The 72,089-nt window shown below is 23.8% G+C and overlaps 5 protein-coding genes and 1 pseudogene across 6 annotated transcripts; 4 read left to right on the plus strand and 2 right to left on the minus strand.

Annotated features, from left to right (window-relative positions):
• The first annotated feature begins 23,611 nt into the window (after window positions 1-23,611).
• Window positions 23,612-30,909, plus strand: LOC128962842 (uncharacterized; annotated as a pseudogene).
• A 1,004-nt stretch (window positions 30,910-31,913) lies between these two features.
• On the minus strand, window positions 31,914-33,136 carry LOC128962843 (uncharacterized). Its single transcript, XM_054309243.1, has 3 exons — window positions 32,642-33,136; window positions 32,366-32,548; window positions 31,914-32,285 (listed from the first exon to the last, which is right to left on the minus strand). Exons 1-3 carry the CDS (start codon window positions 32,975-32,977, stop codon window positions 31,914-31,916), a joined length of 891 nt encoding a protein of 296 aa, XP_054165218.1. The 5' UTR covers window positions 32,978-33,136.
• Window positions 33,137-35,905: 2,769 nt separating this feature from the next.
• Window positions 35,906-37,284, plus strand: LOC128962652 (uncharacterized). The gene has a single exon (XM_054309047.1). The coding sequence runs from the start codon at window positions 36,236-36,238 to the stop codon at window positions 37,097-37,099; it is 864 nt and encodes a 287-aa protein (XP_054165022.1). The 5' UTR covers window positions 35,906-36,235; the 3' UTR covers window positions 37,100-37,284.
• Window positions 37,285-37,882: 598 nt separating this feature from the next.
• LOC128962647 (growth hormone-inducible transmembrane protein-like) lies at window positions 37,883-39,765 on the minus strand. The gene is made up of 6 exons (XM_054309042.1): window positions 39,353-39,765; window positions 39,023-39,257; window positions 38,781-38,922; window positions 38,396-38,693; window positions 38,156-38,327; window positions 37,883-38,084 (listed from the first exon to the last, which is right to left on the minus strand). The coding sequence occupies exons 1-6, from the start codon at window positions 39,498-39,500 to the stop codon at window positions 37,997-37,999; spliced, it is 1,083 nt and encodes a 360-aa protein (XP_054165017.1). The 5' UTR covers window positions 39,501-39,765; the 3' UTR covers window positions 37,883-37,996.
• A 521-nt stretch (window positions 39,766-40,286) lies between these two features.
• On the plus strand, window positions 40,287-41,470 carry LOC128962651 (splicing regulator SDE2-like). Its single transcript, XM_054309046.1, has 2 exons — window positions 40,287-40,485; window positions 40,552-41,470. The coding sequence occupies exons 1-2, from the start codon at window positions 40,363-40,365 to the stop codon at window positions 41,344-41,346; spliced, it is 918 nt and encodes a 305-aa protein (XP_054165021.1). The 5' UTR covers window positions 40,287-40,362; the 3' UTR covers window positions 41,347-41,470.
• Window positions 41,471-41,872: 402 nt separating this feature from the next.
• LOC128962648 (uncharacterized) lies at window positions 41,873-43,386 on the plus strand. Of its 2 annotated transcripts, none has more exons than XM_054309043.1 (3): window positions 41,873-42,501; window positions 42,591-42,773; window positions 42,840-43,386. In XM_054309043.1, the coding sequence occupies exons 1-3, from the start codon at window positions 42,166-42,168 to the stop codon at window positions 43,347-43,349; spliced, it is 1,029 nt and encodes a 342-aa protein (XP_054165018.1). In that variant the 5' UTR covers window positions 41,873-42,165; the 3' UTR covers window positions 43,350-43,386. The 2 variants fall into 2 exon arrangements, with proteins under 2 accessions (XP_054165018.1, XP_054165019.1); XM_054309044.1 differs by having other exon boundaries at window positions 42,843-43,386.
• The last annotated feature ends 28,703 nt before the right edge of the window (window positions 43,387-72,089 follow it).

Below are 72,089 nucleotides of genomic sequence, written 5' to 3' on the forward strand. Positions count from 1 at the left end.
CTTAATTAATAATTAATTAAAAATAGAAAAAATTTACTTGATAAATAATTAAAAGTTATAAATAATTATTTTTAAATGCTATTATTATATTATTATAATAAAGTAATAATAGTTAAATTATATTAACAACAGTATTTCTAAAGATAATTTTATTTGTGCTATTAATTTAAACGCAAATCGGTTTTTAATTAAAACCGTTTTAAATCTTAAACCGTTTTAAATCTTAAACCGTTTTTAAAACCGAAACCGTTTCTAAAACAGGAACCGTCTCTAAAACCGAAACCGTTTTAAAACCGAAAGTTAAAAACAAGAACCGCAACCAAACCGGACCTGAAAAACAGGAACCGAACCGAACCGGAACCGAAACACAAAAAGCAAAACCGTGATAAAACCGTTTCGGTTCCGGTTTCATTCGGTTTTATGAAACCGAACCGTTTCGGTTCCTCCCTCTAATCATTGCTATAAAAGTTGTGTATTGTTATAATACTATATAATTAAAAATACCATTAAAACAATTAATGACTTTTATTGTCGACTATATTTTTAATTAAAACGCGTGAATTATTTTTATATAATTAAAAGTTAATTTAAATTAAATTTATAACAAATTTAGGCCGATCCGAAGCTGAGCTACCGGAGCTAAAACTCGGTTTTTTCAACGGAAAACCGTTCTTCGGGTCCTAATAAACATATATCGATAAAAATACCGTACGGATCTATAAGGACTGGTATTATTTAAATAGTTATCATGAATACAAACATACACTGTATTACTGGGATATGTTATCGCAAATCAATAGTTAAACATTTCAATATCCAATACAACCGAATCTATTGAAACGGTTATCATTGAAATTAAATCTAATTTATATATATCTAAAATATATATTTTTTATATAATTTTGTTGTTATTCAATACTGTCTATAATTATTTGTATTACAGGGTATTGGTATTGCTAAAGTGAATATTAATTGACCGCAAATATTGAAATAATTCAAAACTATTTATTGGAAACAAATCGTAACAATAGATACCAATTGTTGGTCCCGACAGTCGCTCGACATATATAAGCAATTTTAGGCGCATTTGTATATACATTGTCGGATGTCTGGCCAGAAAACTGTACAATTGATTTAGTGGTGAATGAGCTGATCTACTGATCCAAGTGCTCATTGAATTTATAGAAAACATTTGTGAAAACGTTGAGAGAAATGCAAATAGAAAACTAATTAATTAAAATTGTTCATTAAACATACAAAAAATTACAATTAGTATACATGGAGTTGATATAAAATATAATTTTATACAATAGTCTCGGTTGAATTGGATGTTGAAATGTTTGACTATTGATTTGCGATAACATATCCCTGTAATAGAGTGTATGTTTGTATTTATGATAACTGTTTAAACAAAATCCTAGAGTTAAAGCAAACGATGCGATAGTTATCTGCGATGAAAATAGGAATGTTGTATCAATCAGATAGGATGGATCACCCAATAGATCCCTAACCCATAGCTATAGACATAATAATTAAAAATTAGTAAAAAAAATATTTACAATTTAAATTTTATTACTTCTTTGATAAAACTTATTGCTGTAAATTTGATGCAATTTATTAAAACCAATAGCTGTGACAACAGTACCAATACTATACGTTTAATAGACAACTGTCCCCTTAGATAGTCATCTATTGAATCATAAATACTTATATAGTATTTGTTACGAATTTCATTGAATAAATTGATCACTGAATCAAATGATTGATAACTTTTATAAATCTTTATCATTGATCTGATTATTGATGACATAATTCAAATATTTGTTTATTATATTTTATATTTATTATAATAATTAATTTGTTAACTAGTTTTCATATATAAATTCTATTAAATAACTATTATTTAAACTTAATTTATTTCTATTTCTTTATTAATATTGTTATAGATAGTCACTGCCGTTTCAATGCTATACTGATTGGTGTTTTAAGCCTACAATTATTTCAATACAAAAGTGATTTTATTTTTACGCTTAGTTTTATTTTTATTTAAATAATTATATTTGCAAACCAAGGTTTGCTTAATACTAAAATCTAAAATTCACTTTTAAAAATGTATTGAAATGTTATACAGAAAAGTGAATAATAAACACCTACTTTTAAGCAAAGATTTATTTTATTTTTATTTAGTATTTCACTGTTAAAATAATGCATTGAAATGTTATACAGAACATTGTATAGTAAACTCCTACTTTTAAGCAAAGTTTTATTTTATTTTTACTCTATATTTCACAGTTAAAATAATGTATTGAAATGTTATACAGAAAAATGAATAGTTTACGCCCAGGGATTAAAGCTGACTCAATACGACCTGATTATTTCTCACGTACACTTTAGTATAAATAGTGGTGTCTCTCAGACATCAAAATCGGTTCTCTTCTGAAATCAGTTCTCAGTTCTCTTCGGAGTTCTCTTGGAGTGCTACCATGTATAACTGTTTATAAGATGAAATAAAAGTATTTGCATATTACTTTGTGTGTATTACTTACTCGTCGCGGCTGGTGGGCTTGGATTGTGTCATGGATTACACTATCGATGTTATACTGATGAAAGCTGACCACAAGAAAGATTACATCATGGATAACATTATCGTTTGAGTCATGGAAGTACACCATGGATTACGTCATGGATGGTATTATGGATCACATATGGCTTCACTACAGGCCCATTGGTTCTACAGGCCCAACAGTCCTATAGGAGACAGTTAACAAAGGATAGCAATCGTACGCCGCGTCGATGGGAGTCGTCCACTTATTACGTAAGCGAATACTATATAGAAGGGAACTCCGGTACTGTGTCCGCTACACGGTAGGATCTGACTGGTCCGACCAAAGACTAGTGTTGACACGTGATGACGTTGAGTAAACTTTATCATTGAGTAACCTATTATAGGCTATGCAAAAGTAAGCGCTATGATAGGTTAACTCAGATATAGTAATAAGTCACAAGACCCATTGATCAACCGTTACACTGACCACCTGGTCCACTGACCAAGGTCAGAGGTCAGAGGTCAGAGGTCGAAGGTCGAAGGTCAGGGGTCAGGGGTCAAGGTCACATGTCCAATGTCAAGGTCACATGTCCAAGGTCAAGGTCACATGTCCAAGGTCAAGGTCACACATCCAAGGTCAAGGTCACCTATACAAGGTCAAGGTCATCGATAACTGGAAATCGGGTTTTATGTACTGATGCCAATGGTACATGTTGGAGACCAGTAGGACAAGTGGTTATGGAGATATCAAGGAAAACATGTTTACCAAACAGACCTTAAACTAGACTTTGTACCAATCAGTTGGTTATCCGTACGGTAGTATTATACGGATAGTTTATGCAAGGAACAGCATAAATTAAAACAGTCGATCGACTAAATACTACACAAATCAACACATATAGCTTTGTACACAACCAGTGATAGGAGATCCGCTCGCTCCTTAAGCCACACACCGATAGAGATGATAATGCTGGTACGTACATAGCAACGTAAGGGCTTAGTCTTTAAGCAATAGTAGGGTTTACATCCCGGGTAGTGAACACTCACAAAGTGTTCACATATAAAATATACCCGGGATAACCCCACTTCCCTTACAATATATATTTTCAAACTTATCTATACTACTATATAATTTGGAAATGTTTGTATCAAATTTGTGTCACGCAAACAATTAAATTTAATGTGTCGCGCGATTATTATTAATTTAATTTATTAAATAAAAAATTAATAAATAAAATATACTGTTTATAATAAACTGTAAGCGCGTAAGTATTGTTGCACGTGTTAACTATTGATACACATTTTATAACGTGGAGATCTAACTAGTTTATACTATAAATTAATTATTACTTAAACCTGTTTGTAAAAGTTAAGAAACTTTATGATTATTTAAGATATATTTAATATATAATTAATTTAATTAATTAATTTCTATGAGATGTTTATATAAAAATAATATATAATAAATTATTTTATATAAATTTAGATTATATTATAATTTTATTTTTTTGCAAAATATTAATTATAATAATAATATTCAATGCAATAATATTATTAATAATTATAATTATTTTTAAAAATTTTATATTAATTGAATTTTATTGCTAATTTAAAATTAAAAAAAAATCTAAAAATTATTTGAATATTCTAGTATATTCTAGATAGACATGAGCTAATAGAAAATTTCTATTAAGAAAGTTACTTGAAAATTTCTCAATGAAAAAAAAATTAAATACTATGGAATCCCAATATCTATAGCTATTGTAATAAAAATAATATAAATATATTAATCAGATATATATAATACAATACATATAATACTATATACTATTATTTAATTATATATATAAATATTATAAATTGTATACATCTCTATAATCATATTATAAAAATTAATCAATACTTTAGTTTCAAGTTTTATAAAAAAAATTTTTTTTTGCATTTATATCATAAATATAAATGTTTTTTGTGTGTGTAATAGTATTATTAATCAACTTTAAATAATTTTCAAACAATTATAATATTATTTTTAATATACAGTATATAATATAATTTTAGACATTTTCAAAAAAAACTTTGAAAAAGTTTTGTTTTCTGAAATCTATACGAGCCTTTTTGTGTGTGTGTGTGTGTGTGTGTGTGCGTAGCATTTTTTTTGCGAATTTTGAAATTCTGACTTCAGATTCGGTTAGAGGACTACTAATAATGTATTGAAAAGTGGCATTAAAATTTTGATATCTCTTCGGGAACATAGACAAAATGGCGGCCAAAGTACATAATTTTTTTTAAAAAAAATTTTAAGTATAGATTTGTATAAAGCATCAAAAACAAGCATAAAATATATGCATTAAAATTTTGATATCTCTTCAGGAACATAGACAAAATGACGGATTAATAAAAAATACTAATAAAATCATAAATATTTTATTGTTTAAGATACAAAAATAGAAAATTTTTTATAATTTATTTACTAACATACAAAATATAATAATGGTAACTTTGTACCTTATTGAAAAATAAGGTAAATATCCGACAAATCTACTTTTTAATAAACCTAAAATTAGAAATTGTTTATAACTCAGCCATAAACAGATATCTAATTATATTAATAATTGAGTCAACATTAATAATTGAGTCAACATTAATAATTGAGTCAACATTAATAATTGAGTCAACATTAATAATTGCGTCAACATTAATATTGCGTCAACATTTAATTACCTTATATAAAGTGAAATTATTATTTCAAGTCTCAGTTGTAGTCGAGCCATCGAAGAGACAACATGTAAGTCAAATTAATTTTTTAATTACATTTAATTATTTCTAATATTTCTAATATATAATATTAATTTTTTATTTGTTGTTAGTGAACTTAATAATTGCGTCAACATTAATAATTGCGTCATTATATATAATTGCGTCATCATTAATAATTGCGTCAACATTAATAATTGCGTCATTATATATAATTGCGTCATCATTAATAATTGCGTCAACATTAATATTGCGTCAACATTTAATTACCTTATATAGTGAAATTATTATTTCAAGTCTCAGTTCTAGTCGAGCCATCGAAGAGACAACATGTAAGTCAAATTAATTTTTTACTTACATTTAATTATTTCTAATATATAATATTAATTTTTTAATTGTTGTTTGTGAACTTAATAATTGCGTCAACATTAATAATTGCGTCAACATTAATAATTGAGTCAACATTAATAATTGAGTCAACATTAATAATTGAGTCAACATTAATAATTGAGTCAACATTAATAATTGAGTCAACATTAATAATTGAGTCAACATTAATAATTGAGTCAACATTAATAATTGAGTCAACATTAATAATTGAGTCAACATTAATAATTGAGTCAACATTAATAAATGAGTCAACATTAATAATTGAGTCAACATTAATAATTGAGTCAACATTAATAATTGAGTCAACATTAATAATTGAGTCAACATTAATAATTGAGTCAACATTAATAATTGAGTCAACATTAATAATTGAGTCAACATTAATAATTGCGTCAACATTAATATTGCGTCAACATTTAATTACCTTATATAAAGTGAAATTATTATTTCAAGTCTCAGTTGTAGTCGAGCCATCGAAGAGACAACATGTAAGTCAAATTAATTTTTTAATTACATTTAATTATTTCTAATATTTCTAATATATAATATTAATTTTTTATTTGTTGTTAGTGAACTTAATAATTGCGTCAACATTAATAATTGCGTCATTATATATAATTGCGTCATCATTAATAATTGCGTCAACATTAATAATTGCGTCATTATATATAATTGCGTCATCATTAATAATTGCGTCAACATTAATATTGCGTCAACATTTAATTACCTTATATAGTGAAATTATTATTTCAAGTCTCAGTTCTAGTCGAGCCATCGAAGAGACAACATGTAAGTCAAATTAATTTTTTACTTACATTTAATTATTTCTAATATATAATATTAATTTTTTAATTGTTGTTTGTGAACTTAATAATTGCGTCAACATTAATAATTGCGTCAACATTAATAATTGAGTCAACATTAATAATTGAGTCAACATTAATAATTGAGTCAACATTAATAATTGAGTCAACATTAATAATTGAGTCAACATTAATAATTGAGTCAACATTAATAATTGAGTCAACATTAATAATTGAGTCAACATTAATAATTGAGTCAACATTAATAATTGAGTCAACATTAATAATTGAGTCAACATTAATAATTGAGTCAACATTAATAATTGAGTCAACATTAATAAATGAGTCAACATTAATAATTGAGTCAACATTAATAATTGAGTCAACATTAATAATTGAGTCAACATTAATAATTGAGTCAACATTAATAATTGAGTCAACATTAATAATTGAGTCAACATTAATAATTGCGTCATCATTAATAATTGCGTCAACATTTAATTACCTTATATAAAGTGAAATTATTATTTCAAGTCTCAGTTGTAGTCGAGCCATCGAAGAGACAACATGTAAGTCAAATTAATTTTTTACTTACATTTAATTATTTCTAATATATAATATTAATTTTTTATTTGTTGTTAGTGAACTTAATAATTGCGTCAACATTAATAATTGCGTCATCATATATAATTGCGTCATCATTTAATTACCTTATATAAAGTGAAATTATTATTTCAAGCCTCAGTTCAAGTCGAGCCATCGAAGAGACAACATGTAAGTCAAATTAATTTTTTACTTACATTTAATTATTTCTAATATATAATATTAATTTTTTAATTGTTGTTTGTGAACTTAATAATTGCGTCAACATTAATAATTGCGTCATCATATATAATTGCGTCATCATTTAATTACCTTATATAAAGTGAAATTATTATTTCAAGCCTCAGTTCAAGTCGAGCCATCGAAGAGACAACATGTAAGTCAAATTAATTTTTTACTTATATTTAATTATTTCTAATATATAATATTAATTTTTTATTTGTTGTTTGTGAACTTAATAATTGCGTCAACAATAATTGCGTCAACATTAATATTGCGTCAACATTTAATTACCTTATATAAAGTGAAATTATTATTTCAAGTCTCAGTTGTAGTCGAGCCATCGAAGAGACAACATGTAAGTCAAATTAATTTTTTAATTACATTTAATTATTTCTAATATTTCTAATATATAATATTAATTTTTTATTTGTTGTTAGTGAACTTAATAATTGCGTCAACATTAATAATTGCGTCAACATTAATAATTGCGTCATTATATATAATTGCGTCAACATTAATATTGCGTCAACATTTAATTACCTTATATAAAGTGAAATTATTATTTCAAGCCTCAGTTCAAGTCGAGCCATCGAAGAGAGAACATGTAAGTAAAATTAATTTTTTAATTACATTTAATTATTTCTAATATTTCTAATATTTCTAATATTAATATTATTTATTTGTTATTTGTATACTTTATGTGATCTAAACAATTGCGTCTACATTAAATTTAGATTATAAATCATGTCTGACTCTGAAAAAGAATATTTAGATAAAAAGAAGCGAAAAAATATTTCTGATAAAGAAAGATTAGCTGATAAACGACTTAAAGATAAAGAATTTCTTGATCGTGAAAATGAAGCAAACAAGCAAAGAATGGCTGATAAACGCGCTAAAGATAAAGAATCACGTGATTGTGAAAAAAAGCTAATAAACAAAGAATGGCTGATAAACGTATTAAAGACAAAGAATCACGTGATCGTGAAAAAGAAGCTAATAAACAAAGAATGGCTGATAAACGTATTAAAGATAAAGAATCACGTGATCGTGAAAAAGAAGCTAATAAACAAAGAATGGCTGAAAAACGTGCTAAAGATAAAGAATCACGTGAACGCGAAAGAGAAGTTAATAAACAAAGAATGGCTGATAAACGTATTAAAGACAAAGAATCGCGTAATCGCGAAAAAGAGGCTAATAAACAACGAATGGCTGATAAACGTGATAAAGATAAAGAATCACGTGTTCGTCAAAAAGAAGTTAAAAAAGAACTTAAAGCAATTAAACAACTAAATACTAAACTAGAATCAAATATTAAAAAATTTGAAGAGACAAAGTTATACGGACCAACTGAAATGTGTTGTTGTTGTGGATGTCTATGGTTTAAAACACAAATTCGTACTCTCAACATTGTTAGCTTTGCGAAATTGAACGATAATCAGAAAACACAAATTGATTTCTTTGATTATAAAGAAAATTGTCAATTTTGTAATACATGTTATCAAGACATATTAAAAGCTAAAATTCCTCGCCTCGCTTTGTCCAATGGATTAATGTTTCCTGAAATACCAAATTGTATTAATTGTCTTAATGATTTAGAAGAAAGAATGGTGTCTGCAAGAATAATATTTGAAACAATATTACATTTACCAAAAGGTGGACAGTATAAAATGAAAGGAAATGTTGTAAACGTTCCAGTTGATCCAAATGCAATGCTTCCATTACTTCCAAGAATTGACGACGAATTACATATTATAAGAGTTCAATTAAAAAGACGTATTAATGATCCTGTTCGATTAGATCACAAAGACTTGTATAAAACTGTTAGAACACACGAGTTAAAAGTAGCACTTAATTTTTTAGTTAAGCAAAATGCTTATATAAATGCTGGTGTCAAGTTAAAACAAGACTGGTATAAACGATTTCCCACAGACTTTCCGCAAATAAATGAATCAGAAGAAGAAGATAATCAAATTACAAATACCATTGAAGAAACTGAAATTGTTGGATGTTTAGATACTTTGTGGGATAGTGAAGATCCACAAGTAGGAGTTGCATATGCTCCAGGAGAAGGAAAAAAGCCATTGAATATTTTGATTGATATTAATGCTGCATCATTGGCATTTCCAAAATTATTTGCAGGACAAGAACGCCCATTAATAACCAAAACTATGAGATTTTCTGTGGCAGATTTTGCAAAATCAGAACTAAGAAGATATGATCGCAGATGTGCTGAAAACATTCCATATCTTTTTTTTACTTTCAAACGAAAACAATGGAATGAAGCTATAAGTGCCACAAATATTTTTAAAAGAAAAGTTAAAGGACAATCGGAATGGTCAGTCAATGATGCTTTAGACAGCACAAAAGTTAATCAAGCTATTGCATCGGACAAAGCATTCAAAAGTATGTCGAAACTTAGAACAAGTCCATCATATTGGGAACAAAAACGTGATGAAACCATAGCAATGATACGACAACTTGGATTGCCAACTTTATTTTTTACTTTATCTGCTGCCGAATCATCTTGGGGAGAACTACTCGTTATTTTAAACAAAGTTTTAAATAATGTGTCATTAACATTAGAAGAAGTACACAATCTTCAAAGAGACGAAAAGTTATCATTAATAAGACGTGACCCTGTAACTTCAAGCAGATATTTTGAACACAGATATCGAAATTTCTTCAATTTAATCATAAAGCCTGGAGTAGCATTTGGAAATAAACGTGTTATCGAAAGTTATTATCGCGTTGAATTTCAGCATAGAGGTTCGCCACATATTCACGGTCTTCTTTGGCTATCTGATGCACCAAAATATGATAAAATTAATGATAACAGCGAAGATGTAATTAATTTTATTGATGAAATCACATCAACATCCACAACAGCTTATTATGAAACGGAAAACGAAGAAGATACACAATGTGTTGATGAGGATACAACAAATCTCATTAATACGTTGCAAATACATCGACATAAAGAAAATTGTCTTAAAGTAAAGAACACTTGTCGTTATCGATTTCCTATGCCGCCAATGAACAAAACAAATATATTGAAACCATTGGATGAAAATACTTTAGATAAAGACCTAAAGAAACATAAAGATAACTTTAATTCTATTCAAAAATTAATACTATCATTTGATGAAAAAGAAAACAAAAATATTATTAATTACATGTCTTTTGATGATTTTCTTAAAATGTCCAATTTGTCATATTCTGATTACATTGATGCCATAAGATCTTCTATCAATCGCGAAGAGATATTTTTAAAACGTCTGCCTAATGCTGTTAATATTAACGCATACAATAAAATTTGGCTTAACTTATGGCGTGCTAATATAGATATACAATATTGTCTTCATCCATATGCGTGTGTTAAATATTTATGTGCCTATATAAGTAAATCAATGCGTGGTATGTCGCTATTATTAAAACAAGCATCAGAAGAAGCAAAGAAAGGCAACAAAACAATTCAAGAACAAGTACGACATTTAGCAAACACTTTAGTTAATGGAACAGAAATATCAGCTCAAGAAGCGGTTTATCACGCTTTAAGTATGGATATATCTCGGATGTCAAGAGTTACAATATTTATAAATAATGGCCCACCAAATGAAAGATTTCAAATGTTGAAATCCCGAAAAGAATTAGAAGAACTGCCGAATGATTCAAAAGATATATCAATTAAAGGACTTATAGATCATTATATGGCAAGACCAGTTTATATTGATCGAGTTAATAATTTGTGTTTAGCTGAATTTGCAGCATCATATAACTATTGCAAGTCAATATCTTCAAAAATACTCGAATCAGATAAAATTGACTTGATTGATGATGAAGAATCTAGCGATGAAAGTGATATCAAAAGTTCATTACCTAATATTATAACTCTTGAAAATAATATTGGATTTATGAAAAAGAAGACAAAAAATGAAAATCATTCGTTACAAAAAATATAATAAACAAAATGATCCAAGTAATTATTATCGCTCAATGGTTATGTTGTATTTTCCTTGGAATGATGAAGAAAATGATCTTCAAGAAGAGAAATGCAAAGAAATATACGAATCAAATATCGAAATAATAAAAGAAAATTTAAAACTATTTGATCCACGATTATTAGAAACAGAATTATTTGACGCCATCAATGCTAATGAAAAAGAAAATGATGAAAATGATAAAAATGAAAGATCAAATGAAGAAGAAATTTCTAAAGAACATGATATTTTAAATATTAGATCTCCTATTGCTAACATTTTTGATGAAACAGACAAATCAAAAGAAAACACATCCAAATCTTATATTGAAAAGATCTCTGTTCCAAAAATAATAGATGAAGAAGAATATAGAAAAATGATGAGATCATTAAATATTGAACAACGCAATATTACTATGGATATTCTACATCGCTTTAAAACGGGAAAAATTCCATTTAATATAATATTAATGGGATCTGCTGGTGTTGGTAAAAGCCATGTTCTCAAATGCATTTATCAATCAATACTTCGTTTTATAAACACAATACCTGGAACAGATTTGGATTCAATTAAAATATTGATAACAGCATACACTGGTAAAGCAGCATGGAATGTTGATGGAATAACATTACATGCGGCATTGGCTTTTCCACATCAACAGATATCTGGTGGAAATTTAAATAAATTGTCTGCCGATGCTACAAATACAATGCGCTACAAACTAAAAGAATTAAAGCTTTTAATTATAGACGAAATAAGTCTTTGTAGTAATAAAATTTTTAATTGGATCGACAAAAGATTAAAAGAAATATTTCAAAATACGTTGCCATTTGGAGGAATTTCTATACTTTTAATTGGAGATTTACATCAAGCAAAGCCTGTTGGTGGTGGATGGCCATTTAAAGAATCAAAAGATGGCTATAACGCAATAATCGGTCCTTATTTATGGAGAGAATTCAAATCTTATGAATTATCAATAGTGATGAGACAAAAAAATGACATTGATTTTGTTGATTGTTTAAATAGACTTGCAAAAGCTGATTTAATTGAAAATGATATCATTTTACTTAAATCTCGTTTTAATATTAAAGATTCTTACAAAAATGAATCAGTTTGTCTATATTATACTAATAATGAAGTTGCATTGCATAATACAAAAGCAATCGAAGAAAAAGCTGGCGAATTACTTAATAATAAAGCTAATGATGACATAAGAGGATATAACAATATAAGTGATAGACAAAAAATTGTTGAGAAAATTGAAAAAATGACATATCAAGATTCAAATGGGTTAATGAGTGATATAAATTTAAAAATTGGATTAAAATATATGATTACATGCAATGTTGATGTCTCTGATGGCTTATTTAATGGTGCTTATGGTACATTAATGAGAATTGATAAAGATAAATACACTGCAAATATTAAAACAATATGGATACAATTTCCAAAAAATTCTGGATTTGAAATTCGCCGAAAGTACAAGGAATATATGAAACAAAATTTTATTCCAGAGACTTGGACACCGATTGAACAAATAAAGAAAGATTTTCAAATGGGTGGATTCCTTAATGTAAACGTAACTCGTACACAATTCCCATTAGTGTGTTGTGAAGCCATGACAATACATAAAAGTCAGGGATCAACATTTGAACGAGTTATTGTTAATTTAACTAAACATTTGCCTCGAGAATTAATTTATACAGCATGTTCTCGAGTAACATCAATTAATGGATTATACTTGGATGGAGATTTTAAATTAATTGAAAATCTGAAGCCAAAACAAAGTGATAGAGAAATCTTCAATGAAATACAAAGATTACAAACAGAAGCAAAACTTCAATTAATAATTAAACCTTTATCTCTATCAGTACGAAATGATTATGCAATTTCTTACCTAAATGTTCAGTCATTTAGAAAAAACCATTTAGATTTACAAAGTGATGACAACATATTGGCATCTGATTTGTTAATTTTAGTAGAAACACGAATAAAAAGTCAATACAATTTATTACCTAATATTGGTGAACTGTCAGCTATAAGCCATGTTTATTCAGATACTTCTACAATTGCAAATGGTGGCGTTGCTATATATGCTAAGAAGTCTATTAATGCAGCAGTTGTATGCTCACTCATGGATAGTAATGACAAATCCATTTGGCATTATGAAATCTCTTGTGTCAAATTTAATAACATTGCAGTTGTTGGAGTGTATTTATCATCTCGTCTTCCATTTGATACGCTCAAAAATATACTTAATAATATTGCTAATAAGACATCTAATTTTCAACATATAATAATATGTGGCGATTTCAATATTGACTACTCAACTAAAAGCGGACAAACATTAGTTAATTTAACTAATAAAACATATAATTGGACATATTTAATACCAGATGATATGGTTACAACTAATTATAGAAATCAAATTGATTATATTTTTACAAGTAATAAAAATGATAAAATCTATCAGTATGACTTTTATGGAAGCTATCACATACCATTTTGGATAGATGTTTGCGATAACAAATGTGTTACTGACGTTAGTTCTCAATCAAGTTACTCATCAAATAATGAAGAAAATGATCTTAACACTACATTAAAACCAGTATCACAACAAAGTCATTTTGTTGCTAGATTTAAAGACATTCAATTAGATGATATCAAAGAGTCTTCAGTACTTCTTACAAAACTATCTCAAGAAACAATTGAAGATTATTTGAAAGTGAAAGATACAAAAGTAACTGCTTTAAGACTATCTCAAGAAGATATAGAGAAGCACACACAATTACAAGATTATCAAATTCATCATAATATTTGGCTTTCAAAGACAAATTATAATTATTTACATGAAGATCTTGTAACAGGTGATATAAGATTACTTGATGGATCGGAAAACAGTGGTTGGCTAAATGATTCACTAATTACAAATGGAATGGCTGTCATTTTTAATAATCAAGCAAATAATAATAATTTACTCAATTTTCAAACTTCTTATCGGTTTCAACAAAATTATCCATATTTAAAACCTAAGTATTATTTTACTAATGTTGGACAAGAATTACATCATATTGTTAACACTAGTAATCATTGGATTTACATCAATGTTCAATATACATCATCTACAACAATTACTTGTAATGTTTATGATTCGGTTAACGCATTAACAGTTAGCGAATTAATTGTACGCGTCGCAAGTGCACATATAAGACAACTCGACATAACACCTCAATTAAATTATCAATTTTGGCGAGTAACCAAACAGCCAAATTCTAATGATTGTGGAGTTCATGCTTTAATGAATATGGCATTAAATATTTCTGGTATTAATCCAAGTTCAAGAAGACTAACTGAAAATAGTTTCAATTTGCGTCAAAGATTACAAAGATGGTATGAATCTGGACAAATTTCATTGCCAATTACACGAAATACCGAAGCAAAATCCAAATACATAACAATACCAACTCTACATTGTTTGTGTTCAAAACCATTTAATAATAATATGATTCGCTGTATACAATGTGGTGAAAGATTTCATCAAAATTGTCAACCGGATAATAACACAATACAAAGCAACTTTGTTTGCACAAAATGCGTTGAACCAAATCAAGATATTTACGATGTTTTATAAATTATATGTATTACATTTATTATATCATTATTAAAAATAATAATTTTGTATTTAATATTCGATTTTTTAAATAAAATTTAAATTTTATATAAATGAGTTTTTTATTTTTTATAAATAGTTATTTCTTTGCGAACATAAGATTTCATAACGTCAAAGTTTTTTTTTCTGATAATGCTTTCTAGCATTCTTAACTGGTTTTAATATGATTTATTATTTTATGGATATAATAAAAATAAATTATGATAATAAACTATTAGTTATTTTTACATTATAAATAATATAAATATTTTATTTGTATAAAACAATCATAAATTACTATAATAACAATAATAATTATTATTATTTTATTATTAGAAAAAATAATGATTATTTATCATAAATTATTTGTATTTAAAACTACAATATATTTTTTTATATAAAATTATTTTGTATCACAATTAAAAATTTATACATAAATTTGTTTTGTTTTATTATTTTTTTAAAAAATTATAAAATAAAACAATATTTTTTAATTATTACAAAAACAATAATTATGTGGAAATTTTGTAAATCATTGATAAGTTTTAATGAAAAATATTATTCATTTCATACGATTTTAATTAGTTTTAATGAATTACTAAACGATTCATTTAAATCAATTTATTCAACAATTGACGACTATTTAGACAGTGGACAGTTGTCTGCGGGTCGGTTAGCACTGGTAATCATAACCGAATTGGCACTACTGGCTAATGGTATACGTTTTGTTATCAGTGCTCTAGTAGTCGATAAGGTATTATTATTAATAATTTTTTCAATTTGAATTAGTTATACAATATATATATATATATATCAGGGCTGCGAAATGGGGGGTATTTACTGGGAATTTACTGGATATTTATTTGGAATTTATTGGAAATTTACTGGGTATTTACTAGGAATTTACTAGGAATTTGTTGGGATTTTATTGGGAATTTATTGGAAATTTATTGTTTATTTTTTTGGGAAATTACTTGATATTTATTTGGAAATTATTTGATATTTACTAGGAATTTACTGGGAATTTATTGGGAATTTATTGGATATTTATTTGGAATTTATTGGGAATTTACTGGGTATTTACTGGGAATTTACTGGGAATTTACTGGGAATTTACTCAAAAAATAGTTGTTTAAAAATGTTAATAAAAATTGTTCACCACACCCTATACCACCAAGTTTTTTTTCGAGATTTTTGCCATTTTACCCCCCTATACACCCAACCCCTGATATATATATATATAAACAATAATATATATATATTTAATACACAGTACTGGCTTCTGGAGCTATTGGGTAATCCAGTCTATACACTAACCAATTCAGTATTTACATCAATACTGTTAGCTATAGTTTCAATAGATATATTCATAGCCAACTGTCTAATAAATTATCATCAATACAACCATAGCCTAACATTCATAGATATGCTATCATCACAGCTAACTGGCCAAACATTTCCTACCTATCAAATCATACCGCCTGATCAACTAAGACGACTGGCCTTTAAATCTAATCTATTGGTTAGTTTGATAAAACCAGTTAAACTGTTGGTAACCATACAGACAATACTAATATTTTCCTATTGCTATTACTGGGCACTGGTAGCTGATTTTGATACCAGTACCTGGACTAGTTGGTTTAGGATAATTATCAGTGAATTGATCTGGATAATTTATTCATTCAAAATCTATAGTACAATATTTATGACATTTATTTGGTGGTATATCTATACTAGTTTAGCTAAATTAAAATATACGGAATTATTTATGAAAATGTTTAAATCAATTAATAATAATTATAATTATAATAATAATAATAATAATAATATTATTAAAACAATTATATCAAACAAACACTTAATAACAGCAATCATTGATCACAATATGTTTACTAATAAATGTATATTGAATTGCAATCGACTATACAATGGCCTAACATTTATCATATATTTTATGTCTACTCCCTGTATATTATTGCTAATCTATGGTACATATCATAGACAAAATCATTTGATTGTCAAAATCTATTATACATTTATCTGTATATTTGTTGTCCTATTTGTTTTACTAATGAATTTGATGAGCACCTGGATTAGTAAATCAGCTAATTTACCCATAAATCTATTGAACACATATCTGGCCAGACATCCGTCGTCAATATCCATACAAATGAGACTAAAATTGCTTATATATGTCGAGCGACTATCGGGTCCGACAATCGGTATCTATTGTCTGGATTTGTTTCCCATAAATAGTTGGGAATTATTTAGTTATTTCTATATATGCGGCCAATCATTGATTTTATTGATGTCATTAATTTAATATATGATATATATATATATATATATATATATTTAATTATTCAAAAAAACTTATATTTATAAACTAATATACATATATATATATTAGATTTTATAAAATAAATATAACTATAGTTTGTGATAATTACAATATATATATATATATATATATATACATATATTATACATATATATATATGTATATATATATATATTGTAATTATCACAAACTATAGTTATTTAAATATATTTATTTTATAAAATTAGTTTTTTTTAAAAAAATAATAAGTTATCAAAAAGTAAATATATTTATTTTTTATTATTAATCCTGAGTATAAATATTATGTATATATATATTGAATAATAGTATACTACTAAAATATTTTTATTTTTACAAATTTGTTTAGTTATATATATATATATATATATATATATATATATGAAATATCTAATGTTAAATTGTTGAATTATCAGTATTAATAAATAAAAAAATTAAATTTTTAAAAATAAATTTAAAACTATAATAAAGTTATTTTTGTTTGATTACTAAGTTATTTATTATATGAAATTATGTTTTCTGTATTTTTTTATAATTTTATTTTAACATTTTTTTGTTGTTGTTGTAATTATTATTGATATATTTTTTTGATTAATTAACTTTTTAACATTTTTTTATTGTATATTCAAAACGTTTTTATTTATATAATAAAATAATATAATATTATTAATTACTAAATAAATAGAATATTTAAGATTTATTGTTAAAACAATAAAAATTAATAGACAATTAAATAATATTAGTTATTAGTATAATATTATTTTTAATATATTACATTTTATAAATTTTATAAATAATTTATAATATTTATTTAAAACTAATATACAGTTTAGTACATTAGTTTAATTAACTTAGTTGAAACTTTAATGTAATTAAATTTTATTAATAAATTAAAAGTTTAATGTAATTGTAATTAACTTCAAATTTTATTTTTTAAATTGTATATTCAAAATATAATATTTTAGATTTATTGATAAATACAATCAACAACAACAACAACAACAACAACAACAAAATAATAGACTAAATAAAATACAAAGTTTAATATATTAATTAATTAATTATTTGTTATTGTTATAATTTTATTTAATATAATTTTTAATTAGTATTAGGTAATACAATAATGAGCTGGCCTCACGTGCTTAAGACATATTGTTGCATTTGATTTTGATACCACTGTAAAGATCAACTATTCAAACACTTATATTTAAGTTTATATTATATTTTATGTCAACTCCATGTATACTAATTGTTATTTTCAGTATATTTAGTAAAAAATATTTATTAATTGGTAGAATCTGTTGTCTATTTTCATTTATGTCAATGTTTTCATTACTGTTATCTATGAACTCGATGAGCACTTGGATTAGTAGATCAGCACATTTACCATTAAATCAATTATATAGTTATCTGGCCAGACATCCGACTATATCCATACAAATGCGCCTAAAATTGCTTATATATGTCGAGCGACTGTCGGGACCAACAATTGGTATCTATTGTTACGATTTGTTTCCAATAAATAGTTTTGAATTATTTCAATACTATTATATTTGCGGTCAATTAATGTTAACATTAGCCTCATTTGTTTAAATACTAAATAATAATTTACTAAAATATTATTGTAATAATCGTAATATAGTTATATTTATTGCAGAATTATTTTAATAAATAAATTTAATAAATTTTATTATTAACTTTCATTATTCATTATTTAAATTATAATATCAATATAAATTTAATATATTTTTTTTAAATAAATTTTTGTGATTAATACGAAAAACTAGTAATTATAAAATTATATTATATTATATTACTTGTTAGGCCCCCTAACTTTTAGGCTTCAAGTCAATGGGGGTGGGGGGGGGTTAGAGCTCTGATTTAACAGTATTATTGATTAATTAATTATTTAGTGAAATTTTAAATAACATTTAATATATTATTATTGATATTATTATATAGTATTTTATAATATATTTATTGTATAAATATTTATATTCTAATAACTAAATTATTTATTTTTAAATTGATTTGCTATAACATATACCAGTAATACAGTGTATGTTTGTATTCATGATAACTATTTAAATGAAATCCTAAATATATATATCAAACGATCCGATAGTCATCAGCGATGGAAATAGGAATGTTGTATCCAATAGATAGGATGGATCACCCAATAGATCCCTAACCCATAGCTATAAACATAGTAAATATTATACAACAATAAAAAATTAAATTACAAAAAAAAATTATTTACAAACTTTATTAGTTCATTGATAAAAACTATTGTATGTTTGTATTCATGATAACTATTTAAACAAAATCCTAGAGTTAAAGCAAACGATGCGATAGTTATCAGCGATGGATATAGAAATGTTGTATCCAATAGATAGGATGGATCACCCAATAGATCCCTAACCCATAGCTATAGACATAATAATTAAAAAAAAAATTAGTAAAAAAAGTATTTAAAATTTAAATTTTATTACTTCTTTGATAAAACCTATTGCTGTAAATTTGATAGCATTTATCAAAACCAATAGATGTGACAACAGTACCAAATACTATACGTTTAGTAGACAACTGTCCCCTTAGATAGTCGTCTATTGAATCATAAATAGTTATATAGTATTTGTTACGAATTTCATTGAATATATTGATCACTGAATCAAATGATTGATAACTTTTATAAATCTTTATCATTGATTTGATTATTGATGACATAATTCAACAACAAAAAAATTAATACAATAAAGTAATAAATTTTAATTTTATTTAATTTTTTTGTTTGTTTAATTCCTAAGGAAATTATGTTTTCTGTATAATATTTATTTTATTATTGCATTTTTTTTTATTAATATCTTTATTTAGTATATTTTATATTCAATAAATATTGTTAATATTATTTTATTTTATGAATAAAGCGATTTTTTTAAATATACAGTATAATAGTTAATTAAAAATCAATAATTATATATTTATATATAAACTAATTTCCAAACAGTTCGTTGATTTATTTTCAAGTAATTTATTATATGATGTCATATTTTTTTTTATTATTATTATTATTATCTCTAAATTAATTGCATTAACTGCACAAAAAAATTAAATAGTTTATACTACGAAAATAATATTATTAAAAAAAATATATTTTATATATCTAAAATATTTTATACTAATAAAAACTATATTATAGATAAGTAAAAAACAGTGTATTATTATTTTAATTAAATTGCTATTTTTTTAAAAAAAACTAATAGTAGTTTTATTTTGTAAATAATATATTTATTTATTTATATTGTGATTTTTTTTTTGACAAAAAATAAATAATAATAAATAAATCATTAATTATGATATCATTATTGCGATCAAAGTTTAGGTTTAATGAAAATTATTATTCATTTCAATTGCTAATCAATAGATTTAATACATTGATTACCGGATCCTATAAGACATTGTATCTAACAATTGACGACTATATTATCGGTGGACAGTTGTCTATAAGTCGGGTTGGACTGGTATTGCTAATACAATTGGCAATGTTAGCTAATTGTTTGCGATTTTTGTTGGCCGCTATAGTCGATAAGGTATTAAAACATTTATTAAAACAATAAAAAATTATTATTATAAATAATACAAATTAAATAAAACATAATAATATTAATAATAAATTATACTATAAAAGTCAATTTAATAAATTAGATAAATTTAAAAAATAATTATTTTATTTTATTATTTAATTGTTAACTAATTTCTGTTAATTATAATTATTTATTAACTAATAATTTATTATTTATATTTTTTTAAATATTTTTAAACATTTGATTGCATACACACACATACACACACACACATACACACACATACACACACATACACACACACATACACACACATACACAAACATACACAAACATACACACACATACACACACATACACACACATACACACACATACACACACATACACACACATACACACACATACACAAACATACACACACACATACACACACATACACACACATACACACACATACACACACATACACACACATACACACACATACACACACATACACACACATACACACACATACACACACATACACACACATATATACACATACATATATACACACACATTGGTATAATAAATAATATTAATGTTTTATATTGAATATATTAAAACACACAGTTATGGCTAAACGATTTATTAGGCAATCCTATGTATACGGTTAGCAACTCTAGACTAATGTATAGCTTGTTTGCTATTTCATCGTTTGCCGTATTTTCGCATAACTGTGTCATCAATTATCATGAACTAAGGCATCGATTTGTTTTCTGGTCGATGTTATACCAGATAAACAACCGGACATTTGATCAACCAATACAATCGCGTGAACAACTGAGACAACTGTCCTTCAAATGCAATATACTGATGAAGTTTTTAATAGGAATGGCCTACTGGTTGCCCCGATTATCACTACTAGCCTATTGTTATGCCTATTATTTTGCACTGGTATCCGGCGATTTTCATACAAGTGCTACTAACTATTATTGGTTACTAAACTGTTTGTTAAGTATACTATTATTTTCGATATATCTATTCAAATCCTATAGTATAGCTATTATAATATTTATTTTATGGTATATTTATGTTAGTTTAGCTAAATTAAAATTCAATGAATTTTTTATTGGTATTCAAAACAATACTATTAATTATCCATTAAATAGATGGCAATTAATTTATTCAAAAAAATTATTGCTAATAATCTGTAAACATAATCAATTTACTAAACTAATCATCGATTGTAATCAACTATTCAATTGTCTAACATTTATCATATATTTTATGACAACTCCCTGTATATTAGTAGCAATTTATTCAACATTTCATCCGGATATCGATTTACTAATTAAATTGTTATTTATTTTCTTGAGTCTATCGATAATCATATCGACAATAGTTATCCATCTATTGAGCACTTGGATCACCAGATCAGCACATTTACCCATAAATCTGTTGTACAGTTATCTGGCCAGACATCCGTCAATATCCATCAAAATGCGTCTAAAATTGCTTATATATGTCGAGAGACTATCGATTAAAACAATTGGTATCTATTGTCTTGATTTGTTTCCGATGAATAGTTTTGAATTATTTAAATATCTATATATTTGTTGTCAATTAATGTTAGTATTGATGTCATGTATTTAATAAAAAAAAATAATTTTTAATTTTTATGTTTCTTATTAATTATTTTAAGAAAATAATTTTATTATATTAACTAACAAACAAACAAACAAAATGTATTATAATTTAATATTTTTTTTGGTATGAAATTAAATTATAATAATTGTTTTTTTTTTGATTAATTATTATTAATTATTTAATATTATTAATAATTTTTGTTTTTATGTTTCTTATTAATTATTATTTTAAGAAAATAATTTTATTATATTCACTAACAAACAAACAAACAAAATGTATTATAATTTAATATTTTTTTTGGTATGAAATCAAATAATAATAATAATTGTTTTTTTTAATTAATTATTATTAATTATTTAATATTAATAATAATTTTTTGTTTTTATGTTTCTTATTAATTATTATTTTAAGAAAATAATTTTATTATATTCACTAACAAACAAACAAACAAAATGTATTATAATTTAATATTTTTTTTGGTATGAAATTAAATAATAATAATAATTGTTTTTTTTAATTAATTATTATTAATTATTAAATATTAATAATAATTTTTTTTGTTTTTATGTTTCTTATTAATTATTTTAAGAAAATAATTTTATTATATTCACTAACAAACAAACAAACAAAATGTATTATAATTTAATATTTTATTTTATTTTTTAAATTATATAATAATAATAATTGTTTTTTTTAATTAATTATTATTAATTATTTAATATTAATAATAATTTTGTATTTTGGTTAACAAATGTTGTTAACATAGGTTTCCTATAAATAGTTATCCTATAGATTATAAACTATTATATTGTTGGATCTCATTAGTCGATTATATAACAATATATATAGTATATATATATTTAATAATTTAAATAATAATTATTTATTTAAAATTATTTATTTGTAAAGAAAAAAATATTCAATATATATATATATTGTATATTATATTCAAAAAATTGTTAATCAATTTATTCAATCAGTCAATTGAAATCAATTACTTAATTAATTTATTAAAAAAAAAATACAAACACAACACACAATCAATCAATCAATCAGTTTCTCTGTTTCAAAGATCACAGACAGACAGTCAGTCACTGAGGAGGAAGAAGTGAATTATTTATCAATCAAATCAAAGAAATCAAATCAATTGATTGATTGAATCAATCAGTGATAACAACAACAACAACAAGATTGTTGTCTATATTGCGAATACCGACGGCTTCTGTCTGGTGTAGTGGTGGTCAACGATTACCGTCGGCAACGGCTGTCATACATGTTGTGGTCAAACAGTGTGTGCTAAAGACGACATCGTCTCAACAACAGATGTTATGTAAGTATTGTTGTTTGTAATCATTCAATAGATCCGACGGCTAAAGATGTCTTGGATTTGTTGTTGTTGTCTTTGTTTAGCCATCCGATTGATCGGCAATACGGCCGGAAAAGGTAGAGTCAATCTATGGACAACATTGCGACGACATATGCATACAACCACTGGCGCTAAACAACGTCTAAGAAGACTAAAGCAACGGCTGATGGGACCGACCACTGGACTGCCCATCAATTTCGGTCGAGGAGTGGTAGCCGGCGGTGCACTGTTAGGTATCGGCGCCCTATGCTATTGCGGACTTGGCCTCAGCAATGCTCCCGGCATTTACGAGCGATCAGTGTAATAGTAGTCATATATGAGTGGCCAGTGGTCACACACTAACAAACATACACATACACATACACATACACATACACATACACATACACATACACATACACATACACATACACATACACATACACATACACATACACATACACATACACATACACATACACATACACATACACATACACATACACATACACATACACATACACATACACATACACATACACATACACATACACATACACATACACATACACATACACATACACATACACATACACATACACATACACATACACATACACATACACATACACATACACATACACATACACATACACATACACATACACATACACATACACATACACATACACATACACATACACATACACATACACATACACATACACATACACATACACATACACATACACATACACATACACATACACATACACATACACATACACATACACATACACATACACATACACATACACATACACATACACATACACATACACATACACATACACATACACATACACATACACATACACATACACATACACATACACATACACATACACATACACATACACATACACATACACATACACATACACATACACATACACATACACATACACATACACATACACATACACATACACATACACATACACATACACATACACATACACATACACATACACATACACATACACATACACATACACATACACATACACATACACATACACATACACATACACATACACATACACATACACATACACATACACATACACATACACATACACATACACATACACATACACATACACATACACATACACATACACATACACATACACATACACATACACATACACATACACATACACATACACATACACATACACATACACATACACATACACATACACATACACATACACATACACATACACATACACATACACATACACACACTTACAGCCGAAACCCCGTTTAAATTAATTGATTCACTATTTTCTTGTATTTTTTGTTTGTTTGTTTGATGGACAGTGAATGGGAACATCACGTCAGGAAACGGATACACACGACATACGCCTACTTCGGGTCGGGACTCGGTCTGACAGTCGCTGCTGCGGTCATAGCATTTCGGAGTCCGGCCGTAATGCGATACATGAGCCGATACTCGGGAACGGTTTTTATTCAAATTTTATACAATACTATCCAATCGTTGGATTGATTTTTTAAAAAGTAATTATCTCTAATATTTTTATAGTCAATGTTGTTAAATATGATGGCAATGATCGGTACGGGTGTTGTTGTCCAATCGATAGCCTATCCGGTTGATGGTTTCGGTGCCAAACAGCTGGCCTGGAGAGTGTCTATTGCAGTATTGTCGGTGTCGTCATTGCATCGTTTTGTCTGTTGGGCGGACCACTGATCGCGAAGGTAGCCGTACTGACGACCGGAATTGTTGGCGGCCTATCGGCAGTTGCCGTTTGTTCGCCGAACGACCGTTTTCTCGATATGAAAGGACCGCTGGCCACAGGTCTGGGCGTAGTGTTTGCCTCATCGATCGGTATATATACAGTATATATATATAAATAACAAATATATTGGCAATTAATTTACCGATTTTTTTTCAATCTATAGGATCGATGTATTTGCCGCCGACTACCGCATTGGGCGCCTCCTTGTTTTCGCTCAGTGTTTACGGCGGACTACTAGTGTTCAGCGCTTTCCTATTGAACGATACCCAACGTATCGTACGTACGGCCAAAACACATCCCAACACTGATCAGATCCGACCATACGATCCTATCAATGCGTAAATAAATTTTTATTTTGTATTTTTTGTGGTCATATTTACCGATAATTTAATGGATATATTGTTTGTTTGTTTGTTTTGTTTGTCTGTATAGTTCACTATCAATATATTTGGATGCATTCAATATATTTATCCGTTTGGCCAGAGCTGGTTGGATTAGACGGCACCGGTAATTGTGTCCATAAAATAAATATAATAAATATATATACCGTATATTTCAGTTATATTTAGTTAATAGTCTTTAAAAAATAATTTTTTATATAAATCTAATTTACAATAATATTGATTGAATCAATTGGTGTTTTTTTTTAATTATTTTATTAATAATTCAATTGTATTATATTATTGCCAATTAAATTGTTAAAAAAGAAAAAATAATAATTAATTTGTAAATTATGTCAAAAATATTTATATATGTAATATAGTATTTAATATAATATTATTTATACTGTATTGTCATTTATTTATTATATTTTATTAATTTATTAATAGAGTTTTTAATTCCATATTATGACAAATATATATATAATTTTATTTATATATAATATTATTTTTTTATTATTAAAACATTTTTTTATAAATACTAATATCATATATATATATATATATATATATATATATATATATATATAATGTATAAATGTTTAAATTATATATTTATAAAAAATCATATTTAAATTTTATTTATTTGTCAAAAAAAAATAATCTTATTTCTATTATTAATAATAATATTATTAAAATAATTTAGTAAAATAATTCAAGTTAATAATAATATAATAATCAAAATATATATATCAATACAATAAGAAAATAATTTAAATAATAATATACTGTAACTGAAACAAACAAAAAACACTTTAATAAATAATTTGTAAAACTAATAACATGTATATAAAAAATATATTTTTTGTTTGTTTGTTATATATATCAAACATATTCTAAACAAAAAAAAAAATTTCTAATCTATATATGAAAACAATGCCTACAACAGCATAACAATTGGCCACACAATGGTGTTGTAGTGACCAGAGTTATGGCTGCGGTGGCGGCGGCACCCGATTTGGTGGACCCGGTAGTAGAAGTATCAATAACTGGATAAACAATAGTGCCATTGTTATCATAGTCGGGTAAGAAAATTACATCGGGAGGAAATATTTCATCACTAATACTAGGTTTGGCCACTGATGACGATGACGACTGTCCATTAGCATCATCACCATTGCTATCAATGTTATTTGCGGACAGTTTTAATAGACTATCCAACTCATCATCAGCTGCTGTTGTTGTTTGGACGCCATCACCGCCACCGCCACCGCCAACGCCACTGTCGGTAGTCTTCTGCTGAATGTTTTAAGCAATCAATCAATTAATGACTTATTATTATTATTAGTTAAATATTATACGACAACAATACAAACCTCGGCTTTCGGATGGACAACCAGTTCGGGTCGTTTGGACTTTCGATAGGATTTGCTTTTGTCGGTGATATCCATATCTAACTCTATGTCACCTAATTTTGTCCGTTCGGATGCCATTTCAACCGGTATTCAAGTGATTACACGATTGCCACCCGTTTTGTCCAAATTATTAATAATTAAAAACTAATAACAAATGGACAACAAGTTTATCGTACATATAGTACATATGTATTGTCTATAACTAAGCGATGATTTGGTACCCAATAATCACTATAATTGACAATACATTCAAACAATAAAATATTTTCAGAGACAGTAATAACGTTTGGATTATATTATGTAATAAATTGAAAATTTAGTACTATTTATAAGTGAGAGATAGTCTAAAATTTTTAAATTTTCCAGGGTTGCATCATGGACAATTATTTTGAATTTATTTTATTGAAATATAAAGATTAATAAAGTTAATAAAATATTTAAAAATTATTAATGTAAAAATAAATAATTTATTTATATTAAATAATTATATTATCTAACATTAATTTTTTAAGTTTTATAAGTTAATATTTTTAATAATAATTTATATATGATTTATTATTAATTTTTAATATTAAGTAGTATGTACAGTAGTATAGAGTGGAAAATAGACAATATCTAAATAACTTATACTAAAACATACTGTATCATAAATAATAAAATTAAATAAGTAATTCCTTAAATGCTATAAAGTAAATAATGTAAAAATAATTAATTAATTTATAGTAAAAGACTATCTACAAAATTTATTTAAATGTTATACAAAACAAATAATTGATGTATATAGATTACGTTGACGCTACACAAATTACGTTGACGTACACAAATTATATTGCTATACACAAATTACGTTGTACATAAATTACGTTGAAAATAAATTACGTTGGAATACATAAATTACGTTGATGAACATAAATTACGTTGTAATACACTAATTACGTTGACGTTATTCAAATTACATTGATGTACACAAATTACGTTGATGTACATAAATTATGTTGGAATAAATAAATTACGTTGTAATACATAAATTACTTTGTTGTACATAAATTACGTTGATGTACATAAACTACGTTGACACTACACAAATTACGTTGACGTACACAAATTATGTTGCTATACACAAATTACGTTGTACATAAATTACGTTGAAGTAAATAAATTACGTTGATGTAAATAAATTACGTAGATGTAAATAAATTATGTTGGAATATACAAATTACATTGATGAACATAAATTACGTTGACGTTATTCAAATTACATTGATGTACACAAATTACGTTGTTGTACATAAATTATTTTAATGTTTATAAATTACGTTAAAATACACAAATTACGTTGGAATACATAAATTACGTTTATGAACATAAATTTCGTTGATGTAAATAAATTACGTTAATGTAAATAAATTATGTTGGTATATACAAATTATGTTGATGTACATAAATTACGTTGATGTAAATAAATTACGTTGATGTAAATAAATTATGTTGGAATATACAAATTACGTTGATGAACATAAATTACGTTGTCGTTATTCAAATTACATTGATGTACACAAATTACATTGATGTAAATAAATTACGTTGTACATAAATTACGTTGTTGTACATAAATTATTTTAATGTTTATAAATTACGTTCATACACAAATTACGTTGGAATACATAAATTACGTTTATGAACATAAATTTCGTTGATGTAAATAAATTACGTTGATGTAAATAAATTATGTTGGTATATACAAATTATGTTAATGTACATAAATTACGTTGTTATACATAAATTATGTTGGAATAAACAAATTACATTGATGTGCATAAATTACGTTTATTTACACAACTTACGTTGGTATACACAAATTACGTTGCTGTATATAAATTACGTTTATATACACAAATTAAATTGTTTAATCTTGTCTTATCTAATCTTATCTAATCTTATCTAATCTTATCTAATCTTATCTAATCTTATCTAATCTTATCTAATCTTATCTAATCTTATCTAATCTTATCTAATCTTATCTAATCTTATCTAATCTTATCTAATCTTATCTAATCTTATCTAATCTTATCTAATCTTATCTAATCTTATCTAATCTTATCTAATCTTATCTAATCTTATCTAATCTTATCTAATATTTTATCTTACTCAACCTTATCTAATGTTAGCCAATCTTATCTAATCTTGTCTAACCTAACCTAACCTAACTTTTCCGAATCATTTTATCTTATAAAAATTAATCTAATAAAGTTGATCTAATAGACTAATAAGAATACATTATTAATATTTTTACAACTAAAATGTTTCATTGTTGAAATATGTAAACTTTATACACACTTGTCTAGTTTTTTCCATATACTACTTACTCATCCAATTTTTTTTAATTAAAAAAAGTAGTTTTAATTATCTCTAATATTTTTATAGTCAATGTTGTTAAATATGATGGCAATGATCGGTACGGGTGTTGTTGTCCAATCGATACCCTATCCGGTTGATGGTTTCGGTGCCAAACAGCTGGCCTGGAGAGTGTCTATTGCAGTATTGTCGGTGTCGTCATTGCATCGTTTTGTCTGTTGGGCGGACCACTGATCGCGAAGGTAGCCGTACTGACGACCGGTATTGTTGGCGGCCTATCGGCAGTTGCCGTTTGTTCGCCGAACGACCGTTTTCTCGATATGAAAGGACCGCTGGCCACAGGTCTGGGCGTAGTGTTTGTCTCATCGATCGGTATATATATATATATATATAACAGGGTTGCGAWAGGTTTTCAATCTCAGAGGGGGGGGTTATAGGGAGGGGGTGAACAATTTTTATTGCATTTTTAAACGACAATTTTTCCCAAATTTGAGTAAATTCCCAATAAATTCCCAATAAATTCCCAATAAATTCCCAATAAATTCCCACTAAATTCCCAATAAATTCCCACTAAATTCCCACTAAATTCCCACTAAATTCCCACTAAATTCCCACTAAATTCCCAATAAATTCCCACTAAATTCCCAATAAATACCAAATAAATTCCCAATAAATTCCCAATAAATTCCCACTAAATTCCCAATAAATTCCCACTAAATTCCCACTAAATTCTTGACTTTAGGCCAGGGGGGGGGGGGGTAAAACCTAAAAATCTCGACCACAAGGGGGTAAGATGGCCTACCCCTCCTCCTTTCGCAACCCTGATATACAAATATATTGGCAATTAATTTTTTAACCGATTTTTTCAATCTATAGGATCGATGTATTTGCCGCCGACTACCGCATTGGGCGCCTCCTTGTTTTCGCTCAGTGTTTACGGCGGACTACTAGTGTTCAGCGCTTTCCTATTGAACGATACCCAACGTATCGTACGTACGGCCCAAACACATCGGCCCAACGATATCTCCAACACTGACCGACGGCCATACGATCCGATCAATGCGTAAATAAATTTTTTGATTATTTTTTTTTTAAAGTTTTTCTTTTTAAATATTTTGTATTTTTTGTGGTCATATTTACCGATAATTTAATGGATATATTGTTTGTTTGTTTGTTTTGTTTGTCTGTATAGTTCACTATCAATATATTTGGATGCATTCAATATATTTATCCGTTTGGCCAGAGCTGGTTGGATTAGACGGCACCGGTAATTGTGTCCATAAAATAAATATAATAAATATATATACCGTATATTTCAGTTATATTTAGTTAATAGTCTTAAAAAAAATAATTTTTTATATAAATCTAATTTACAATATAATGTACAATAATATCGACTGATTGATTGAATCAATTGGTGTTTTTTTTTAATTATTTGATTAATAATTCAATTGTATTATATTATTGCCAATTAAATTGTTAAAAAAGAAAAAAATAATAATTAATTTGTAAATTATGTCAAAAATATTTATATATGTAATATAGTATTTAATATAATATTATTTATACTGTATTGTCATTTATTTATTATATTTTATTAATTTATTAATAGAGTTTTTAATTCCATATTATGACAAATATATATATAATTTTATTTATATATAATATTATTTTTTTATTATTAAAACATTTTTTTATAAATACTAATATCATATATATATATATAATGTATAAATGTTTAAATTATATATTTATAAAAAATCATATTTAAATTTTATTTATTTGTCAAAAAAAAATAATCTTATTTCTATTATTAATAATAATATTATTAAAATAATTTAGTAAAATAATTCAAGTTAATAATAATATAATAATCAAAATATATATATCAATACAATAAGAAAATAATTTAAATAATAATATAACTGAAACAAACAAAAAACACTTTAATAAATAATTTGTAAAACTAATAACATGTATATAAAAAATATATTTTTTGTTTGTTTGTTATATATATCAAACATATTCTAAACAAAAAAATTAATTTCTAATCTATATATGAAAACAATGCCTACAACAGCATAACAATTGGCCACACAATGGCCAACAACCGACCAATCAATGGTGTTGTAGTGACCAGAGTTATGGCTGCGGTGGCGGCGGCACCCGATTTGGTGGACCCGGTAGTAGAAGTATCAATAACTGGATAAACAATAGTGCCATTGTTATCATAGTCGGGTAAGAAAATTACATCGGGAGGAAATATTTCATCACTAATACTAGGTTTGGCCACTGATGACGATGACGACTGTCCATTAGCATCATCACCATTGCTATCAATGTTATTTGCGGCCAGTTTTAATAGACTATCCAACTCATCATCAGCTGCTGTTGTTGTTTGGACGCCATCACCGCCACCGCCAACGCCACTGTCGGTAGTCTTCTGCTGAATGTTTTAAGCAATCAATCAATTAATGACTTATTATTATTATTAGTTAAATATTATACGACAACAATACAAACCTCGGCTTTCGGATGGACAACCAGTTCGGGTCGTTTGGACTTTCGATAGGATTTGCTTTTGTCGGTGATATCCATATCTAACTCGATGTCATCTAATTTTGTCCGTTCGGATGCCATTTCAACCGGTATTCCAGTGATTACACGATTGCCACCCGTTTTGTCCAAATTTTCCGAACCCTTTCTCTATTAGGGAATTAGAAACCAAACAATTTAAGCAAATTATTTAATCATTACTATCACTGATATGACTAATCATTTTTTGGTTGTGAAACATACGGAGCCAACGATGTCGACTCTGGGCGCCTGTTGGCCGTCTTTGAGCGGTTCCTCTTCGACTTCGACATCGAACTCAATCTGTCCGATCTGTTGGGGCGGCTGTCCCGACACCAGACCAATAGGTGCCGCAGATATTACACGACCACCACTATTGGTATCATCATTGGCGGCGGCCGCGTTGTCGTCAACAATACCACCCAATGGTTTGCCGCCTGTTGTTTGTCGTCGTAGTCGTTGGTGTTTTTGGCCATCAATTGTACGACTGGTTATCAACAACAACAACAGCAACACCACCGCCACTGCCGACACTGTCATCAATATGGGTCTGACTGTCATTAATAGAAACACCAATTGATTGATTGATTTTTTCTTTATAGACAACTGATTCTACTCTAAGAGATACTAATCAATCGATAATCAATAGGAAAGTTATGTCAATCAACAAAAGTATAGGTAGTTTTCAGTTTAACTTTTTTTTAACAGATAAATGTCTTAAAAGGCTATGAGTTTCTAGTTTACTAAATGATAATAAATGATAATATATTTTACATCACCCGAAAAAAAATCGGTCAGTTTTTTATATTTAGTTAACGTATTTTCAAATCAAAAAAAATCAAATCAATTATACATTAAAAAAAGTAAAACAAATTTTTTGTTTCTATTTTTTTTTAATATCCCGCGTGAGATCTAACAATTTAAAACTATTATTAATTAAATTTAATTATTAAAAATTTATTTTTTAATCAATTATTCAATTCAATTTACATCACGAGTTTTTTTTTAGTAAATTATGGTAAATGTTTTTTTTTAAATTATATAATTACGGTATTTATTAAAATAATATGAAATATTAATTTACAAAATTTTTTTTCAATTAATATTTATGATGATAAATGTATTTATTAATGTTAACAACAACAACAACAAAATAGATAGATAATAATTTTGCTATTTTTTTTAAATATAAATAATAAAAATAGTTATATAATAGGCTAACTAAATTAATAATAATACAATAATTGTAATAATTTAATTAAATAATAAACTAATTTTCAACAACTTTTCAATATTCAATTTTAAACATTTACTATTTGTAATTATTTAATTAATTAATAAATTATTTATTAACTATAAATATATATATATATATATATATATATATATATATATATATAGAAATGAAATTTTCGTTAATTTTTTTTTAAATAAATAAAAATCGACTATAAATTTGTTTTTTTTACAAACTATTGAATATATATATATAATAATTAATTTATTTAAAAAAAATAAACTTTATTTTTGTTGATCTGTTTGTTGTTGTTGTTGTTGTCTGAGTACTCTAATCCAGAAACCGATGACCAAAATGTTGGTCACTACGGCTATGACAACAATAATTGATATGAAAATCATTGCCAACCTATTGTTTGATTCAATCATATCGGTCTCCGGGACTACATTTAGCTGCTGATTGTTCATTGAATTGTCGCCTAAAGAGGCCATCATTGCCTTATAACTGCGGATCTGTTTGCAACCGAAAAACTTGATCACCGATGTCTATATGGTAGTGATGGTAGTGATGGTAGTGATGGTAGTGATGGTAGTGATGGTAGTGGATGGTAGTGGATGGTAGTGGATGGTAGTGGATGGTAGTGGATGGTAGTGGATGGTAGTGGATGGGATGGTAGTGGATGGTAGTGGATGGTAGTGGATGGTAGTGGATGGTAGTGGATGGTAGTGGATGGTAGTGGATGGTAGTGGATGGTAGTGGATGGTAGTGGATGGTAGTGGATGGTAGTGGATGGTAGTGGATGGTAGTGGATGGTAGATGTGGTGTCCGTAACCAAACAATTTTGTTTAGTTTAAAAAAAAAATAATATATTAAAAACAAATATTAAAATAAAATATTTAATAAAATTTTTGTTTTGTTTTAATAGTCAATAGTTTATAAAAACCATTTGTTGTTGAATGCCATCAAAACTGTAGGCTAGGAGTATACCGTCGGGTGAATAATCATCGATGATATTGAAATATAGTAGACGATTGTCCAATAAGAAACCGCCGAGTGCCGATTCCAGTCGACTAATTTGGCTGACCACTGACCACTTGAGGCCAGGTTCCGATACTCGGACCACTGATTTATATAGTATACCCTTTGATGTCATAAACAGATAGGATTGCTGCTGTTGTTGTTGTTGACCGACACCGACACCGTTATCTTTGTTGGCCACAAATACTATAGCACTAATAATATCGATGTCTTTGATGCCGAACCAAAAGGCCGAACTGTCGGCAATAGGTTGCAATGACCAAGGAATCCAATCGGTTGGCGACAATGGGCTAAACCTGTTGGTGTCTGCGTCAACCCTGTAAACCCGATAACTGGTCTGAAAGAAGACAAACGCCAAACCGTTGGCCGCCAGACACTTGCTATCGGTGTCCGAACAGACTAAATCCAAACAGAAACCCGTCCTAAACAATGGTATACCTGTTTTTTGTTGTTGGTTTGTTTGTATGTTTGAATGGTATTACTTTTATTGTTATATAGCCTATATCTAAACCACCCATCCGTCCTCTCACCCCCCCCCTGCCCCATTGAAACAAACATACCTGAAAATACCCGATCAATTTCGACGCCACCGGTTCCCAACTCTCTGAATCTGTTGTTACCATCGGTGCTGCTCTCGAAACGCCAGACAATCTGCTGTTGATCCATATCGTAGTTCATCCAACTGTAGGCCCACAGTTGAGATTTGTGGCCAAAAATACCGCCCAACAGTAGTTCGCGATTATGTCGGTCACAAAATTTTATGGCATTAGTACCGCCGCCGCCGCCGCCGCTGCCCGAGAGGCCAATGGCCACAACAACAACAACAAGTGTTGGTATCGTTGACATCAATTGGTTCATCACTACAACTATCACTACAATAGTATGTATTGAAACAGTAATTAAAAAAAACTTTTTGTTTGTTTGTTATACAATATTATACAACAACTGTATAATAATTTTGAATTACAAATACAGTATTATTAATACAATATCTTATAATTAAAAAAAAACTTATTATTATTTTTTTTTTGATTTTTTTTAATGATATACTAATCACGCGCGTGAATAATATGATAGATAGTAGAGCGCGCACGTGAAATACACGTACTCTATAAGTAGATATAATATTAATAATTAAATTATAAATTAATTGTTATAATTATTTTAAATTCAAAAAAAAATTAATCCAATAATTAATTCAATAATTAATTAATTTTTCAAAAATTCCAATCAAACGGAATAATTTCAAACATAAAATTCAGTTAAAAAAAAATTTTGTGTTTGTTTTTAACCTAAAACTAGAAGAAGAAGAAGAAGAAGACACTGACACTGACAAAGAAGACAATCAGTTATTTACAGTTATAATACACAACAACAACAACTACGACAACAACAGCTACTACTTCTCAATCAATTTCAACCACTAGTTGAACGGCCACTCTTGTGAAGAGAAAGAGAGAGAGAGAGAGACATTACAGACACTTCAACCATCAAAAACCACTCCACACTAATCACTACTACTAACTACTCAAACACCAGACAAACAAATGGGTTGTTGCGGATCAAAGCCAGAAGAAGAACAGCCGCCACCAGAGGAACAGCCGGCCGCTGAAGAGAAACCGCCGTCGCAGACACAGGAGTCGGCGTCGTCTGCCGGCAGCAAAGTAGGCGACGAAGGCGACAGCAAAGTATTGGGCGCACCGAGCGGTTCGGCGGTCGGCTCGAAGACTGGCTCGAAGACAGGCTCGAGTACTGGCGGCGGCGGCGGCAGCGGTTCGGGTACCGGCTCGAAGACGGGCAGCAAAGTCGGTTCGAGTTCGGGTATGGGATCGTCGGCTATGGGATCGTCGATATCAGGTACCGGATCGTCGCTGTCGTCCAGCGGCGGCAGCAGTGCTGTCGGTTCGTCCTTAAGCTCTTCAGGCGGATCGTCCACATCGAAGGCCGGCTCGAAGGCCGGCTCAGCGTTGGGTTCGTCGACCGGTTCGACACTGATATCGTCGCGAACCGGATCCAATATCAAGGGCGCCGGCGGTGCCTCTAATAGCGGTGCAGACGCGGCCAGCGGCTCAAAGACCGGATCGCAAACCGGATCGAAAACCGGGTCAAAAACCGGCTCACAGTTGGGTCCATCGGGTTCGCAAACAGCCGCTGCCTCCGCCACAGCCGCCAGCGGTTCAAAGACTGGCTCGAAGACCGGATCCAAGACCGGCAGCTCTACTGGAGCTACAGCTAGTGGTTCAAAGACTGGCGACAAACCGTCGTCAAAGACAGCGTCGACGACCGACGGGTCAAAGCCGCCGTCAAAGGCCGGCTCGAAGACTGATTCGGCCGAGAAGACCGGCTCGAAGACTGATTCGGCAGAGAAGACCGGCTCGAAGACCGGCAGCGGTTCCAAAACAGGCGCTTAAATTGTCAAAGAAGAAGAAGAAGATGACAAACAAGAAGTAGTAGAAGAAGAAGGGAACCACTGATTGAACAGAATATTTGTTTTTTTCTCTTTTTTTGATTAATTAGTTGTTGTTATCTTCTCTTCATTTTCATCTGTTTTCTTCAAAATACAAATATTTTATTATTATTATTATTAAAACAAAACACCAAAAAAAAAGAAAGAAAATTAATTAATTCAATCAAATTATTATTCAAATTATTAAATTCTGTTTTCTATTTAATTTATTATTTTATTTGAGTTTTATTTTTCGTGTCTTCAAAAAATACAAATATATTATTTATTATTTATTATTATATATATTTATTTTATTATATATATAATAATATTTTTTTTTAAAATTATTATTATCAATACTGTATTTATTACTAAATTATAAAAAAACATTGTTTTTTTTTGTTAAATAGACTTTTTTTTAATTCAATTAATTTCATTTCATTTAAAAAATAACAACAAGTTTTCTACATTTTAATTGTTTATCTATCTATCGATCTATTTGTCTGTCTATTGTTATGTTGTGTCCAAACAATTACCGTTTGTATCGACGCTTATCATAATCTTTATGTTTTTCTAGTTATTAAGATTATTAAAGATATTTGAGAGAAATAAAAACGTTTTTAGAAAATAAAAAGTTATTTCAAACAAACAAACAAATAATAATAGTTTTAAAGACAATTTAAAGATATTAATATTAATAATACTACAAAACTACAGTACCGGTAATTATAATATACGGGAATATAATTTACATATATTTATATATATATATATTTGAAAAGAGAAATACTAATAATGTTTTAAACAAATATAGTTTTGTTTTAGACATTTATCTTCAACAACAAAAAATGTCTTCAAATATTTATCGACGTTTACCGGCGCCGCCCATCCCGAGAATGGTTACCAATCGGATAAATATATTGATTACATCCAAATATATTGATATTGAACTATACAGACAAACAAAAAATATATCCATAAATATATCATCGTTTAAATAATATTATCAATAAATTATTACGCATTGATCGGGTCGAAGGGCCGGTCAGTGTAGACGGGATGTGTTTCGGCCTTACGTACGATACGTTGGGTATCGTATAATAGGAAAGCGCTGAACAATAGTAGTCCGCCGTAGACACTGAGCGAAAACAAGGAGGCGCCCAATGCGGTAGTCGGCGGCAAAAACATCGATCCTATAGATTGAAAAGAAAAATCGGTAAATTGATTGTCAATATATTGGTGTATATATATATATATATACCGAGCGATGAGGCAAACACTACGCCCAGACCAATGGCCAGCGGTCCGCCCATATTGAGAAATCGGTCACTCGGCGCGCAAACGGCAACTGCCGATAGGCCGCCAACAATACCAGCCGTCAGTACGGCAGCCTTCATAATCAGTGGTCCGCCCATCAAACACAACGGTGCAATGACGGCACCGACAACACCGCAATGTGCGGCCCAGGCCAGCTGTTTGGCGCCGAAACCTTCGCGATAGGGTATCGATTGGGCCACAACTCCCGTACCGATCATTGCGCCCATTGTTAACAACAGTGACTACAATATAGAGATAATAATTACAGATTAATTAAAACTACTTTTTTCAATCAATCAGTCAATCAATCAATAGATAGATAGTTAAACCATTAGCGAGTTTCGGGTCATCATTCGCATTACGGCCGGACTTCGCAATGCTGCGGCCGCAGCAGCGGCTGTCAGACCGAGTCCCGACCCGAAGTAGGCGTATGTCGTGTGTATCCGTTCCCTGACGTGCTGTTCCCAAGCCCTGTCCATCCGTGAGAAAAAAAAATAACAATCGATTAGTGATCAAAAAACTATTCAAAACGGTTTCGGGTTTGTGACCAGTCTGGCCACTAATCCATTACATTGATCGCTCGTAAATGCCGGGAGCATTGCTGAGACCGAGTCCGTAATAGCATAGGGCGCCGATACCTAACAGTGCACCGCCGCCAATCATTCCCTGACCCAAATTGAACGGCAGGCCAGTGGTCGGCGCCATCAGCCGTTCCTTTAGTGTCTGGCGTTTAGCAGTTGTGTCCATTCGGCGCAATGTCTGCGCATTGACACGACCTTTGGCCGTATTGCCGATCAATCGGATGGCTAAACAAAGACAACAAACAAAAATCACAAGACATTAGACGTCGGATCTATTGAATGATTACAAACAACAACAACAAACAAAAAACAATACTTACATAACATCTGTTGTTGAGACTGTGATGTCGTCGTCTTTACCACAAACTGTTTGACAACATGTATGGCCGACACCGCCGCCGACGGTGATCGTTGACCACCACCACCACTACACAAGACACCCGCGGGTGTCCGCAATATCGACAACATTGTTATTGTTGCGGTTGTTGTTGTTATCACTGAATTGATTCAATCAATCAATTGATTTGATTTCTTTGATTTGATTGATAAATAATTCACTTCTTCCTCCTCAGTGACTGACTGACTGTCTGTCTGTGATCTGATTGAAACACAGAGAAACTGATTGATTGATTGATTGATTGTGTGTTTTGAATGAATGTATGAATTGAATGAATGAATTGAATGTAAAAATTCAATAAACAATTTCTGATGTAATTTTTGAATACGTTTTTCAAATAATAATAATAATAATATTTTTTTAGTAAACAATCGACTAATGAGATCCAACAATACATGTTTATATATGTCTAATAGGATGACCACATTATTACAGTTTATACTGTACTAAACCAAACTACTGTATTAATATGTAAACCAAATATTATTATTTTTTTAAATTAATTTTTTCCTATTAATTTTTTGTTGTTGTTGTTTAATTATTTTATAAACTAGTAATTAATTATAAATTTTATTATTTATATATTTTTATTTATATTTAATTAATTCAAACAATTAAAAAATGTAATGTAAAATACCGGGACATGCAGTCACTCTGTAGTGTTATTACTAATTATTATAATTACACAAATTAATAATTATTTTTGATACTTTTTCAATCAGATAAACTCTAGTATATAAACGTTAATAACATCATAGTTATATAAAGTACTAAATCTACGATCGCTTATAAAATAGTTTGAATGAGTTTCTGGAAATTTCTATCAAAAATAAAATAAAATAAATAAAAATAATATTTTGTTTTCATTTTGTATTTTTGTTTTTGTTTTGTGACATTCAATCAATCAATCAGTTAATTGATCCCATAATTGATATGTTGCCACAAATTATCTATTATTCACCCATTAGTCGCCGTACAGTATGTGTGGACATTGACCAGACAGCGGCCGCCGCCGACGGTATCGATGGACTCTACGACCAAATTTCCGAGATTGAGGTAATCAATACCATTCATATTTGTGGATCAATTTCATTATCTTGTTATTTGATATGATATTTGTAGGCCATTTCGCCGAATGATTTCCAATTGTATACCAATGGCCGACGGCTGACCACATGGAACCAGTTAGTAGTAGTGGCCAACGATTCTCTGGCATCAACACCAACACCAACAACAACAACAACACTGACACTTCATGTTGGCCTCAGGGGAGGCAAAGGTGGTTTCGGATCGATGCTCAGGGCTATCGGTGCCCAAATCGAAAAGACAACCAACCGGGAAGCGTGTCGCGATCTGAGTGGCCGCCGATTACGCGATGTTAACGAAGAAAAGCGAATCAAGGAGTGGATCAAACGTGAAGCGCAACGCAAACAGGAATCGGATGACCGGCGACGGCAACGATTGGAACGGATGGCCGAAACGCCGAAAACTGAGTACAACGACACAGAGTTTGAACGAATACGCGAAGAAATACCGAACGCTGTGTCCGATGCCTTGGAGTATGGTTTGAAAGTACGTCAACAACGACAACAACAGGAACAGAGCGCCAGTAGTAGTAGTAGTAGTACGGCTACCAGTGCTGCGGCTGCTTGTAGTAGTAGTAGTAGTACTGGCGGTGATATTGACGGCGCCGCCGCTACCGCCGGTAGTAGTGGTGAACAATTGAAACGGAAAGCCAATGATAGCCACAATATAAAGTCGAAAGCGAAGAATAAAAAGAAGAATAAGAAGAAGAAGAAGACCGATCTTTGGCTGGGAGTCGACGACATTGACACCGATGATGACGATAGCAATGATGATGCGGTTAGCGATGATGTGGTGGCGGCGACGACCAAACAGTTGACTACTGAGACCTAATAGTACTGGTGGTTGTAGTAGTAGTAGTAGTAGTAGTAGTAGTAGTGATGATCAGAAAATTGTTGAAAAATAATTGATTATCAAATAATATTTATTAATACTATTATTTACGGTAATTACAAAATTACAAATAATTTTGAATTTATAAATATAGTTATATATTACAACTATTTTTAATATTTATACAGTATATAAATATAAAAAATAGCAAAATTTATTAATATTTGTCAACATTACCCATACATTTACTATCATAAATAATTTTGTAAATCAGTATTTCATGTTTTTTTTTAAAATAATAATAATTAATTAATTATACAATAAAAAAACATTTACCATAATTTACTATAAAAAAAACTCTCGTGTAATGTAATTGAATTGAATAATTGATTAAAAAATTTTTTTTTCTATAATTATATTAAATTTAATTAATAATAGTTTTTAATGTTTAGAGATCTCACGCGGGATAATAAAAAATAGAAACAAAAAATTAGTTTTACTTTTTTTTATTTATATAATTGATTTGAATTTTTTTTTGACACAAAAAAATACGTTAACTAAATATTAAAAAACTGACCGATTTTTTTTTCGGGTGATATAAAAGATATTATCATTTATTATCATTTAGTAAACTAGAAACTCATAGCCTGAAGACATTTATCTGTTAAAAAAAGTTAAACTGAAAACTACCGATAGTTTTGTTATACTTTTTGTTGATTGACATAACTTTCCTATTGATTACCGATTGATTAGTATCTCTTAGATTAGAATCAGTTGTCTTTAAAACAAACAAATCAATCAATCAATTGGTGTTTCTAAATGACAGTCAGACCCATATTGATGACAGTGTCGGCAGTGGCAGTGGTGTTGCTGTTGTTGATGATTACCAGTCGTGCAATTGATGGCCAAAAACAACATCGACTACGACGACAAACAACAGGCGGCAGACCTTTGGGTGGTATTGTTGCCGACAACGACGCCGCCGCTGCCGATGATGATACCAACAGTGGTGGTCGTGTAATATCTGCGGCACCCATAGGTCTGGTGTCGGGACAGCCGCCCCAACAGATCGGACAGATTGAGTTCGATGTCGAAGTCGAAGAGGAACAGCTCAAAGACGGCCAACAGGCGCCCAGAGTCGACATCGTTGGCTCCGTATGTTTCACAACCAAAAATGATTAGTCATATCAGTGAATAGTAATGATAAATAATTTGTTTGTTTGGTTTCAAACCCCCACTAATAGAGAAAGGGTTCGGAAAATTTGGACAAAACGGGTGGCAATCGTGTAATCACTGGAATACCGGTTGAAATGGCATCCGAACGGACAAAATTAGGTGACATAGAGTTAGATATGGATATCACCGACAAAAGCAAATCCTATCGAAAGTCCAAACGACCCGAACTGGTTGTCCATCCGAAAGCCGAGGTTTGTATTGTTGTTGTTGTCGTAAAATATTCAACTAATAATTGATTGATTGCTTATAATATTCAGCAGAAGACTACCGGCAGCGGTGTCGACGGCGGCAGTGATGGCCTCCAAACATCAACAGCAGCTGATGATGAGTTGGATAGTCTATTAAAACTGGCCGCAAATAACATTGATAACAACGGTGATGATGCTAATGGAGCAGCTGATAACGAATCAGATAGTGACGTAAAACTGGCCGCACATATGCCCGACAATGACGCTAAGGGACAGCCGTTGTCATCATCATCAGTGACCAAACCTCGGTTTAGGGATCTAATAACACCAAATTTATTTACCTTTACATCTGATGATGTTATCAATACTACAACTAGTGGTTACGGTGGCGGTGACCAATCGGCTAATACCGATGCCCCTCCAGTTATAGATACTACTATCGGGTCCACCAAATCGGGTGCCGCCGCCGCAGCCATAACTCTGGTCACTACTACAACAACACTACCATTGATTGGTCGGTTGTTGGCCATTGTGTGGCCAATTGTTATGCTATTGTCGGCATTATTCTCGTATATATAAATTAGACATTAATTTTATGTTTAATATATATATATATATATATCTATAATATATAGCAAACAAACAAAAAGTTTTTTTTCTTAAAATTTTTTTTTCTGTTTTATTATTAGTTTTACAAATTATTTATTACAAATTTTTTGTTTTATGTTTTGTTTATTTTATTGTTATTATTAATTAAATTATTTTGTATTTGTATTCATTGAATTTTTTTTTTAAAAATAATAATTTTTGTTGTAATTTTGTAACACATTAATAAACATTAATAATTAATTGTTTTTTTTTAATTAATTTCTAATTAATTAAGTTTTTAAAATTTATCAATAGATACAAAGATATCTAATATTTATTAATTAATTAATTATAGATGTTTATTAAACTTGTATTACAACTAAATTATTTTAATAACTATTAAATACAATTGTTTTGATTATCTAATTGTTAATAATAGAAATAACATTAGTTTTTTTTTGACTAATAAATAAAATTTAAATATGATTTATATATATATATATAATGTAGACATTTTCTATATTAAAAAATATTCATAGAAATAACCGTTTTTACTTGTAAATTATAACAGTTTTTTTATTTTAATAAATTTTTTTTAAAATCCGACATAATTTATTTGTTATACTTATTTTTTAAAATATTAGAAATTTGTTTTAGAAATAAGTTATAACATTGTATTGTAGTTATTATTTTATAAATTATTGAAAATAAAAAATAAAACATATTTATTTAAAAAAATATAAATTTCTATTAAAATAATAACTATAATACTTGTTTATGAAAACAAAAATTATATTTATTTATTAATACTGTTATTTTTTTTTATAGATGACTATATCAATAAAAAATAAAAATAAAAATATTAACATTTAGAAGATTAATGTACTTATATATTATGTACTAAAATAAAAAAAAAGATTTAATAATTTCTAAGTAATAATAATATATTGTATAATATATAAAAAAAAATTTTATATGATATCCTAAATATCATTATCATAATCTCTCTCTCTCTCTCTCTCTCTCTCTCTCTCTATATATATATATATATATATATATATACATAAAAAAACATATGCCATAGTTCACACATTTTTTTTTTGTAAAAAAAAWAYATATATATATATATATATATATATATATATATATATATATATATATATATATATATATATATATATTTATAACTATTAATAAAAATTTTTATTTTATATATTCAAAAATGTTATTTAATATATTACTAGTAGTTTATAACTATAAAAACCAATTGACAGTACGTGATTGTATGAAAAAAAAATAAATAAAAAAAATAAAAAAATATTGTTAATGATAAACCATTGTACAGTATACTACCAAAAAAAAAATAAATTATCATGCTAACTTAAGTAACTATATTACAATAATAAACGTGATAGTAGTGATAGTACTATAATAATAATAATAAAAACAATTTCCCAAAAAAAATTGTGTAAATGATATGATTGTCATAAAAACATAATTTAGTTTTTTTTAAAAAAATTTATATTAATAAATATTTTTAAAATAATGTGATGAAATAAATTAATAATAATAATAAAAATAAATTATTTTTTTTTAAATCTCTGTTTTACATTTATGAATATTTTACAATATATATATATATATATATATATATATATGCCATTACATAAACATAAAATTATAATACATATATATAAATTTTTAAATAAAATTTTATAAACACACACACACACACACACACACACACACACACACACACACACACACTCACACACTTTAGATAATTATCTACAATGTATTTTATTATTATTATTTATACAGTATATTGTTAAATTAAAATAATATATCATATATAATTTATATCATATATGATATATATATATATATATATAACATATAATATAAATATATATATAAAAAATATAATATCATATTTTTTTAAATATGATTTTTTTAGATAAAACTATATAAATATAGGAAAATAATTTTATATTATATATTATATATACAGAAAATAAAATTATTTTCCTATATTTATATAGTTTTATCTAAAAAAATCATATTTAAAAAATATGATATTATATTTTTTATATATATATATTTATATTATATATTAGGTGTTAAATGGATTTATTTATATAAAGTATTATATATTTAAAAAATAATAGATTTATTTTTAAAAATATAAATATATATATATAGCTAATGGCAATGATTTTATTTTTAGCAAAAATTAATATCTTATATAATAGTATCGCATTTTTTACTTTCAAAATAATAATTATTATTATTATAAAATAAGATATAAAAATAAATAGAAAACATGTTTACATTAAAATAAATAAATATTTATTTATTTCTCATAATATACAATAGAAATAAACTTTATCAATAAATTAATAAAATATAAATAAATGAAAATATAGCATAAATTATTTATTTAATATTAAATACTATTAGTTTTTTTTATTTTATATGAATTATTATTATTATTATTATTGTAATTTACTAATAATTAAAAAAATATAAATCGCTTTATTGTTAAATAATTAAACACTTGATTTTCAACTCAACATAATTGAGAAATTAATTATTAATTATGATTTTTTTTTCTCTTTTAACATTATGTGGCATTAATATAATAAATAACATAAAATTATTAATGTATTTATGTAGGTGTGTGTGTATGTGTATGTGTATGTGTGTTTGTGTGTGTATGTTTATAAGATTTACCTAAAGTAATTAACTATCATCATAAAAAATAAGCTAGGTTATATTTATCTTTAATCCAATAGTTAATATAAATGTCATACACACACACACATACACACACATATACACACACATATACACACACATATACACACACACATATACACACACATATACACACACATATACACACACATATACACACACATATACACACACATATACACACACATATACACACACATATACACACACATATACACACACATATACACACACATATACACACACATATACACACACATATATACACACACATATATATAYATATATATATATATATAATATACACATATATATTTATACATAGATATTTATACAAATATATATATATATATAATTTATATATACTGTACATACATACAACAGTGACTTATTTATTATTTAGATAAAAGATAAATAATTAATTATTGCAAAATTTATTTATTTATTTATTAGGCTATAAAGTTAAAATAAATGTGATTTCTATCCAAATAGGATTTCTAACAACTAATTTTAGTTAATAAAATATTTATTGATTTGATATTTAAATTAAAAATTATAATATTTAAACAGGCTGTACAATATTTAAATTTTTATTATTTTTCGATAATAATAATTAATATTATAATTGAACAATTAATTTTATGACACATTTAATGTTAGATAATAAAAATAATAAAAATTTCATTAATTAAAAATTTAATTCAAAAAACTAATTATTATTATTTTTGTTGTTTAACCTAATGTTTAACATTAATGTAAAAATTATTTACTAAATCTTGTTGTATAAAAACTATTACTACTATAAACAAAAAAGTTAAGATTAGTTTAAATTATTTAATAATATTTTTATAACTTTTTTATAAAGTCTATACTTTTATAAGTAATTTATTTAAATAAATTAATATTAAACTAATCATAAATTACTATTTAATTTTCATCTTAAAAATTAAAAAAATAATAATATTTATTTGTGTAGTAATAGTGTACACAAAAAAAAATATTATATTATTATAACATAATGTTATTTAATTATTTTTAGTTAATAATACCAACAAAAAAATAATATTAAAAATTTTAAAATCTACAATATTATATAAATTAATGTATAAAAAATTTTATTAATGGACAATCAAAAAAAAATAAAATTAAGTAAATTATAGTCCTATTATAATGATGTACTAATTATGGACAGTTAGATACCCCTCAACCCCCCCCCCAAAAAAAAATTGGTTAGTGGCTAATGACATAAGCGCCATAAGCGGACAGTTATATTATATAAGATTATAATATAATCAGTATTATAGGTATATATATATATATATATAAATATATAATTTATATACAATTATTATTTCTCAGACATTTAATCAAATACAATACCTTATAGTAATAATAATAATAATACTAATAATCATTATCATCATCATTATCTAACACAAGTTATTAATATTTATTTGCTATTATTATTATTATTATTATTATTAGTAGTAGTAGTAGTAGTTGTAGTAATTGTTAGTATTATTGTGTATAACATTACTATTAATAAAATAAGTTACTACTACTACTACTACTACTACTACTACTACTACTACTACTACTACTACTACTATTGTATTATGTGTTTAATAAAACATAAAATAATAAAAACCAATTGTATAATTTTATTATTAGTATTGTTATACAAACTATACTAAAAACTATACAATATATTCTATATTATAAACTAGAAAATTGTAATTCAAATTAAATATTTGTTGTATGATTTTTTTTCAATTACTTATAAACACAGTATTATTACAATTATTATTGTTGATGTTAAATTGAAATAAAAAAAATTATAATTTATAGTTTACAACAATAAAAATTTAATTAAAAAAAATAAATAACAAAAACTAGTATAATAAGATATATTTATATAAAAAAATACTGTATTTTTTTAATTTGTAGTTATTTTTTTTTTAATTGAATAAACTAAACTAAATATGTTTTTTTTAAATAAAGATAAATTCATTTATAAGCTAAAGTGGGTGTGTGGGTGTGATAAGTGGGTATGTTTGTATATTTACAATATATATATATATATATATATATATATATATATATCTTTATCAAAAATTATATATATATATATATATTAATATACATGTATATACTGTATATATGGGTATAGTTTCAACACAATTTATCGATATTAAGTAATACAATTCAATCACTAATTAAAAAAAATTATTATTAATAATAATAGCTAGGTCTATTTAATTACTAATTAGCTACAATAATTAATACACACACACACACACACACACACACACACACACACACACACACACTATAGTATATATAGTATTATAGTAGGATTGCCAAAAAACATATATTACTTTATTAGTTATATACAGTATAAATAAATAAATATATATCCGTAAAATCGACAAAATTAATAGTCAATACTTATAAATAATTGTTATAATAATAATAACAACAAATTGTTATACAATTAGTTAAACAATTATTTGGATGCGATTGTTATTTCCCGATAATATGTGTTGTTGTTTGTATAGAGAGGAACAGTAGCTATAATGTCGACCAATTAATTACTGACCCTTTCCTGCCCTCCCCCACCCCTGACCTTTCAAAAAAAATTGATTTCAACAATAATAATGATAATTACTAATGATTTTTGTTTGTTTTTATTTGTATATTAGATATATATATATATATATATATATATATATATATACTGTATATAACATTATATCTAATTGTAATACACTGTTATATATATTTTCATTTATATAATTGTTATAATAATAATAATAAAACTAAATTATAATTAATTTTATTGTTGTTGTGTTTCTATTAGTTTTTTTTATGTGTGTTATTACTATTTGCAAATATAATTAACAAATATATACTTTATATATATATAATGTGTAATATACTGTAATAGTAGTTATTATTGTAAGTGATAATCACAGTTTTTAACTATTATTATTATTATTTTGTTTAAGTTGATTTTAAGTCAATTAGTTTATAAATATCATTAAATTATTAGTTAGATTTATTAATAATTTTTTTTTGGTCATAAAATAATTATTTAAATTATTTAATATAAAATTAGATTATATATATATATATAAACAGTACAAAAAATAATTTTTTTAAAAATTATCTGACATTTAAAAAATCTATATAAAGTATATATATATATACTGTATATCATATTATCTTTATTTTTATAGATATTTTAATAATTTATTATTTTTGTGTTGTTTTTTGATACTTTTTTTTGCAACAAAACTGTTTAAAAATTATATTTTTTAAAAACAGTATTCAAAATTTTAAATAATCTTTTATGATTTATAACTTATAAAACTGTTAATAATATTAATAATAATAATTTTTTAATGTAAATTTTACTAACAAAAAAAATAGTTTTTAATAATCAATATGACTTTATATATATTGTATCAAAAAAAATGTATTATATTTATAATTAATGACTGGTTTTTTTAAGTGTTAAAATTAACAATTTATAAAAACAGTAAATGTATAAAAAACAATAAAATTTATTAAAAATGACTAAACATTTATAATATTAAATAATAAAAAATAATTTTTATCATACAATATAATTAATGACTAATAAATTATTAGATTTTTTGTTTTTGGTGTCTATTTCTAGACAATAATGTATTGTTTTTTTTTAAATAAAAAAGTTTAACAATAATATAAATCATATAATACTATCGTTTTTTGTGATATTAATAATAAAATAATTTTTTTAATTTACAATATTTATTTGAATAATAAGTATTTTTCATGAATTTTGTTTAAAAAAAATATATAAATTAATAATTTTACATTTACAATTAATAATATTGTATTACAAATATATTAATAATTAAATTTCAAATTGATATTTAATTATTTATATCACTATTTGTAATAAATGTTATTTTGTTTTGTAATAAATGTTTTGTAATTTAAAAATTAAATATTAATGAATTAGTTTAAAACAAATTTAAAACAAAAATTGATAGTTTTTTATGTTTTATCAATAAAATACATTATTATTTATYMTAGTTAATTTTTAAATATTTATATATATATAATTTATTCATGAAACATAAGCTTATTTTTATATATATATATATTTAATAAAAATCTATTTAATTTTTTCAATATTGAGATTTTACCGATAATAAATTGCTCAATAAAATAATGATAAATTATACCTGAACATATTTTATATATATATATATTTATATATATATATATATAAATATATACAGTATATTGATATAAATTTATTGTGTAAGTAAATGATTTATATATATATATATAGTATATACTGTATATATTTAGATAAATAGGAAAAATAAAAAAATATATAATTTGTTTAAATAAAAATTTCATTTATCATAATATTGCGAAATTTTTAGTTTTTTTTCACTATCATATATCAATATATTTTAAATGATATAAAAACAACAAAATGTAATAATAATAATAATAATAATATGATAATCTATAATAAACTAAACAGTGTATTATAGGCAAACATTTTTTGTATATATATATCTATATATAATATATAGTATCTATTTTATATTAAACAAAAAATGATAAATTGTTAGATATCGTTGAGTAGTAGATAAATGCAACAAAAAATAAATAATAATAATAAAAGCATATATATAATACATGTGTGTGTGTGTGTGTGTGTGTGTGTGTGTGTGTGTGTGTGTGTGTGTGTGTGTGTGTGTGTGTGTGTGTGTGTGTGTGTGTGTGTGTGTGTGTGTGTGTGTGTGTGTGTGTGATAATACATTTTAATATTATATGTCAAAATAATCTATACATATATAATAAATATATAAATATATATATTTATATCAAAAATAATGATTGTTTTGTTGTCGTTAATACACATGTATTGTGTAACATATGTGTTGTTGTAACATATCTTTGTAAATATAATACATAGAAAAAAATTTCAGTATTATAATTATATTTGAGTAAAAAAATTTTGTTTTTTTGCATATATATATATATAAATAGACTATATTGTATAATAAAAATTATTATTATTATTATTTTTGTTTTTAATATAATAAAATCTATACCAACAACAAAATTTTTGTTTAGTTAGATTATAGATTATAAAGTTATTATAAACCAGAAATTTTAATTTTTAAAGATTAAATACAATATATATATATATATATATATATATATATATATATATATATATATATTATAGATAAATTTTATTTTTTATTAAATTATTATTTAAAAAAATAGAAAATCTAATAAATATAAAATACAAACCAAATTATATTTAATAATTGCATTAAAAAAATTTAGAGACAAAAACAAAACATTATAACAGTTTGTTTTTTTATGAAATCATTATAAATATTTGCTATCAAATAGTAAATGCAATCAAATTAAATAAAAACAACAAAAACAATTTGTTAACGAGTTTTTAATTAATTATTTTTTTCTAATCATTGTAATATTTTATTTAAAAAATAAAACTAAATAAACATTATATCTATTAAATGTAAAGCCTTAACAAACAAACAATTAAAATATTAATTTTCTAATTTTATTTATTTCAATCTATAAATTTAATTTTTTTGTAATAATTAGTTATTAAAAATACTATAATATAATTTTCAAATAAATATATAAATTATTTAATAATTAAAAAAAATTTACTATTATTTAATATTCAAACATATTATATACACTACTACTACTACTACTACTACTAAATTGTCTACTAAAATATTTATAAATTTATATTATAGTATATATATATWTATATATATTTAAAATTTTACTATATTGTTGATTACTGTACTTTATAATTAAACTTAATTTATTTGATGTTTTAGTTATTTATTTATAAATTAAGTTTAAATTAAAAAAAAAATAAATGGAAAACTAAAGTCAAATAAGTATAATTTAATTTTTTAATTTGTTTTTATAAATATTTAAAGATTTTTTTCCCAGAAAAACATAGATAAATCTAATAGTTATCAATTTATATATATGATATATATATCTATATATATATATATATATATATAGTAAATATATAACATTTATATATACTTATATCATTGTACCTTTACTTTACTTTAATATAAAGTTTAAATAGTATAGTATATATTTTTATAATCTTATATACGGTATATATATATATACTGTATAATATAATGTACTGTATATTATAAACTATATATATATATATATTAAGTTTATTAAACTTATAATCCTATAGTTGAAAGCCAGAAAAATGTTGATAAATATATATATATATATATATATTAATAATGTTTTATTTTATTATTATTATTATTTTTTTGATTTAAAATTCAAGTAAAGTAAACAACATTTAATTCTTAGCGAGATTTTTCTCACAAAATAATATATAAGTCATATATATATATATATAATATATTGATATAATACATACAACACACACACTACTATAACTATTATATAAGTCAATGGTATTAATATAACTAATATTATATATATATATTTTTTATTATTTATTTATTTGCTAAGTATATATAATTTATATATATATCAGCAAAATTGCCAAAACACACTCACAACACATATAAATATGTTTAGTAATAAAGAAAATAAATTTATCATTTTTATTATTTATAGCTAATATTGCTAATAAAATTTGTGTTAAACACTCTTAAACAAAATTTACTAATAATTTAATATCTTTTAATAAATTTTGTTGTTGTTGTTGATGTATTTTTTAACACTATATTTGAAGTATATATATATATATATATATATATATATATATTACATATTGTCTTTGTATATTTGTGTATGTGTGTGTATGTGTGTGTGTATGTGTGTGTATGTGTGTGTATGTGTGTGTGTGTATGTGTGTGTATGTGTGTGTGTGTGTATGTGTGTGTATGTGTGTGTATGTGTTTGTATGTGTGTGTATCTGTGTGTATGTGTGTGTATGTGTTTGTATGTGTGTGTATGTGTGTGTATGTGTGTGTATGTGTTTGTATGTGTGTGTATGTGTGTGTATGTGTGTGTGTATGTGTGTGTGTATAATTAGGTTGAAAATAGGTTCAAATAATTGATTAAATAATTTGACATTGATAATCTAATTATATGCATATTCATTAATTTGTTGTTGTTGTTGACATTAAACATGTACTTTACATTTTTATATCTAAATTATATGCTATTTTATTTTTAGTTGATATAAGTTTTAAAAAAATTGTTATACAATTTATTTATAAAAAATTATTTTTGATTTAATTTTTTCATATTATATTTATATAAAGAAAAATTTAATCAAATCATAATTATTATGAGTCAAAATATTTTATATTATTAATAAAATAATTTATAAAATACTAAATATATATATTTTATATATATATAATTTCTAAATATTTTCATTTAAAATTTTTTTTAAATGTTATTTAAAATTACAACTTTTTATATATTGTAAATTTAAATGTGCAAAATATGTAAAAAAAACTAAATTAATTCCAAATACTCTCTCTCTCTCTCTCTCTCTCTCTCTCTCTCTCTCTCTCTCTCTCTCTCTCTCTCTCTCTCTCTCTCTCTCTATGTGTGTGTATGTCTCTCTCTCTCTCTTATAAAATGCTGTCAAATGTTTAATATTTATTTTAACATATAGTACTGAATATGACAATTGTAACAATTTTTACTTTTACTACTACTACTACTACTACTACTACTACTACTACTACTACTACTACTACTACTACTACTACTACTACTACTAATAATAATAATAATAATAATAATAATAATAATATATATATAATAATAATAATAATAATATATAATAATAATAATAATAATAATAATAATAATAATAATAATAATAATAATAATAATAATAATAATAATAATAATAATAATAATAATAATAATAATAATAATAATAATAATAATAATAATAATAATAATAATAATAATAATAATAATAATAATAATAATAATAATAATAATAATAATAATAAGCATTTTGTGTGTGTGTGTAAATAAAATAAAAGATTTGATGAGTGTGTGTGTAAAATGTATTTAAGTATTTGTGTTTTGAATGCATAAAATATGTTTTACCAACATTACGTTTATACATGTATTTATGAAATCACTTTTATGTATTTATTTTATACTATTGAATATATATATATATATTGAATACAGTATATGAATGTACAGTATAGTAAAGTGTCAGAAAGTACAGTAACATTACATAACTGTGCTGATTGTAGTTAGTGTTGGCAAAAAAGAGAAATTTATAAAATAATAGAGAAATTTCTAGAAAGTTTCTAAAAGAAATTTTTATTTATGGGATCCCCATGGTTAATTTAGTTTTCTCGATATTTGTTATCTTTAATATTGTTTTTATAAGTAATATTTAAATATTATTATTAGTATTTTAATTATTAATTACAGTAAAAAAATTATTTATTTAATTATATTAAACTATGATATAATGAAATGGTAAATAAAATTTTACAAAACTGATTATTATTAAATAATTATAATTATTTATATAGGTATCCCATTTGTAAAATATAGTATTATACAGTAATCTACATTATATAGTATAATATTATATGTATAGTATTATATGTCTCATTAATATATTTATAGTTTTACAATATCTATAGATATGGGGGTCCCATAGTATAACAAAAAAGTTAAATTTCTATATAAATTTATTCCTGAGAAACTTTCTAGAAACTTTCTCAGGGAAATTTATTAGAAACTTTCTATTTGCCCATCTCTAATTGTAGTATAGTATACACACACATACATACAGTACATACATACATATAGACATACATGTATAACAAGTATAGGGAATCGCAGAATATTCTGTGATTGGTCTCAAAGTGTTTTAGGTTCAGTAGTTTGTATGTATGTATGTATGTGTGTGTGTGTGTATGTATGTGTGTATATATATATATATATATATATATATATATATGCGTGTGTGTGTGTGTGTCTATATGTATGTGTGTATATATACTGTAAGTGTCGGCGCATTTCATATATCCATTTACACAATCTATAGGGACTGTTGAATATATATAGACTGGTCTGTACTGTATGTGTGTACAGTATGTATATACTCAGTATATGTGTACAACACTAACTACCAGTTCATAGTACTACTAACTGTTCAAATTAGTCAATCGGGAGTAAAAGATAGAGAGCACTGTTAGCTCCCAACAAAAAAAAATATATATATATATTATATATTAAAGTTTTATGTTTAAAAAAAATTATGATGTAAATGATAATAATAATAATAATAATAATAATAATATACAATTAAAATTATTTATTGTACTGATTATAACATTTTATAAAAAAAAAACTTATAAATATTGTTTATAGATATTATGTGTTTGTGTGTGTGTGTTTTAAGATAATATTTTAAAAATAAAAGTTTTCAAAAACAATTAATAATAATAATAATATATAAAAATATATATTGTTTTTGTTATATACATAACTATCGATTACAATATAAATTTAAACTAAAACTATTTATTTATTTTTTTATTTTCTATTAAATTTTCAACAATAAAAAAAAATTCATGCGATTTGACAGTCAATATACTATTATATTATAGTATATCTAATAATAATAATAATAATAATAAGGATTTATTTAAAAAGTAAGATTTTAATATTAGTATTATTTTTATTTATTTTATCTCTACATTAATAAATAATATAAATATATACAGTATATTGTAGTATTAGATAGGATTAACTTTTTATATGATATTGTATTTTAAAAATTTAGTAATAATACATTATAATAGTTTAATATTTTTTTAAAAATATATATATATATATAGTTTTTTGACATTATTGTATCATTAGAGGAGATTTAGTTAAAATTATTTATTATTATTATTATTATTATTATTATAGAGTATATAATGTAATATTAATAATATATTGTATTTACTTTATATTATTTTTTGTTGTTGATATAATTTTCAAAAAATATGTATTTTAAAAAAAATAAATAATACTAAAACTAAAATTTGTTGATTTTATTAATCAAAATATGTTTTTTGTTTGTATTTGTTTTAAATTTTTATATAGATTACCAAACAAGACACCAACAAAATTAATTAATTAATTAATAGTATTGTTATTAAATTTTTATTTAAAAAAATATAATAATATCAACATTTATTTTTGACTAAACGTTGGGTAAGTTTTTTTTTAAATAGTTTTTTATTAAATAAAATATATATTTATTTTCATTATATAACAATTTTAAAAACTAAAAATAAAAACATAATTTAATAATGTTTGTTGGATTATAAAGTTTTGTAAAAAACTAACAAAAATTAATAGTTTTTTTACTGTTTTAATATTTTTTTTATAAAAAAAAATTTAATATATGCACAATATTGTATATTAAAATATTTTTATTAAAATATAAATGTTATAAATATATGATAAAATTTATAAAAAAAATTTAATTGGTTTTTTGGTGGCAAATTTTACTATTAAATTAGATTTAAATTAAATTAAAAATTGATTTTTTATTTTATTAAATAGTACGGTATAAATAATATGATATTTTAAATCTAAATAATAATATTAAATAATATATATATGTATTGAAACATTATTTTATTTAATTATTTAATTAATGATAAAATTAAATAAATAAATAAACTCTATTATATATTAATTAAATATTTATATTTTAATAGTACTAATATACAAATAATAATTATTATATAACATTATGAAAACATTTAGTATAGTCTATTTTGTTGCCTTAAAATAAAAATTGTTGGAAAGTTGTATTAAAAATTAATAACATAATTTAACATTAAAATTTTCAATATATTTTTTGTTTTATATTTTATTATATTCAATATATATAATAATAATTATTAAAGAAGATTTAAATATTTAAATTATTTTCTATAATAATAAAAATATAGTCAAAAAAAATTATGTTTATTCATAACATTTATTTATAATAGTAGTAAATATAAGTAAATATTGTTTTGTTGAATATTTAATTATATTTATAATTAGTTTAATAATACGTGTAATAATAATGTAGAATTGTATTTATATTTAGATATATATATTAAAAATTATAAGTATTTTTTGACTATTAAAAAATAAATACTATATTAGTATTGTAAATGCAATTTATTTATTTATTTTTTGAATAAATTAAATAATATTGTAGTTAAAAAATTATTGATCAAATTTTTATATATTTAGAATTTAGTATACATTTCAAAATTGTTTGTGGGCTTAAAAATAATATATTATTATTATTATTATTATTATTATTATTATTATTATTATTATTATTATTATTTATATCAATATTATCAAATAAATTTAAATAAAAATAGTCAACATTTATATAGAGTATAATATTAAACAACAACAATAAGTAAGTAAAAAATACAATTATTATTATTTTTTTACAGCTAATAATTAAATGCATTTTTTTTAATAATATTAATAATAATACAATAATAATAGTTTTTTTTTTTAAAAAATAAGTGTTTGGCATAATAATAATTATATACTAAAAATATCAACAATATATATATATATATATATAACATTATATAATTGCAATGTAAAGGTAAAAGTAAATTAATATATAGTATAATAATAATAATAATAATACCAGTGCTGAGTTAAACTACTACTACTACTACTACTACTATTAATAATAATACTAAATAATTGCACCTAGACAATACCATATAACTGTAATACAATATTATTTATGTATAATATAAATTGCTTTTTTTAATTATTATATTGTTATTATATACTTGTATACAAGTATATATATATATATATATATATATATATATATATATATATATATATATATATATATATATATATATATAAATGATGTCACATTTATTACATGTGTCAAATATATATATATATACTGTATATAGTATTATACATAATATAAATACCTGGTATTTATATTATGGATTTAATGTTAAATGTCATTGTATTCATGACTCTCTCTCTCTCTCTCTCTCTCTTAATCTTTATTTTATTTTTAAAGACAATTAATTACAATTTACAGAACCAAACATATAAATAGATTGATAAATAACGAGAGAGAGAGAGAAAGAGAGAGAGAGAGAGAGAGAGAGAGTTAGTCAATGATCGATAAAATGTGATAAATATTTTTATTTGTTAACATATTACATATTTAACTTATATGATAAAATAAATTACATAAATATAATATTTGTTTATTATTATTATTTATTACTACTACTACTACAATAGATAATAAGATCATTGGGTTATCAATAATAATAATAGACATTAAACCCCAACTACTACTTAATTATAATAATAATAAAAATAATGTCAAGTATTCAATAATAATGACAAACATATCAATTATTTTCTATGTATGTATGAATCATACATTTATAATAGTTATATATTTTTTGAGGGGGGGTGGGAATTGGGTGGGGTATAAGTTTGTAAATGTCATATTCAAATATTATACATTTAATAATAATAATAATATCATATGCAATATGTATATTTGTATTTATATATATATATATATATATATATAAATCAATATATGATTTTAGATATATATATTACTATAATATTTATATTGTAGTTATAACTTATATATAATTTCAAATATTTCATACCAATACATACAGTTATTTTACAGTTTTATTTATTTTTACAATTAATTATATTTATATGAATTGTTTAAATATAAATATAAATAATATATATATATATATATATATATGAAATGTATCTATAATTATATTACGTAGATTCTATATTAATTATATTATGTAGATATATATATTTGTACAATATTTACATAACATTTAATCTAATAATAATAATAAAATAAATAAATTTATGTTAAATAAATAAAATTCTAAATGTAAAGTATGATTCATATTATTAAAGTGTATGAATGTATAGTATATTTTCATATATATATATATATATATATATATATATATATAACATTTAGAAGGCTAGACCTACCGGTGCTACTCTATTATATGATGATATTTGTAGGTTAAAACCTAACCTACCAGTGCTCTTGTTTTTGTACTTAAATGCACTTTGCTTTTACCATATATATATATATATATATATATATACCGTATTTATATATATATATATATAGAGTAAGTCATTGGTTATAAGTTTTCTAGTAGTGTATGACTAACCAGAAAACAATTTCCAAGAATATCGATGTCAACGACTAGTATACATACAGTTACTATATATATATAAAATAAAATGTTTTTACTTTTGTTATATATATATATGTTATTAAACACTTAAATAATTGATTTAAAATAAGGTCTTAAACAATACTTACACAAAATACACACACATACATATATACACACACATACATATATACACACACATACATATATACACACACAGATACATACATACATATACACACATCACACATACATACATACATACATACATACATACATACATACATACATACATACATACATACATACATACATACATACATACATACATACATACATACATACATACATACATACATACATACATACATACATACATACATACATACATACATATACACACATACATATACACACATACATATACACACATACATATACACACATACATATACACACATACATATACACACACACACATACATACTGTATACATAAACAATAAACATTTTTTCAATTGACTACTCTAGTAATTAAAACATTCAAAAACTCCGAGATTTAGTGATCAGAGAGAGAGAGAGAAAGAGAGAGAGAGAGAAAGAGAGACAGAAAGAGAGAGAGAGAGAGCTATTTGTTTAATATTTTTCTAATAATGTTTAGTTATCAATATTAATGTAATTTATTTATTTAAATATAGTGTATGTGTAATGATATTAATTTGTTTAATTAAATAACGATACTATTTTTATACTATACTTTACTTATAAGTACTGTATATACGGTATACACAATAATATATATATATATATATAAACATTTATTTTATTATTATAAATATATTTATTTATTTAGCTATTGTTTTACAAGTTTATTACTGTAGTATTTAATGTTTATGTTATTGATTTAATGAGTGATAACTAAAAAAAAATTAATTAATAATTTATTTTCATACATATTATATAATATATTATATTGTATAATAAATTGGTAATTATATACATTAAATTATATGTATTTATATAATTAAATATCATTCAAATAGATAGATAAATATGTATTTATTTAATAATTTATATATATATTTAATATCTATAATTAAATAAATAAAATTTAATTAATCAATTAAAATAAAACAAAATAAATAATAAATAAAGTTTTATTTGTAAAAATAATATATAAATTTGTTATTTTATTTGTTATTTTATTTTCAAAAAAAAAACTACTCACAAATCTAGCGTTAAATTAAATTTTTTTGTTTTTAAGTTGTTGTTAAGCAATAGATTGTAGACTAGTATTGAATGTTATGAAAGATAATAATAATAATAATAAAATACAACAAAATAAAATTGATATTAAATTTTTGTTTATTTTTATTATTAAATAATCAAATATACAAACAAACCAATAACAACAAAAAAAATTATAATACATTATGTATTTTACTAAATGTTAAATTATCTATGAAATAATACTATTAATATATGATTTAGTTTTTTTTTAAAAATTTTGTTGAATAATAAAATAAAAACTAAATTTAATATCAAAATAATATTTTTTAAAATTTTTTTTTGAAACTAAACTATACTGTATAATATTATTATTATTTTATATATTATATTAATGTTTCATGATTATTATAAATTTATATAAACTGTATATTATTATAACATATATATATTAATATAATATTAATAAATAAGTTAACTATCTTTTAGATAAATTATAAATATATATATATATATATATATATATAATATGTTTTAAAATAATTCAATTCAAAATTGTTTATCAAAATTTATATTCAATATATATTATATCTAATATCTATTTTATATTAACTTATAAAATCAATTATAAATAAATATTTATATATAGAGAGAGTTTTTATATATAAAAAATTCTAACATTAAAAAAAATATTTTTTATGAAAAAAATAATTGATTTATATTTTGTTGGCGAAAAATATTAAAAAAATTAATTGATTTTTAGAGAAAAACTATATTTTTAGATTTTTTATATTAATATTTATCTTTTTTTTTAATATATATGTGTCTATAAACTTAATTGATTCATATTGTTATATACCTGTATATACTGTATATAATAGGAAATTGAAAAAATAAATAAATTTATTAATTTATATACTGCTATACAGTATATGCAAACCCACACATTGTTCAACAGTTATAATATACTGTATATAATAATAATTTATTTTTTTTATAAATTAATTTCATGTGAAATAAAAAAAAACATTTTAATACCGGGATACTAATACTATCCACCAAATAAAAATCAATCAATCAATCAATCAAATAATATTTAATTTTATTCACAGTTAGTATAAATATTTAACACAAATATATATATATATATATATATATTTTTATATAAATCGTATATATATATGTTATGTTTTATATATATAGTATATATTATACATGACCCAGTTATGTAACTTTATTTTAGTTTATTTTTCCCAATATATTAGGCATAAAGAGAGAGAGAGAGAGAGAGAGAGAGAGAGAAAGTTATATAAATTTTTTATTTTGTTGTTTTGTTTACTGTATATTATATTTACTTAACAAGCAGTGGACAAACACACACACAAAATAACACACATATCACTGTATTATTTCATAATTTTTTTTGTTTATTTAATAAAAACAAAAATATGCGAAAACTTTAGTTATTATTATTAATATTATTATTAATAATAAAATATTATTACACTTAATGTCAAATTCATTCATTTACTTACACACACACACACACATCACAACTGGATTAATAAATATTTAGTTTACATATATATACAGTATATATATATATATATATATATATATATATAGTATTTTGCGAAACTTATTATTATTTTTTATTATTATTTTTTATTAATATTTATAACTTATATTTATATAAATTATTTATTTTTGTTGTATAAATTATTCTGATTTTTTTTGTAAATAACATTAAATTGATTAGAATTATTGAAATTTTATTATAAAAATTATAATTAAAAACTTTTTAAACAGAATATTCTATATATATATATATATAATATTTTTAATACTATTACTATTATTAAAATTAATAAAAATAAACTTATTTTTTATAAGTATTACTATAGATTATATTTTTAAAATATATACATTAATTTAGTTAAACAAAATAATATAATATAACCCTGTTAACTATAACTGTTACTTAACTATAATTTATAAACTATATAATATATATATATTTGTAGCAAACAAACAAATAAATAAATATCTAATTTATTAATATTTATTAACAATATATGTTATATAAAGTATAAATAATATTAATATATCTATATTGTTATATTATATTATCTATGAATATATATTAGATATTGATATATATATATATATTAATATATTGTATATTACATAACATCTATATTGTTTGTGCCGTCAAAATCTATTTATACATAAATATGTTAATAATATAACTTAACAACAAAAATATAATATTAATAATAACAACAAAAATATTGGTAAATCACACAAAAAAACTACTACAGTATAGTAGTTATACATATGATATATATATATATATCAATATATAATATTGAGATAACAATATCATATTAGATTTCTCAGTAAACAAATTATATATGTATATTAATAATAATAACAAATATATATATATATAAATATATATATACAATATATATATACAATATATATATATATTAAATAAAATAAAATAAAAGATTATTATATGTATTGAACACAGATTTTCATAAATAAATGATTTTTATTTTATTTAAAAAAAATAGATATTTATTACTAATTTTATTTTATCATCTAATACCAACATTACATAAAATCCATACTACTATGGGCTATACATACAGTAATATTTTTGACAACTAAAATATCTATTGCTTTATTTTAGACCCAGTGAACAGATAATAGTTTTTTTTGGTAATATATATATATATATATATATATATATTTGTAAAGAAAATGTTAAATAAATTTATCTTAATATTATTATTATTTTTTATTATATAATTTACTATAGACTAGAGTATAACCCAGTTTTTGTTGTTGTTGTTGTTGTTATTATTGTTGGTCATTGAATTTGTTTGGTGAGAGCATTGCTTATATATATATATATTATATAATATATTGAATACACTACTGTCCTCATCCTCCCCGTCCTCCTCATCCAGTGATAGACCCATTAATTTACATTCAAAAAAAATATATATATTATATTTATATATATATATATATATAGCAAATAGACATTAATTTCCATCAGTTATATGACTTACTTGTTTTTTTTTGTTGCTATACTTTACTTAGTTTTCAATATACAGTATATATATATATAGTTTTTTGTATAGAAAATAAATACTATTATTATGGTATACTCTCTCTCTCTCTCTCTCTCTCTCTCTCTCTCTCTCTCTCTCTCTCTCTCTCTCTCTCTCTCTCTCTCTCTCTCAATATATATAATAGCAATTTCTAACTGTTTAACTGTCTGTTTGTCTGCCTATCCATCAGTCGACTACTACTACTACTACTTGTATTACTACTACCCTATCATTTGACTCATTAAACTCTCTATATATTTGAAATGTCTTAATAATAATAATAATAATATTGTTCAATGTATTTGAAATTGTAGGCAAAAAAATAAATAAATTGAAAATAGCTATACATACTGTATATATATATATATATATATATATATATATATATATATATATATATATATATATATATATATATATATATATATATATATATATATACATGTGATTGATAAAATAAAACAACAACAAGAAACTCATAAACTGGACATATATTACATATTAAATAGTCGTAACATTGACAGAGAGAGAGAGAGAGAGAGAGAGAGAGAGAGAGAGAGAGAGAGAGAGGAAAAAACTAAAGTACAGAATCTGCAGAATTTTGTTTTGTTATTATTATTATTATTATTATTAGTATTTTGTTGTTGTTTTTTATTCTGTATATTATTATCATTAACAATATCTATACAATATATATATATACAGTAAAAACTATTACAATACTTAAGTTGCTATTATACTATACGGTATATAAATATATATATATTATATACTATATTTGTTTTTTATTTGTTAAGCTAATAAATAGTTAAGTGTATATAATAAATAAATATCAATATCTTTTTTAACAACAACAACAACAACAACAACAACAATACAAACATTTAATCAATTACTGTATATTATTTATATGTTAATTTGTTTACTTTTTTTTTAAAATAAATACTGTATTAATAAAAAAAAACTATAGGTCTATACACTATATTGTGAACATTATAATTAATTTTGATAATTATCTATAATAAACAACTATAGTATAGTTTATGTATGTAATGTACATTGAATACAAATTAATAGATTATAAAAAAAATAAAAGTTTTATATATAATAATAATAATAATAAATTCATTGAATTTACTGTATATGTAATTAGCAAATATTTGCTAAAATAATAATAATAATAATAATAATAATAATAATAATAATAATAAATATCCTAGCATTATATTATAATTATAGTAATAAAAATTTTTGTTTTTAATTTAGTTAATTTTGAGCTAATCTCACATATAAAATTATATCCATGTAAATGTAAATTATTAATTAATTTTATTTATTTATTTTTTTGTTTGTTGGTTTAAATAGGTTTAAATGAATTTAATAAATAAATGTTTAGATAAATAGATTAACATTAAGTTAAAAATAAATTATAATATACTTGTATTTAGTTGAAAACTTATTGATAATTAATAATTTGCAATATATATATCATAATAGATATTAAACTAAATAAAAATAATCTAAACTTAATAATAATTTTAATGACAAAAAAAATTACATTTGTTTTTATTTATTTAATTAATATTTAATAAAATGAAATCTTAAAGAATATTCTTTAATATAGATTTTAATTAATTTTATTAAATATAATAATTATCTTATAATTATTATTACTATTTAAGTATTAATTTTGAAATAAGTCTTAATGTTTTTATAAATGTTTTTATAAATTTATGTTATTTTTTATGTAAGTTTCTGTTGTCGATAATAATTATTAATAATTATAATAAAATAATTATTATTTCTGAAAATATTTAATTTATCATAAAGTTAAACATATATATATATATATATATATATTATATACTAAATAATAATTATTAACTACAATATTATATAATTATGTTATTTTTATCTTGAATATAATTATTATTTACAAAAATATATAAATATATATAATATATTGAATTTCCAATTAATTTATGTAATATTTTTTTAAAAAATATATATTAATGTTAAATAAATCTCATTAAAATTACATTAATTTTTTTTAGTAAACAATAATTATTTTGATTTCAAAAATTGCAAAATAATTTTCATTAAAATATTAGATGCAATTAATAATTTAATGATATATATATATATATAAGCAATAAGTAATTATTATTATTATTTAAAATTTTACATTTTTAAAAAATATTATGAAATATATATTTTTTGAATTATATTATTAATATTCAAAGAAACCTTAATAATACTGTAATCTTATATATTAATTAATTATTTATTAATTCAATGAATTCAAGAAATTTAATATCTATTAAACCAGAAAAATATGATATTTAAATAATAAGAAATATAATATCATATTTTTATTTAAATAAAAATATATATAATTATAATTATTATTTAAACTTATTTTAAATTATCTATTATTAGATTTTATTTTCCTGAATAAACATTTATTAATTAAGTTTATAATCAGTATATATATATATATAATATGTTTTTTATATTATAAAATCTAAATAACAAATAAAAAGTTATACAGATTAAATTTATTTATTTAAAATATTATATAAAATATATTATTTAATATAAATTTAATATATATTTATATTTATATACAAATACCAATATATTTAATGTAATTTTGTATTATATATTTAGTTACAGTATTTTATAGATTAAAATCCTAGTGATTTAAATACTACAATATATATATATAATAAAATAATAGAAAATAGCATTTTATTTGTATTTAAAAAGTTTTTTTTTTAAAAAAAGTATTAAATTTCTAAAGCGATTTATTGTTAAAGAAAATATCATATAAATATATTTAAAATAAAAAAATAAAATTATATCTTTTATTCAAATAATATATTTTCAGTGTCTATAATACTGTATATATATATTGTATTGATATATATATATATATATTTATAATCACATATGTAAAGTATATAATAAATACATTAACTAAATAATCTTTTTTTTAATACGATTTTGTTGTTTTGTTGTATTAATAAAAAAAAAGTTTTCTCTCTATTATTTAAAATTTTAAAGTTTAACATTTATTTTGTATTTAACTATACGATGCATATAAAAAAAACACACACAACACATATACACACACATACACACACACATACACACACACACACACACACACACACACATACACACACACATACACATACATACATACACATACATACACATACATACACATACATACACATACATACACATACATACACATACATACACATACATACACATACATACACATACATACACATACATACACATACATACACATACATACACATACATACACATACATACACATACATACACATACATACACATACATACACATACATACACATACATACACATACATACACATACATACACATACATACACATACATACACATACATACACATACATACACATACATACACATACATACACATACATACACATACATACACATACATACACATACATACACATACATACACATACATACACATACATACACATACATACACATACATACACATACATACACATACATACACATACATACACATACATACACATACATACACATACATACACATACATACACATACATACACATACATACACATACATACACATACATACACATACATACACATACATACACATACATACACATACATACACATACATACACACACATATATATACAGATTAGATATTGATTGAAAATCAAAATGTTATCAAATAGTTTAGTACAGTATAAATAAATATTATACAAAATATTTCAGTAGTTACTACTACTACTACTACTACTACTACTACTACTACTACTACTACTATATTATATAAAAGTTATTTGAAAAACCAATACCTGACATATCAGTAATCAATTATATTCAATATATATGTAATACATTATAAATTTATACTGAAATATATATATATATGATATATATTATTATATAATAAATAAAAAATATATTATTAAGCTTTAGGTGGGATTTTTAGTTATTATTATTATTATTATATTTAGTTATTTTTTATACTTTTTTTTATATCATTTAAACATTATTGTTATTATTATCCATTGAAAAAAATAAGTGATGGCAAAAGTGATTGATTTAATAATAATAATAATAATAATATTAAATAAAAATCACTGAAAAATATCAACAAAATTCCTATGGATTTAATAATAATAATAATAATAATAATATTTCCTGAGATTATTATTAAAAATAAATAAAATCTTATTTAAAAAATAAAAAACATTTATGTTATATTGAAAAAATAATTAATAACTAATTTATAAAAACTATTTGTTATTATATATGTATTGATTTATTGACACACTGTTTGAAAACTGTTTATATGTTAATAATTATTATTATATTTAAAAAAAAACTTATATATTAATTATTGTTAAATTTAATTTTCAAAAAAAAAATTATTGCAATTAAGTTTATTGATTATTGTTTTTTTTATTGTATAACTATTTTTTTATTTAGTAACAATAAATAATATCAGATTTATTGATCAATTAATATATTTATGATTATAATATAGAGTTATAATTATTTTATAAATATATTTTTTTTGTATTATTTGTAACAATTAAATAGCAATTAATATTATTTTATTTTTTTTGTTGTTAATAAGATTAAATAATAATTATTAGTCTAATTATTTTTTTTGTGGGGTTAGTATTTAGCTAATAATAATTATAATATTAATGGGTATTAATATAATTGAAAATTAATGACTTTTTTGTGTTATATTCATATCAATTAACTGTCAAAATAATTGGTTGGATTTAATTAAATAAATGTGTAATAAAAACAATTAATGCGTGCAATTTTCATAGTAAATACAGTAAACATATATATTGATATAAATTAATGTATTATATATATATATATATATATATATATATAAACTGTATACTACAGAGAGAGAGAGAGAGAGAAAGAGAGAGAAAGAGAGAGAAAGAGAGAGAAAGAGAGAGAAAGAGAGAGAAAGAGAGAGAAAGAGAGAGAAGAGAGAGAGAGAGAGAGAGAGAGAGAGAGAGAGAGTAATTAATTGTAAACATATTGTGAAATATATTTTATTTTCTCATTTTTTTTGTTGTTGTTGTTTTGTTGTTGAAATAGTTTCTCTCAACTAGTAAAGTGTGTTATATTTTTATGAAAATAAATTAATACCCGTTTTTCTTTTGTTATATAATAAAACTAACACAAAAATACAGTATTATTATTATTATTACTGTGAAAGCTTTTAGTGATGACAACAATTTTTCAAAAAACTTAATAATTTTCAACTAAATAATAAATATATATAAAAATAGTAGTAATATGTTAGAGGAATAAAATGGACTTTAAAAAAATGCAATTAAAAATTACAAGTAATACTACAGTATATATATATTATACACTTTATATATATATATACTGTAGTGTATTATATAATAGAAAATAATTTTTGTTACTTTTAACAGTATGTTTCAACAACAACAACAACATAAAAAATGACAAATATTTAATATAATTATATATATATATAAAACAATTTTAAAATTTCCAACAACAACAACAACAAAATAAGATAATAATATTTTTTAAAAAAATTAAATAATAATAACTATACATAAAAAAAAATTAAATTTTTAACCAAAAATTTCAAATGAAATGTAAATTACATAGAAAAATACACACATTTTTTGTTTAGTTAATTAAAATTTACATAAAAATAAAATTTTATGTAAAAAAATAGATACATTATTATGTGTCATATGTTTAGTATATATACACAGGAGTTGTCAAAAAAATACTAATGTGTTATAATATATTCAACAATAATATAAATATATATTAGTAGTTATATTTAAATGTATAGTATTTATTAATATTATTATTATTACAAACAAATATATATATATATATATATATATATATATATATAAATTTTATCATTGATTTTTTATACAGTACTTACTATAGCTAAACATTTTTGAAATATATAATATATATTATATTATTTTTTTTATAAAACATAGTTAAATTTATACAACTTTAATTAATTGATTAATTTACTAAATCTATAAATAAATTAAAAATTATAAACTAAAATTTAAATAAAATAAAAACAAATAGTTTAATTGGACCACTTAAACAAAAATTAATTTAGTTAAATATTATTTATTTTTATTAATTAGAAATATTTTTTTATAAAAGTACAGTAAATAAAAATAAAGTTGAAATTAAAAACTTGAATTTAGTATTTAGTTTTTTTTATTATTATTAATTTCTCTATTTGTTTATTTTATTTTCAATTTCAACAATTTTTTTGCCCTAAAAATAAAATAAAAATATAGTAAACATTAATGAGTTTTATTTTATATCTCTCTATTTATACAAACAAATTGCAATACAATTGCTATGAATTTTTTAGTATTTTATTTTTAGTTTTGTTTTAATTGAAAACTTTATATACAGTATATATAGCTTTTTTAAATAGTCTTAAATCATATGAATAAAAATTTATATACATATACAGTATAAGTATATTATAATATAGTAGTACTACTACTACTACTATAGCATTCAAATTACTAAATAAATATAAAAAAATAAATAAATTTCTTTTTTTAATTAATTAAATGTGTTTTGCTATGTATGTGTGTGTGTGTGTGTGTGTGTGTGTGTGTGTATTGAGCAATACTCCAATACTCCAATACAACTCAATTGACTTTTTTTTATGTGTGTGTGTCTGTATATGTGGTGTCTAAGTATTTAAATAAATATTTGTTTATTTGTTTTTGTTGGTTACTCTATGTGTATGTGGGTGTGATTGTGTGTGTGTTTCTATGTCTCTGTCTATGTATTTATGTGTTTGTGTCTATGTATGTGTGTGTGTCTATGTATGTGTGTGTTTCTATGTATGTATGTGTGTGTGTCTATCTATGTATGTATGTGTGTGGTGGTATGCATGTATGTCTATGTATGTATGTATGTATGTATGTGTGTGTGTGTGTGTGTGTGTGTGTGTGTCTATGTATGTATGTGTGTGTCTCTATGTATGTATGTGTGTGGTGGTATGCATGTATGTATGTCTATGTGTGTGTGTGTGTGTGTCTATGTATGTCTATGTATATGTGTGTGTGTTTGTCTATACATCTAATTTTAATACTTTTTGAATTTAATGAATATTTTATCTATTTTTTTGTTTTTATACCAATAAATTAGTTAATTTCTATGTTTATATACAGTATGTGTGAATAAATTAAATGCTATTAAAATTGTTTTTAAAAATGTCCAATTTATTGTATGATATTATTTATGTTTTAAAAAAATAAATAATATAAATCAATCTATAAAAACTTGTATATATATATATATATATATATAACTAAAAGTTTATTTAATTAATTATATATATATATATTAAAAATAATATATTTATAAATAATTTGTTTGTAGTTTTTTTTTGTTGGATTTATGATACATATTACTAGAAAATAATTGATTGAATGATTTGACAAATATATTGATAACTACTGTATATTATTATAATTTATTATTAAATAAAATAAAATATTTTTTAAAAAAGTTTATCATTTATTATTTTATAGATAATAAATTATAAACTCTATTATTATATTTTTTATTTTATAAAAAAACTCAATTATATTGACATTTATTATTTCTAATAAACATTTTATATATATATATATATATATTGAAATATAATATAATGTAAAATCATTTATCATTTATATTATTGATGAGATGATGACATGAATACTAAATATATATATTTTTAAAAATCTATAATATTTCTAAATAAAACTCTATTATTAAATCAAATAATATTTTTAAAAATAAAATTTTAAACATTCATATTATTAATAATCATAATAAATATATTTTTAAAAATATTTATTTTTTATCGATATTTTTATTCTAATAAAATATATTTTTTACAATTTATTTCAATTATATATATATATATATTGACTACAATATACAATAAAATCTACGAAAATATTTATGTTTTTTTTAAAAATCATATTATTTTTATTATTGAAGTTAATCTACAATAAATATTTAGTTTATTATTATATAAAAAAATAAAATAAAACTTATTTGGTTATTGAATTGTAACAAACAAATCACTATTCAATTTATAACTATTTATATACAGTATATATATATATATATATATATATATATATATAGATATAGATATGTATAGATATATATAGATATATATATTTGTCATTAT

The sequence above is a fragment of the Oppia nitens genome, unplaced genomic scaffold, assembly GCF_028296485.1.
Source record: "Oppia nitens isolate AA-2021 unplaced genomic scaffold, nextdenovo-longstitch-racon4-pilon3 scaffold6_pilon_pilon_pilon, whole genome shotgun sequence".
Taxonomy (NCBI): Eukaryota; Metazoa; Arthropoda; class Arachnida; order Sarcoptiformes; family Oppiidae; genus Oppia; species Oppia nitens.

Bases quoted from the DNA above. Each gene is read 5' to 3' on its own strand.
- LOC128962843 (XM_054309243.1), bottom strand. From the start codon at position 32,977: ATGACAGTCAGACCCATATTGATGACAGTGTCGGCAGTGGCGGTGGTG. The intron at 32,549-32,641 runs GTATGTTTCACA...ATTCCCTAATAG, and splicing joins GAGTCGACATCGTTGGCTCC to AGAAAGGGTTCGGAAAATTT. The intron at 32,286-32,365 runs GTTTGTATTGTT...AACATTCAGCAG, and splicing joins TTGTCCATCCGAAAGCCGAG to AAGACTACCGACAGTGGCGT.
- LOC128962652 (XM_054309047.1), top strand. From the start codon at position 36,236: ATGGGTTGTTGCGGATCAAAGCCAGAAGAAGAACAGCCGCCACCAGAG.
- LOC128962647 (XM_054309042.1), bottom strand. From the start codon at position 39,500: ATGTTGTCGATATTGCGGACACCCGCGGGTGTCTTGTGTAGTGGTGGT. The intron at 38,923-39,022 runs GTAATGGATTAG...ACGGATGGACAG, and splicing joins GGCATTTACGAGCGATCAAT to GGCTTGGGAACAGCACGTCA. The intron at 38,694-38,780 runs GTTTAACTATCT...TCTATATTGTAG, and splicing joins TGACCCGAAACTCGCTAATG to TCACTGTTGTTAACAATGGG.
- LOC128962651 (XM_054309046.1), top strand. From the start codon at position 40,363: ATGTTGCCACAAATTATCTATTATTCACCCATTAGTCGCCGTACAGTA. The intron at 40,486-40,551 runs GTAATCAATACC...TGATATTTGTAG, and splicing joins ACCAAATTTCCGAGATTGAG to GCCATTTCGCCGAATGATTT.
- LOC128962648 (XM_054309043.1), top strand. From the start codon at position 42,166: ATGACAGTCAGACCCATATTGATGACAGTGTCGGCAGTGGCAGTGGTG. The intron at 42,502-42,590 runs GTATGTTTCACA...CCCCACTAATAG, and splicing joins GAGTCGACATCGTTGGCTCC to AGAAAGGGTTCGGAAAATTT. The intron at 42,774-42,839 runs GTTTGTATTGTT...TATAATATTCAG, and splicing joins TTGTCCATCCGAAAGCCGAG to CAGAAGACTACCGGCAGCGG.